Below are 71056 nucleotides of genomic sequence, written 5' to 3' on the forward strand. Positions count from 1 at the left end.
AAAGTGGTTTATCGTGTTTACATTTATGGCAGCAAAAAATAATCTGAGAAATAATTTCAAAGCGTGTTTGTAAATGTGGAGGGAAAACCCGGAGGACCCGGAGAAAATATCCACGCGAACAGGGGGAGGAAGATGACATCTCCTAGCCACCGTGGTGCCACTTAAATAAATAAAGTATATAAGTTCGAATTGCATAATCAATTCCCAAGTTTGGGAAAGGCAGTAAACCAACAGTAAAAACAGTCCCAGACCACACCAACACAACACAATCCCTCAATAAAATCGTACGTAAAAAGTGTAACTCTCGATACATTTAGCATCAAATTTACAATATGGCTGTATCTCCCATCACCACTATCCCATCACCACACTCACTCTCCCATCATCACATTCACTCCCCCATTACCCCACTCTCTCCCATCCACGCTTACTGCTCCATCACCACACACACTCCCCCATTACCCCACTCACTCCCCCATCACCCCAATCACTCCTTCCCGTCACCTCACTTACTCCCTCCCATCACCCTACTCCCAGCCATCACCCCACTCACTCCCTCCCATCACCCCACTAACTCTCACATCACTAAACTCACTCCCTCCCATCACCCCACTCACTCCCTCCCATCACCCCACTAACTCTCACATCACTCAACTCACTCCCTCCCATCACCCCACTCACTCCCATCACCCTACTCCTTTCCACTCACTCCCCGATTACCCCACTCACTCCCCCATCACCCCAATCACTCCTTCCCATCACCCCACTAACTCTCACATCACTAAACTCACTCCCTCCCATCACCCCACCCACTCCCTCCCATCACCACACTCCCTTCTCCCATCGCCCCACCCACTCCGTCCCATCACCACACTCACTCCCTCCCATCACCCAATCCACTCCCTCCCATCACCCCACTCACTCCCTCCCATCACCCAATCCACTCCCTCCCATCACCACACCCAATCCCTCCCATCACCCCATCCACTCCCTCCCATCACCACACCCACTCCCTCCCATCACCACACTCACTCCCTCCCATCACCACACTCCCTCCCTCCCATCACCCCACCCACTCCCTCCCATCACCCCATCCACTCCCTCCCATCACCCCACCCACTCCCTCCCATCACCACACTCACTCCCTCCCATCACCACACCCACTCCCTCCCATCACCACACTCACTCCCTCCCATCACCACACTCACTCCCTCCCATCACCACACTCACTCCCTCCCATCACCACACTCACTCCCTCCCATCACCACACTCACTCCCTCCCATCACCACACTCACTCCCTCCCATCACAACACTCACTCCCTCCCATCACCACACCCACTCCCTCCCATCACCACACTCACTCCCTCCCATCACCCCATCCACTCCCTCCCATCACCACACTCACTCCTCCCACCCATCACCCCACTCCCTCCCATCACCCCATCCACTCCCTCCCATCACCACACCCACTCCCTCCCATCACCCCACTCACTCCCTCCCTCCCATCGCCACACTCCCTTCCATCACCACACCCACTCCTTTTCATCACCACACTCACTCCCTCCCATCCCCACACTCACTCCCTCCCATCACCACACCCACTCCCTCCCATCGCCCCACCCACTCCCTCCCATCACCACACTCACTCCCTCCCATCACCACACTCACTCCCTCCCATCACCACACTCACTCCCTCCCATCACCCAATCCACTCCCTCCCATCACCACACTCACTCCCTCCCATCACCACACTCCCTCCCTCCCATCACCCCACCCACTCCCTCCCATCACCCCATCCACTCCGTCCCATCATCACACTCACTCCCTCCCACCCATCACCCCACTCCCTCCCATCACCGCATCCACTCCCTCCCATCACCACACCCACTCCCTCCCATCACCACACTCCCTCCCTCCCATCACCCACCCACTCCCTCCCATCACCACACTCACTCCCTCTCATCACCACACCCACTCCCTCCCATCACCACACTCACTCCCTCCCATCACCACACTCACTCCCTCCCATCACCACACTCACTCCCTCCCATCACCACACTCACTCCCTCCCATCACCCCACTCACTCCCTCCCATCACCACACTCACTCCCTCCCATCACCACACTCACTCCCTCCCATCACCACACTCACTCCCTCCCATCACCACACTCACTCCCTCCCATCACCACACTCACTCCCTCCCACCCATCACCCCACTCCCTCCCATCACCCCATCCATTCCCTCCCATCACCCACCCACTCCCTCCCATCACCCCACTCACTCCCTCCCTCCCATCGCCACACTCCCTTCCATCACCACACCCACTCCCTTTCATCACCACACTCACCCCCTCCCATCACCTCACTCACTCCCTCCCATCGCCCCACCCACTCCCTCCCATCGCCCCACCCACTCTCTCCCATCGCCCCACCCACTCCCTCCCATCGCCCCACCCACATCGCCGGCCCCCGCACACGCAGCCCGTCACCGCCCCTCACGCCACGTGCCCCTCCTCCTCCCCCTGCGCACGTCACTCACCACGTGGCGCGGGTCACTCGGGGCTCGCCTCTCGACCCGCTCCGTCTCCCACCGCTCGCCCTCGCCATGGCGCCGCTCGCCGCTCCCAGCTCCCTCCTCCTCCTCTTCGTAGCGACTCTGCTCGGGCTCGCGGGGTTCCTCGCCTGGATGAGGCCGCGGCTCCGGTAACGCGGGGCGACGGGCGACTCGCGTTGCCATGGGCACGTTACGTTGCCGTGGGTACCTGACTCTGCACGCGTTACCATGAGTGTTGCCACGCATACATTACCATGCACGCTTTACCATGCATACATTACCTTGCACGCGTTGCCATGTATACCCTCACTTGCACGCGTTACCATGGACACGTTCTCTTGCACGCGTTACCATGCATACATTACCTTGCACGCGTTACCATGCGTACCTTCACTTCCACGCGTTACCATGGATACGTTACATTGCACACGTTACCATGCGTACGTTACCTTCCACGCGTCACCATGCGTACGTGACCTTGCACGCGTTACCATGCATACCTTACTTTGCACGCGTTACCATGGATACGTTACCTCGGAGGCGTCACTATATATATACGTTACCTTGCACGGGTTAAATGAGCGTTGCCAGGGTAACGTGGTACCATAATGGTGACCCCAGTAACACGCCACACTGCGCCCGTTGCCTGGCTAATGGAGTTTGAATGGACAGGGCAGTGGAGCATAGACGCCGGAGAACAGTACAGTACAATGGCTTTTGCTGTACTGCCCTCTGCTGGCAGTATAGCCACGCGGCAGGGTGGACCCTGGATGTCTACCAGGGGGATCCAGAGCCCCCACCCCCAGGAGGTCACACGCCGTGGGGTCACGGAGACCGTGGGGTCACGGAGACCGTGGGGTCAAGGAGACCGTGGGGTCACGGAGACCGTGGGGTCACGGAGAGCGCGGCTCCGCGATGGAGGCGAGACGGCGTTCTTGTCATTTGGCAGCAGGTCAGCACGGACCCAGTCGTCCAAAATCGTCAAGCAGCCCAGCAAGCAAGCAGCTGTCCCCTCTGCACAGGGGGGGGGGGGGGGCACAGTGGCATGGCACAGGCGGTGCATCTGCCAGCCACGTCGTCGCTGTAAACGGCAGCGTCGTTCACGCGGCTGCAGCGCACGTACCGTGAGCCCTCCGCAACTCACAGAGTCGCGGAGGTGAAGATGTCTCCAGCCAATGAGCCAGTGTTTATTATGCACGCGGGAGGAAATGGGAGCACCCGGGGAAACCCTACGCATGAGAAGGGGCGACACTTGGTCGCGGACAGATAAGACAGATGATATTAGCCCTGGCTCCTCCCTAGATACCCACAGGAAGGAAGTTTCACAAAATCTGTGTGATGATCCACCAACCCCCGCCGCCTCCATAGCGCTGGATTACAGGCAGCCACGTGCACAGCCACAGCCGCCAGGAGATTGTGGGTTTGATCCCGTCGCTGACGCTTGTGTGTTTTGGGTTTGCGTGTTCTCACCGTGGTCCAGTGGAATTTTCTCCGGGTCCTCCGGTTATTTTGCCTGCTATACGTTTCTGCAAGATAAGCCACTTTGTTGGGCTACCATTTGTGGCCAGGTCGCTTCTGATAAAGAGCTACATGATTCAGTGGGCCTTACCTGGCAAATATATTTTTTTAAAGGTTGAGTTTAACCAAAAGCACCTGGGACTGTTCCGTAACCTTCTGCCGACAAGCCTTCAACACCGCACGTGATGGCCTCGAAGTGCACCTAGCTTGGCACAAGCCACTGTGGCTGTCCTTTCCCCGTGCGGCAGGCGGTACGTGGCGGGGAGGCGGTGCCCCTCGGCGGCGCGCGTGGACGGGAAGACGGTGGTGGTGACCGGGGCGAGCAGCGGCATCGGCAAGGAGACGGCGCTGGAGCTGGCGAGGAGAGGTGAGCGTGGGCTCCGCTGGACCCCGGTCCCTAATCACAAACAGACCGAGACCCCGAGGCACTAATCTCGGTGGCCCTGACCTCGAGCCCCCAACCGTATAGTGCTAGGTTCAACTATGGTGCCCAGTGGGGCTCATGACGAGTTGGCGTGGTGCCGACAGTACACGTGCAGTCACATGTCGTATGCACCGATGAGGTGGTGGGGCATCTGTACACGTCTCCAGAGGGCTCTCACCTATGTCGCTCGTTTATCTCACATTTGCTGTCATTAATCTGTTTCTCTCATCTCCGGAACCTCACCAAGCTGCATCTTCATCTCCCAGTGGTCTATTTCTCTCACGGGGCCACTCTACGAGCCTCGTAGTGGACCCCCCCCCCCCGCCCCCGGACTTCCTGTGACTGCCCTGCCGTGATGGCGCGATGTTCCCGGACCCGCAGGTGCACGAGTCATCATGGCGTGCCGGGACACGCGCAAGGCCGAGGCGGTGGCGAGCGAGTTGCGCGCGCAGTCGGGGAGCCAGGACGTGCACGTGCGGCACCTCGACCTCGCCAACTCGGCCTCCATCCGTGACTTCGCACAGAAACTCCTGCAGGGTGCGCACGGGGAAGGGGGGCTGGGGGGGGGGCGGCAGGGCAGCGGTGGAGAGAGCGGCACCCCCCTGTCACCAGCTGCACCTCCGCCACCATCACCAGCTGCATCTTTGCCACCGTCACCACGGCAGCAACGATCACTTCCTTTGAACTCCCCCGCCTCCTCTGCTGTCACCTCCACCACAACATCATCTACCACCACTACTACCACCTCCACAAAGATACAAAGATCCCCTGTGTAGCCTAAGCAGACTGTTTGGACAAGAGCTGTAAGTGAGCACTATGAAGACCGGCATAGCACAAGAGGGGGGGAGGGTGGGTGACCAGTACCGCGCCTGGCCGCCTTAGTCTCCGTAGTGGAGATGTTTACACACCGCATCAGGTACTCATTAGAGGCTGAGTCGACTTAGGGGAGGCCCAGGACCGGTTCAGATAATCCTCACTGGTGTTGTCCGTGAGCGGGAATTGAACTCAGGTCGCCGGGTTCGCATTGCAGTGCGCCAACCGCTACACTACCGCTCCGCAACCATCTCCACAGCCACCTCTGCCACTACACGGCAGAGTGGGAATATACCCGTGCTGCCTCTGCAGGATGGGCAGCAGGAGGCGGTGCCACACCATCATTGTTGTACAGTATTTATATGCTCCCACGTGTGGGAGGCACTCGCCCAGCAGCGGAGTGACGAGTGGCTGCCCGTGTGTGCGTGGAATCTTTGCAGAGGAGCCTCGGGTGGACGTGCTCGTCAACAACGCCGGCGTGATGATGTGCCCCTACCAGAAGACGGCCGACGGCTTTGAGATGCAGCTGGGAGTGAACTACCTGGGTGAGGAGCACAAGGCAGTGTCCGTCACACCAAAAACACAAAGATCGCCCCCGTGTAGCCCACACGGGCTGTTGGGGCAAGTGCTGTTAGCGAGCAGAACCTATGAAGGGCCATCACATCGCAAGAGTGGGTGCTGTGGTCTGCACCAAGCCCAGCCACCTTTGTCTCCCCAATGCTGAGTCGACCGACCTGAGGCCTAGGACTGCTTCAGATATTCGCCACCGGAGTTGGCCATGAGCAGGAATCAAACTCGGGTAAGCGCCACTGCTCCCCGCATGCAAAGACAAAGATCCCCCTTATAGCCTCAACAGACTGTAGGAGCAAGTGTTATTAGTGAGCACCTACGAAGGCCGACACGGCACACGAGGAAGTGGTAGCCAGTACCACGCCCAGCCGCCTTTGTTTCCCTTGTGACGATATTGACACACCGCACCAGGTACTCATTTGAGGCGAAGTCGAGCTAGGCGAGGCCCAGGACCAGTTCAGATAATCGTCACTGTTGTTGGCCATTAGCGGGGATCGATCCCGGGTCGCCGGGTTCGTAGTGCAGCACGCCAACCGCTACACTACAACTTCCCCCCATGCAACAACAACAACGCCATTCGCGACTAAGTGGCGGTGGCGTCACTACGACGCTTGTGCCATGCACACACGGAGACACAGACACACCATTCAATCGCCCACTCCCTCAGCGTGGCAGCAGGAACATTAAACAAATTAGCAGCGGCAGCTTTCAAGTAAAACTTGAGCCAAGTCTGTTTCTATTCAACTCTTTGTCAATCCACAGCTGGATAAAGGCCGCCCCGTGCTGTGTCAGCCTTTTGTGGAGTTGTTTTGAGCAGACAGTACTTTGTTTCGCTCGTCAGGGCAGATATGGCAAAGGGGGTGTGTGGGGCAGTGCCAGTTCAGATTTAACTGCTCGCCACCGATGGCAACCACGCCAATCGCCGCGCCTCTACTGACCTGCTGAAAATAAACGAAACTATTTAAAGAACTATTTTAATTTTTCCAGGTAAGGCCCACTGAGCTATATAGCTATTTTTAACAAGCGACCTGGCCATCACAAATGATAGCTCAACGAAGTGGCTTATCACGTGGAAATTTATAGCAGACAAATACCCCAAATGCACGTTGATTCTAAATGTGGTGGGAAAAACCGGAGGTCCCCGGAGAAAAATCCACACGAGCACTGGGAGAGAGACGTGCAAACTCCAAATATGCAGGCATCAGGGTCGCGATCGAACCCACGTGCCTCCTGCATACCAGGCGAGGGAGTTAACATCTCGCAACCGTTGCGCGCCCGTCGCGTCATCCCGCGACAGAGGAGAATCGAGCGGGGCGAGCGTTGCCTAACAGCCTCTCCCGCACGCTCCACCCTCGCCACACTCCTTTCCCCCCCCCCCAGGCCACTTCCTGCTCACCCACCTCCTGCTGGACGCGCTGCGGCGCAACGGCGGGCGCGTGGTGTGCGTGGCGTCGCTCGGGCACATCTTCGGCCGCATCTCCTTCTCGGACCTCATGTCGGCGCGCTGGTACTCGCCGGGGCTCGCCTACTGCCAGAGCAAGCTGGCCCTGGTGATGTTCGTGCGGAGCCTGGTGCGCAGGCTGCAAGGCACGTAACGGCGAGGCACCGCACGGCACGCGCCGCTCCCAACGGGGTGGTGGCTCAGTGGCGACACTCGTGCCTCAGAGCAACAAGGGCCTGGGTTTGATTCCTGATTCGGGCGTCTGCTGTGTGGAGTTTGCACGTTCCACCGCTCTTCCGCATTGGGTTTCCTCCCGCTTCTCTGGTTTCCACCCACAGATTTAAAAAAACCCCAACTCGCACATGCACAATGTAACTGATATTGGCCAAAACATCCCAATGCTGAAAAATTACCTGCAAATCACTCAGTCGGGTTTAAACACAGCAGCATCGCCCCCTACTAGCGTATGGCAAAGGATGTGCGTGTAATGCGTGCAGGTCTAAGCTTGTAGATGAGGCACGCGTAGAAGAGAGCGGTCGCAGCTCTGCGGCGATTGATGATGGGGCCACCGCAGTGGTTCTTGGCAGAACAGGGCCGTGCCTAGTTGTGTTGGGGTCCCCGCGGTGAGGCTTCGACGAGGAATCTCGGCGCAACGCCGCGGCGTTCACCAGCGGTCTTTAGGGCCCTCCTGAAAATAGTCACGCGGGAGGAGGCTCCGTCGCGACAATAACAACAGCGATAGTGCTTGGAAGTGCGTCAGTCGCTAACCCTCGCCCATCCCCAATGGTCTCCAGGGTGCATCTCGTACCTCACCCAGCAGTGCGATTGGGAGTCGGAATCTTTATCGTGAAGGAATCCGATGAGCTGTGAAGCTCTTTTCCCACAGATGTCCGGTATTGCAGGGTCAGCGAGTTCCATCAACAGAAATCAGAGCGATCGATCTCCCGCTGCTGCTGCTGCTGCTCACATCACCATCGAGGCATTGGTGCACATCTCTTCACAGCCCTGCAGAGCCAGTGGTGGAAATTCCACACTCCTGTAACGGGGGCCGGGTCTATCCGTACAACCACTGTTGACCTCCACGCAAAGTGGTGCTAAATTTTACCGACCCCTGGTAGGGAGGTAGGGATGATGGGCCGAGTTAACCTCCCCCGACCAGGATTCGAACGCGCATCTTGACGATTGCGAGCCACTGGCTCTCCCGCCGAGCCACGCGGCCGGTGGTTGGACGTAAGCGGCAGTGCGGCTGCTGCTGTGTGAAGCAGTGGTTCTCAACAGATAGAATGTATCGCCACAGTAGTGTATACATCACCCAGTTTAGTGGTTCTCAAACGGGGGTATGCGGACCCCTGGGGGTACGTGATGCGTGAAATTATATCATACATGAATCATTGGTGAATAGTCATGTAAGAATCTGCCAATATAAAATAACTACGATAAAATGGAAATCCATATCGCAACCTAGAACCGTATTAAGACTTTTCTAAACTCATTCATAGTAAACAATGTGGTTTCCAGCAGTCACCAGCGAGTGCGAACACATGACGTCATTCGTGCAGATCGTCCGTTTAATTGTTTTTATTCGCTTGCAGTTACGTGCTAGCTGAGATACTGTACCTCACAAAATGGACAATTAGTTAAAATATTGATGTTCATTATTCATCTACTATTTCTCAGAACCACGTTGGGTCTGGCAAGGAGAGTGCTCGGTTAAAACGAAGGCTGAGAACCATTGATTTAAACCACCGCACACACGCACAAAGGGGCCGTCCATAAATGACGTCACGCACCTAGAGGGGGGGGGGTCAGACATTTGTGACGATGTGTTACGAGGGGGGGGGGGTGGTTGAGAAATGTGACGTCACATCAAAATGCGCAACTTTAAATAAATATAGACAACACGTTCTACTTAATTAAATATACTTTTTAATAAATGTTTTCTATAACATCAGTGCAGCGCCACGTTAAATACGCACTACAATGACAATAGTTTAAAGCGATTTGAAGCATGTTTTATTCTCAAAATGGAAATATGGTTGGGGGGGGGCAGAGCTTTGTGACGTCACATTTGAGGGGGGGGGGTCTGACTTTGTGTGACGCCGTGTGACAAGGGGGGGGGTCAAACATCGTCCAAAATCGCGTGACGTCATTTATGGACGGCCCAAAAGCTGCTACGTAGTACACAGCGGCTACAATCGCCTTTGAATATTGGTGTGCGGTAAAAGTGGTGAGGGGGGGAGCGAGGTTGGGGGCTGGTAAGTGCAGTACCTGTAGAGGCGGATCCAGAAACCTCCCAAGTTGCGGGGGGTGATTGCCCCCCCATCCCCCCCCCATCCTACCACTGGGCATATGCGTCAGTCCTTAAGCAGCAAGCGTAAAGGTCGCGCTCATTGTACACGAAGTGTTTGTCACGAATGAACCACAATACCTTGCTGATCTCGTCAAGGAACATGAACCATCACGCGAACTGCGGTCATCCTCGCAGTGGATGTTCGGCCAACCATAGAGCACCGCGAGCTTTCAGATGCGCTTCTGCGGCCGTCTGGAACGCTCTTCCTTCCGATATTAGGAAGCCACTGGAGCCGTGCCCTTTAAAATCTCGATTGAAAACTCATTTCTTGAGAACTGCTCTTTTTGTGTTTAGTTTGTTGTCCTTCCCCCCCCCGCACCTCCGATTAGCGCTGCTGGCCACGTACGGTGCGAAAGAAGTTTAACACACGTACGTTTTTCCCTCGCGCGTAGGCACCGGCGTGTCGGCGTTCGCCGTGCACCCGGGCACGGTGCACTCGGAGCTTCCGCGTCACTCGAAGCTCATGACGCTGGCCTGGTGGCTCTTCTCCCCGTTCATCCGCACGGCCGAGCAGGGAGCGCAGACCTCGGTGTTCTGCGCCGTGGCCCCCGAGATATCGGCGCTGTCCGGGGGATACTTCAGGTGCGGGCGTCCGTCGGTCCGGAGCGGTGTGGGGGGGGGGGGGCTCGGGGGTTAGACCGCGGCGCTGGAGCCGGCTCAGAACCGTGCTGAACCTGAGCGTCAAGTCAGAATCGGTTCCACATTGAGACACTGGAGGTCGGCAGAGCTGCGTGTTCGACGGCCTGCCATGGTGGTGTTCACGTGGTCCGGGCCACACCACCCCCTCGTCTGTCATAGATGCTACTCGCTAACGGCACTTGCCCCAACAGTTTGTTGAGGCGACACAGTGGGGGGATGTGGTGCAGTACCCGTCCACGCATAACAGTGGTGACGAGTGATATGATATCTGAACCGGTCTAAAGCCTCCCAGAGATCAACTCGGCCTTAAACGAGTGGCTGTGTGGCGTGTCAACATCAGTACATCGGAGAAGAGGGCGGCCGGGCGAGGCGCCACCCATTTTCACCGTCTCGTGCGTCGCCGACGCCTCAGTCGGCGCTCGCGCAGCCTGCGGCGAATCCTGACTCTTGTTGCCAAACAGAGAGAGGCTCCTGCAGGGCAGGAGGGGGGAGGCCGATGCCGATGGAGGCGCTGCGGGACCTGACCGGGCCGGTCTCGTCTCGTTACAGTGACTGTGCCGAGGCGGCCGTGGCGTGGCAGGCTCGCCGCGACCCCACGGCGCGCAGACTCTGGGCCGAGAGCTGCCGGCTGCTGGGCGTTCGCTGGGAGTGAGCGGCGTCGCGCTCCTGGGGACTGGTCTCAAGGACCCTCCCGCCCAACAACTCGAGCACCAGCTGGGACTGCGTCGTGTGCCGCGTACACGCAGCCAGACGCACGCACGCACGCACGGGCAGACACGCACTGACACAGGCAGCTATTCATCGCAGAGGGTGGCTGCGAGCATAAATCAAACTCGGGTAGCCAGGTTCGTTACGCGGGGCGCTAAGCACTGCGCCACCACTCCACCCAAAGATCCCCTGCATAGCCTTACCAGACTATAGCACCACACCCGGCCGCCTGTCTCCCTTCGTGCCAATGCGTACACACTGCACCAGGTACTCGTTTGAGGCTTAGTCGACCTAGAATAAGCCCTGGACCGGTTCGTCACTGTTAATGGTCGCAAGCGGGAATCGAACTCCGGGCGCCGGGTTCGTAGCACGGCGCGCTAACCGTTACACTGCCGCTGCACACGCACACACCCAGACAGACGCACACGCACATTGTTTACATGGGTGGAGGCGGTGTCCGGCTAGGGCCTCGTGTCGGCTCCACGCAGCGCGTGCTCCTCCTTTCAGAGGGCCGAGTGCAGGCCGCGTGGCTCGTCGAGAAACGGTCGCGTGCCATTAAACGTCGCGTCAAGGACACGAAGCTCGCGAGCGTGATGATTACGGACAGAGGCGTGCACACCGGCCACCTCATCGCTCGCCTTCCCACGGGCCACCCCCGTCGCTCATGACGAAGCCCAGGGAGCATGGGGGCAAAATGTGGCAGTGGAGGGCACGGGATCCCTTGGCAACCCCACACAGACCGGCATGGCTAATTACAATGAGGGGGCAAGAGGCTCAACGGCCAGGGATCCCATCCCGGTCCCCCGCCCCCAGCTTGAGCGTCGGAAGGGGGGGTAGAGTAGAAAGATTAGCGGGGTCCCACACACACGAAGTCCTCGCCGAGTATCAGGACTCTTGGCAGGAGGGCGCTGCTGGATCGGGATGCTTGGTCATGACTTCTGCTAGAAGTGAGAGTTTGTCCTCAGATAGTTTCAATAATCCGTTGATGTGCTGCCATCTCCTGGCATACATTGCTGTGCGTACATCTGTCAGCAATGCTCTTCCCAAGTGTCTCTCCCATCCGAGCAGCAACCATGAACCAGAAGCCCGCGGAGCATTCGAGATCCGACGAGATCGCGTGCGTTCAGGGCGATTTGGTCGTAGAGTGAGAGAGAGCGGGGTGAACTATGAACTCGGCTATGTTTAACTTACCAGGTAAAGCCCACTGAGCTATATAGATATTTTTTCAGACGCGACCTGGCCACAAGTGATAGGTCAACGAAGTGGCTTATGTGGCAATGTTTAGCAGCCAAATACTCTAAATGTGGAGGGGTACATCGGAAAAGTCCAGGCGACCACGGGGAGAAACTCCAAATATACAGATATGGTTATGGTCGGAATCGAACCCACGATCTTCCGTATACCATGCGAGTTGGTTAACATCTCGCCACCGTGAGGGAGGAATGCGGAGAGTCGGGGAAGAGAGAGAGAGAGGGGTGAGCACCGGGGCTGGTACTCCGTTTTAATCTTCGCTCCGTCTCGCCGTGGGCAGGGGGAGACCTGGGCCCGTTCACTTCCTCACTGCAGATCTAGCTCAGAGTAACCCGGACCCAGGGCCGACCCAACCATTCCGGGCTGGGGCCGAGCTGAGCCCCCTCCGGGACCCCCTCCATATCGACATAAATCTGTTCCACTCAACGCTCCATTCTCCACTCGCATCACACCAAGCGGCGTGCAGTAGCTATCGAGTGTGCAGGCGGTGCAACTGCGATTTTTTTCTTCGAGTGCAAGGAGCAGGGGACTGCACGTGTCCTGTAAACTGCACGTACAAAGAACGCGGCCCCGAACCCGCCGTCCGAGAGCAGGCCGCGTGGGAAACCGCAACGCGGTGCGCTGTGGGGCTCGGGTGGCCGCAGTCCCTGCAATGTGTGGGGAGAGGTGGGGGGGGGGGGTTCATCTTTAATTTTCCACTGCACTTGTGCCCACGGGACGGAGGGAATAGAAGTGGGTAAGGGGGTGGTGGGGACGGGAAGACGTGGGCGGGTGGGCGGGCGGGCGGGTGGAGGGAGCGTGGTTGGGGATGAAGTTCATGCGCGACTTTTGGACGCCGACCGTGAATCGCGACCGGCCGCGCAGTTTCCACCCGCGCGAAATAAGGTCAAGAACGACGACTCCGATTCACGTACATTCTTGATCTCCACGATACATGCAGAGGCGGCGATGTCTGTCCATCCATATACGATGCACGAATTCATCCCACCCCGAGTGGGAGATGAAAAGAGAGAGAGACGGGGAAAGAATATACCGCGGGGAATGAGTGACGAGAGGCTGTCATGCCGCACCACGATTGTGTCCGTCTCCTTGAAAGTCACGAAGTTAGGGGTCAAGTTCAAGGTCAGGGGTAGTGTTTGGGATATGTCAAGGTCTGGGGTAGGGTTAGTGATTGTAATGTGACAGGGTCAGTGTCAGGGTTAGGGCTAGTGCTTGGGACGGGTCAGGGTGAAGGGATTAAAAGGGCTTCCCCTCCCCTGCTGTCCAATGCACGGAGTAGTTGCCCCGCCTGCGCACTCGACAGCCGCGCCCGCTGTGGTAGCCGCGACAACGCCAGGGTCAGGGCTCCGTGTCAGGCGGACGAGTCCGGGACACGCGGCTCTGGGGGAGATTCCGGCACCAGCCACATCCTCCACCTCGCCACGTACAGAGTTCGTCATAAACCGGTCCCCACAGGAGTATCTAGAGTAGACTCGCGTAGATCGTGGACATTCAAACAGTGAAGGTGGCCCTGTATACCACGGTGTGCCATACGTCAGCACCGGTATGTACAAGAGTCGAGTGCACACCAGGACTTGTACACATTTACATTTTGACACCTTGGATAGACATACCTTGTACTCTAGTGGTAGTGTGCCTTGTGCCAATATTCCCTATGCTAAGCCAGACTTGCAGCGTTGTGTAAAATACTGAGAAAGTGAGTGCTTCTTGTGGTACTGGCCAGGGCTGGGTTCACTGTGAGACACGCCGAGATCAACGCAGTGCGTGGACAAACGGAGACCCGGGGTCAGACCCCATGGGGTCAGACTTCATGGGGTCAGGGTCACCACCTGACCTGTCTGACATCGTGGTCCTCGCTGACCCTTCTGCATCATCGCGAGCAGCAGTGGTTGCACGATAAATGGTTAACACAATCGTTAGCAGTGGCAAAGAGTTAACATGAGGTTTAACAGTGTCAACACGTGAGCAGTGGTAACACGAGCGTGAGCAGTGTTAACATCAACGTGAGCAGTGCTAACATCAGCGTGAGCAGTGGTAACACGAGTGTGAGCAGTGCTAACATCAGCGTGAGCAGTGGTAACACGAGTGTGAGCAGTGGTAACTCGAGTGTGAGCAGTGGTAACTCGAGTGTGAGCAGTGTTAACATCAACGTGAGCAGTGCTAACTCCAATGTGAGCAGTGGTAACTCGAGTGTGAGCAGTGGTAACTCGAGTGTGAGAAGTGCTAACTCCAGTGTGAGCTGACCCCCCCCCCTCACCTCACCCCCCCCCCCCCGAAGTCCTTTAAGGACCCCTCCTCCTAGCCAACGAGCCGTTGTTGAGCGTGGCACCGAAGACCAAACCCGCGCACACCTCTCAAAGTTCAGCGTAACGCCGGTAACCAGATATCGCCGGTAACCAGATGTCGGCGGTACGCATCAACTCCTGGCACCCGGATGCGGTCCACCAACGCCCCAGGGTCGCCCCGGGCGGCGGTGGAACCCGGGTCACCCCGGCTAGCCCCGGGCGCTCAGTAGAGGCCCATGGTGTTGCGCTCACGGCCCGCCTCGGGCACGGCACTGGCTACGCGTTTGCGCTGCCTCTTGACCTTGAGGAGGTCCTTGTCGAAGACGTCGCCGGAGCGGAGCGCCGACACGAGTTCGTCGAACTCGCCCTGGTCCCCGTCGGGGCCCGCGGCCGCGCGGCGCGCGCTCCGCTCCCGCTCGCGTTGCTCCTTCATCTGCGGCGGCCGACAGGGGAGGCAGAATCGGAATCTTTATTTAGACTGGGGGGAAATCCGATGAGCTACGAAGCTTTTTTTGTTATCTCGCAGATGTCGCAGTTAGGGGGCACAGGGTCAGAAAGTTACAACAACAAACAGTACAAAAAACACGATCGGAGTGCAACGTATAGGAAAGGAGAGCAAATCACTAAAGATAAATACGTAAAAGAGATAGTATATAAGTTCAAATTGTATAAGTACACCAATTCCCAGGCTTGGGCAAGGCAGTAAAACAACAGCAAGAACCGTCCCAGACCAGTTATTGCATCTGTCAAATATAATGGAATGACAACCTACCCATCAACCAAAGCCTCGACAATGTACCACATTTTGATTTAAAGCTTTCGTGACTGCAGTAATTCATATTCTTAGTTTTTTCGGTAAAGTCACGTTGAAGAGATAAAAAATTTATTTTTGTTTCTCTTCAACGTGACTTTACCGAAAAAACTAAGAATATAATGTACCACATGTCACCGACTCAACTCCCGATCCTCCTTCTGGGATGGCACTGTCACCACCCGAGAATCTCGCCCCAGAGGCGCAGAGACTCGTCCACTCCCTCCGAGAACCAGGGGGTCCTCTGATGGTCTCCCCTCTATCTCTCTCCGAGAACCAGGATCTCCAGTCCTCGTTGTCGCCCTTTGCAGTGAAGCTGTCAGATTTTTTTGTACTTTTATTCTGGCCACATTGTGCCACGAGATGGAGGCGATTTCCATTGCCGTGCGGCTGCGGAGGAGAACGCCTGGCTGAGCCAGCGCTACTAAAATCCGGATTTCGCCGCCCGCGGTTAAACCGGGGTGCCCCCCCCCCCCCCCAGCGTGGCCAGTTTACGGCCTCGGCCTGTAAACATCACTCGCCACAGTGGCGAGATGTTATCTCTCTCGCCTGGTATGCAGGAGGTCGTTGGTTCTATCCTGACCCTGACGCCTGCTGTATATGTGGAGTTTGCATGTTCTTCCCGCAGTTGCGCGAGTTATTCTCCAGGTCCTCCAGTTTTCCCCTGCACATTTATAAACACGAGTTTAGATTATTTGGCTGCTATAAATTTGCATGTGATAAACCACTTCGTTGAGCTATAATTTGTGGCCAGGTTGCTTCTTAAAAATAGTTATATAACTCAGTGGGTTGTACCTCCAACACACCGGTGTGCTGTACTTGTGACGAATTGGCACATTCTGTTTACGTGACAACCCTTACTAGTTGGCTGTGTCGGTGGTGGTGGGTTTTAACGACACATTTAGATATTTATGCGATCTAACCCAAAAACCTCTATTATGGATAAAATAAAATAGTTAACACTCGCGTTTGATTCAGGTTTTTACTCAAACTGCCTCGATTCCACCTTTCAGTTCCTCAACGATCACAAACACTAAGCCATTTGTGGCCTCTCACTCTTGATCCGAGCCCTGAGTTGACCTCTGACCCGACCCCTCTACCCGTGTGCGACCCACCTGTGCGTCGAGGCGCGCCCTCTTCTCCTCCTCCTCCCTCTTCTTCCTCGAGTCCTCCAGCTCGTGTTGGGCCTCAGTGAAGGCCTGCAGGAACGTGTCCAGGATCCCGAAAAACTCCTCGGGCTGCGAGCGGCTCGCATCCTCCCCAAAGTGGCCCACGGCCCAGTTGAACTGAGCCCGTGGGGGTGGGGGGGGGGAGGTGGGGGGGGAGAGAGAGCGGGGGAGTAACGGAGGGATACAGAAAGCAGAGCAACAGGGGGAGAGAGAAGGGAGAGCGAGAGAGGCGGCAGGGGGGGGGGATATAGGGGACAAAAGATGGGGAGAGAGGGGAAAAGGAAGTGGGCAGGGGAAGGGAGCAGGGGGGGGGGGAAGTGATGGGGAATGGTGGGGGAGGGAGGTGGAAGTGCGAGGGGGAGAGGAAATGACAAACGGGAAGGGGGAGACAAAGGGGGATGAGAGAGGGGTGGCGGTTACTTGAGGAAAGACTGTACAGGTTCCTGTACACACCTGTTGCTGCGGTAGTTGTGTTACAGTTGAAGCTCTGATAGCTGCAGCAGTGCAGTTGTGATAGTGTTGCTTTGGTAGTGTAGCTTTGGTAGCCCTGCGGAAGTGTAGCTGTGGTAGCTGTAGCTGTGATAGCGATAGCTGTATTTGCGAAAGCTGTATCTGTGGTAGCTGCAGTAGCTGCGGCAGCTGTGGCAGCTGTCGCGCGGCACCTACCTTCTGCTTGGCGTCGCACAGCGCCTCCTCGAGCTCGGAGAAACGGTAGCTGCCCACGTTTATGAAGCTCGTCATCACGGGGACGAACCTATCCCCCTGGCCCGATGGGTTGGCGCGCTGGTACACCAGCTCCTGGGGGGCAAGGGGCACCGAGTCAGGATGGGGGGGCTCATCGCTGGGGGGCCCTCGCCACATCAATAAGGGCTGTTTCTGGTGGTGCGGGAGTGGAGTGGGGGGGGGGGCTCCCCCACGGTATGGGGTCAAGGGGTCTCAGGGGTCGTGCTGGACAGGACCAGTGCTCACGGCACCACCTGTGCTGGGTAGCTGTGAACTAGGTCGTGGGTGATATCCTGGGTGCTGTGCTGGGTGGCACCCAGGACGGCACCCAGGGTAGCACCCAGGGTGCCGTCCTGGGTGCTGTCCTGGGTGCCACCCTAGATGCCGTCCTGGGTGCCACCCTGGGTACTGTTGTAGCTGCTGTGCACTGGTGTCACCACTCACGTCCTCGACGCTTTTGAGCTCCTTCTTGATGTTGTTTATTTCCTTTTCCAGCTCCACAAAACTGTGGGGGGAGAGGGGGTGGTGAGGAGGGGGGGGGGGATTACGAATGAGATTGAAGATAATAGGCAAAGCAGATGTCCGTCTCTAGGAGTCTGCGTGTGTCCGACCACGTGTCCATCCACGTGACATCCATTTGGTTATCTGTGTGTCCGTCCGGGTGTCGGTCCGCTTGACCCTCCATGTGTCGGTCTCTGGTGTAGTGCGCAGGCCGTACTTGACCCTGGCGGCATCCGGTATGTGTTGGAGGTCAGAACGCAGGGCCAGCACTCCGCGGAAGTGTCGCTCCAGCACTGTGATGAGGTAGTGCAGCAGGGTGATGTTCCTGCACGAGACACGGTGAGGGGGGTGGGGGGGGGCACGGTGAGGGGGAGGGAGTGTCCACGTCCCCACCGACTGCGAGATCCGTGTAGATAGAGGCAACGCGGCACGCGGGGAGTAATGAGGATGGATGTTTATATTGCTGGCAGTGGTGGTGGTTACTGCTGCTTACTCAGAGGAGGAATTGGAGGCGCTGCTGCTGAACCTGGAGCATGCCACGAAGAGGTGGGGTCATCAGCCCCACCAAAGCTAAGCACCTGCCTGGGTATTTTGTGCCATCGGACATTCCACCCCCAAAACTCCCAATTGGTGATGGGGCAGTTGTGATGAGAGTGGAGAGTTTTCCATATTTGGGCAGTGTGCTCATGACCAGCTCCGATTTGACAGCAGAGGCATCACTACGAATCAGTCGAGTGGCATTATCTTTTTATCGGCTGCGTAACGCTGTATGAAAGCTACCTGGTCTCTCGCTCCACACAAAGCTTTAGGTTTTCTCGGCCACGGTCATCCCTTCCCTTCTCTACGCTTGCGAAGCGTGGCCCCCTCTAATGTAACATCTTCGCCGGTTAGAAACATTTCGGCTGGCCTGCCTACGATCCATCCTGGGCTTAACCAGGTTGGATTGTGTGAGAGCTCAGTAATCCTTGTAAGATCTGGGAAAAGTCCCATCGGCAGGCAAGGCTACGTTGGCTGGGTCATGTAGCCCGCATGCCCAGCCACCGTATGCCCAAACAGCTTTTGTTCGGCCGGATAGAGGGGGCTAAACAGGCGCGGCACGGGCTAGAGAAGAGATGGAGTGATGTGGTACAGGAGGACGTGGAGCTGAGTGGACTTGCCGATGACTGGTACCAGCGGTGTCAAGATCGTCCTCTGTGGAGGAGGCTGATGAAGGACGCTGTTGGGCAGTTGGAGGCAGTCGCCCTCCAACAACAACGGAGGGCGGAGGAGCGATGCTCACAACAATGAGCAGAGCGTCGGGTGGCTAAAACACAGCAAGTTGGCACAGTAGGGGGAACAGGTGGTGCATCGGCCAGTCGTCTCAGTCGACCCATGGCACCTGGGTCTGTCCCGTGACCTTCTGCCAGCGGGCGTTCAACACTTCATGTGGCCTTAACGTGCATATAGCCTGGCACAAGCGCCTTGGTGACGTCACCGCCACTTAGTGGCGAATGGCGGTTGTTGTTCTTGTTGGCGGTTGTGGTTACTTCAGTAGTGGCGGTGGTTACTGTGGTGGTTACTATAGTGGTGGTTACTGTAGCGGTGGTGGTTACTTTGGTTGTGGGGGTTGCTGTGGTGGTGGCGGCAGTTACTGTGGTGGTGGCGGTGGTTGCTGTGGTGGTGGTGGCGGCACCTGTCAGTGCTGGACTTGGTGTCGGCGATCTTGTTGAGGCTGCCGATGCGGAAGCCGAACGCGTTCCCTCGCTGGCCTTTGTTCATGAAGTTTCCGAACGCGAGGACGACCTCCAGGAGCTGTCGCAGACTTTCACAGCTCAGCGCCTCGCGCGACGCTTCCAGCACCGCTACCCAGACAACGACAAAGACCCCCCGCCACCCCGTGCAGCTTTTACACACTCCAGAGGCGAGCGCTGCTCTTAGCGCCGAGCGCCGTCGAAGTCCGGCACGCGAGGGGGTGAATTGCAGGCAGCTCACACCCTGCACAGCCAAGCACGCGCACTCACGTTTACTCACTCACTCGTTGGTTCACTTACTCACTTGTTCACTCACTCACCCACCCACTCAGATCTTCACTCACATCTTCACTCACTCACATCTTCACTCACTCACTCGTTCACTCACCCATCCACCCACCCACTCTCAAGTTCACTCACCCACTCACATCTTCGCTCACTCAGACTCACTCGTTCACTCACCCACCCACCCACTCACATCTTCACTCACATCTTCACTCACAGACTCACTCACTCGTTCACTCACCCACCCACCCACTCACATCTTCACTTACATCTTCGCTCACTCAGACTCACTCACTCGTTCACTCACCCATCCACCCACCCACTCTCAAGTTCACCCACCCACTCACATCTTTGCTCACTCAGACTCACTCACTCACTCGTTCACTCACCCACCCACCCACCCACTCAGATCTTCACTCACATCTTCACTCACAGTCTCACTCACTCGTTCACTCACCCATCCACCCACTCTCAAGTTCACCCACCCACTCACATCTTCACTCACTCACAGACTCACTCACTCGTTCACTCACCCACCCACTCGCTCGCACACCGACTTAGATAAAAAAAGAAACGCGCTCCCAGTGAGAAGGGTGAGGAGGGTGACGAGGGTCAGGAGAATTAGGAGGGTGAGCTGGGTGAGGAGAGCAAGGAGGTTGGGCAGAGTGAGGAGGGTGAGGAGAAGGGTGGGTGAGGAAGGTGAGAAGGGTGGGCGAGGAGGGTGAAGAGGGTGGGTGAGGGAGGTGGGTGAGTAAGATGAGGTGGGTGAGTAAGATGAGGAGGGTGGGTGAGGGAGGTGGGTGAGGAAGGTGAGGGAGGTGGGTGAGGAGGGTGAAGAGGGTGGTGAGGAGGGTGAAGAGGGTGGGTGAGGAAGGTGAGAAGGGTGGGTAAGGAGGGTGAAGAGGGTGGGTGAGGGAGGTGAGAAGGGTGGGTGAGGACGGTGAAGAGGGTGGTGAGGAGGGTGAAGAGGGTGGGTGAGGGAGGTGGCTGTGGAGGGTGAGGAGGGTGGTGAGGAAGGTTGGTGACTACCTTCCACCTTGGGTTTGCACTCCTCCACGCGCTCCGCAAACTTCTTCTTGAAGTAGAGCGCCTGAAGCCGCTGCTGGTAGTGGGGGATTCTGGGGGGTGGGGAGGTGTCAACTCTCACCATGCCAGTGGAGCGGTGCGATGTGCGTTGTATGGCATGGAGTGGTGCGAGTGGTGTGTGTGGTTTGCGTGGTGTGGTGCGCTGTAAGTGTGCATGGTGTGGTTTGCATGGTGTGGTGCGCTGTAAGTGGTGTGGTGTGCATGGTGTGGTTTGCGTGGTGTGGTGTGCTGTGAGTGGTGTGGTGTGCATGGTGTGGTTTGCGTGGTGTGGTGCGCTGTGAGTGGTGTGGTGTGCATGGTTTGCGCGTTGTGGTGTGCATGGGGTGCTTTGCGTGTTGTGTGTGGCGTGAGTGGTGCAGTGCGAGTGGTATGGTGTGCATGGTGTAGTTTACGTGGTGTGAGTGGTGCGAGTGGTGCGAGTGGGGTGTTGTGCATGGTGTGCATGGTGTGAGTGGCGTCAGTGGGGTGCGTGGTGTGGTTTCCGTGGTGTACTTGGTCTGCGTGCTGTGGTGGGACCCGCACCGGCTCATGTCGAAGAGGAAGCGGTCTGCCCGGGCCATGCGCTCCGTCTCATTCTTGTGCTCCTCCAGCAGGTCCACGTCACTCTTCTCCGGCACGAATTTCAGCAGCTGGGGGCAGATATGGGTGACTCGGTGACCCCGTGACCCCGCTACCCCAGTGAGTCAGACTTCCACACCTGACCACGAGGTAACGGGGCGCACGTGTGTGCGTGTGCGTGTTCGTTTTTACATCCATTTTGACCGTGTAGTTTGTGAAACCTTCGATGGCTGTACCAGAGGAATTTCCATCTGGTACAGATACAGTGGGTGGCTGATCGATGCCAGGGTGCGATCAAGGGATGGCTCCCTATTGGTCAACCATGTTACGTATGCTGATGATCTGTTGATTGCTGCTCACTCAGGGGAGGAATTGGAGACGCTGCTACTGAACCAGGAGCTTCCCACCAAGAGGTGGGGCCTTACCATCAGCCCACCAAAGCTAAGCACCTGCCTGGGTATTTTGTACCATTGGACACTCCACCCCCACAACTCACAATTGGTGATGGGACAATTGTGGAGAGAGTGGAGAGTTTTCCACACCTGGGCAGTGTGCTCATGACCGGCTCCGGTTTGACAGCAGAGGTCTCACTCCTAATCAGTCCAGCAGCATCTGTTCATCGGCTGTGTAATGCTGTGTGGCAGCTACCTGGTCTGCCCCTCCACATGATGCTTTGGGTCTTCTTGGCCACGGTCACCCCCTCCCTTTTCTATGCTAGCAAAACGTGGACTCCCTGAATGGAACATCGTCACCGGTTAGAAACATTTAGGCTGGCCTGCCTACGATCCATCCGGGGTTTAACCAGGCTGGATTGTGTGAGGAGCTCACAAATCCTTGAAAGTTCTGGACAAAGTCCCATCGGTAACTCCTCCGGCAGGCAAGGCTGCGTTGGCTGGGTCATGTAGCCCGCATGCCCAGCCACCGCATGCCTAAACAGCTTTTGTTTGGCCGGATCGAGGGAGCTAAAATGGTGAAGCACGGGCTAGAGAAGAGATGGAGTGATGTGGTACAGGAGGACGTGGAGCTGAGTGGACTTGCCAATGACTGGTACCAGCGGTGTCCGGGTAGCTAAAGTGTAGAAAGTTGGCACAGTAGGGTGTTACAGCTGGTGGTGCATCTACCGGTCATCTCAGTCAGCCAACCCATGGCACCTGCTGGGTCTGTGCCGAGACCTCCTGTCAGCGAGCCTTCGACACTTCACGTGGCTTCAAAGTGCACCTAGCCTGGCACAGGTGCTGTGGGGACGTCACCGTCACCTCGTGGCCAATGGCGGTTGTATTGGTATTGGTGTGAGAGTGAGAGAGTGAGTGGGAGTGAGTGAGTGAGAGCCCCACCTGCTCCAGCATGTCTTTGGGGAGGTCTTCGTGCTCGTCCATCTGCATGACCGCGCGCTTGATCTCCTCGTTGGTCAACTTCAACCTGAGGTGAACGTGGCATCAACAACATCAACGACATCAGCAACGTCAACAATATCACCACTACCGCCAACAATAACATCACCACCACCAACATCATCATCATTACCGTCACTAACATAAGTAACATAAACACCGTTATCAACACCACCACCAACAACATCATCACCACCACCAACTTCAACATCACTGCCAACAACAACAATATCTGTAACATTAACAACATCAGTAGCATAAATAATTATAACCACCACCGAAACCACCGGTTACATCAACACCACAGGTACCACCAACACCACCGTAACATCAACACCACCAATACCACCAATACCACCGGCAACATCAACAACACCAATATCACCGGTAACATCACGACCATCAACACCACCAACATCACCGGCAACATCAACACCGTCAACACCACCGTAACATCAACACCACCAACACCACCGAAACATCAACACCACCAACACCACCAACACCAGCAGTAACATCAACACCACCAACACCACCGGTAACATCAACACCACCAACACCACCGGTAACACCAACAACACCATCACCACCGACACCACTGGTTAACATCAACACCACCAACACCACCGGTAACACCAACAACACCATCAACACCACCGGTAACACCAACAACACCATCAACACCACCAACACCACCGGTAACATCACGACCATCAACACCATCAACACCACCGGTAACATCAAAACCACCAACACCACCGGTAACATCAACATCACCGACACCACCGGTAACATCAACACCACCAACACCACCGTAACATCAACACCACCAACACCACCGGTAACACCACTATCACCAACACCATCAACAACACCATCAACACCATCGGTAACATCAACACCACCAACACCACCAGTAACACCAACACCATCAACACCACCGGTAACATCAACACCACCGGTAACATCAACACCACCGGTAACATCACCTGTAACATCAACATCACCGGTAACATCAACACCACCGGTAACATCAACACCATCAACACCACCAACACCACCGTAACATCAACACCACCAACACCACCAACACCATCAACACCACCAACACCACCGTAACATCAACACCACCAACACTACCAACACCATCAACACCACCAACACCACCGTAACATCAACACCACCAACACCACCAACACCATCAACACCACCAACACCACCGTAACAACACCACCAACACCACCGGTAACATCAACACCACCATCGGTAACACCAACACCACCAACACCACCGGTAACATCAAGACCACCAACACCATCAGTAACATCAACACCATCAACACCATCAACACCATCACCGCCATCGGTAGCAAGGCCCCAGGCGACCCCCCCCCCCACGCACTTAGAAAGGAGGATGACGCAGTTCTGGGCCCTGCGCCCGTCAATGACGCTCAGCTCCTTGGCCTTCCGGCTCGCGTTCAAGATGTCCTCCGTCGAGCCCACGTGATCCCTCTGGTGGGGGGAGAGGGGGGGGGGCAACAGCTCAACCCCTGCGGTGACGGAGGAGATGGTGGTGATGATGACGTTGCTTGTGGTTCAGACGATAGTGGGGATGGTAATGTCGATGATGACGCTGATAATGACAGTGGCGTTCATGTTGACGGTTGCTGATGATGATACCGGTAGCTGATAGGATGGTCACGATGATGATGATGATGGTCCTGGTCGGTGACGAAGACAACGATGAAAACGATGATGATGGTGCCCGTGCTCGAGATGCCGATCGTGGTCAGCGGAGTAACACAGAACTCTGCGTTATCGAGCACAGTCGATCATCGATTATATTATCCGGGGGCTTCGGGGGGGAGGAGGGGGCGCTGGCTTTTCAAAAACGCCGGATAATCAATCATCTAGCTTATTTTTGCACATTGTCACGTGACATATTTTTCTAGTGTTTTAAATTAGTTGACACTGAAATTGGCATGAACATACAAACTGACAAAAGTCCTACTTTAAAATGTTACTTTATTTACTGTACCATACTTACCACTCCAATCTTGAAGGCTCTGCACGGGGCGATGTATATACGTCCAGTATTGTGATTGTTTAAGTTGAATGTAGTGTATAATGTACCATATGTAATATTTAACACTGTAATCAAGCATTGCTACTTTTTTTTACCACGCACACTGTGCCGATGGCCGGACTGATTATAGCCTTTGGAGCGGTTTTGCCGGCTTCGCCAAATCGGCCCGGGACCTCTGGATTTATTTTGGAAGCCGGATAATCGATGATCAAGTGTACTATATATAGGTTTTTAACCTTTTATCTGGCACCAAAACCGACACCTTTATACAAGGGATCATGTTTGCAATAACCACAACACAAGCAGTCAAAATACAAACAAAAAGAGACAACTCTGATGATATGCACTGTCCTTGAAATTGATTGGTCCACACCCGAGATGGCTATTCTTAGGGCCTAGTCTCCATTGGTGTTGGACCAGATGATGCCAAAAGGCGTCATATTGATAATATTGATAAAAACGGCGGTGATGGTGGTGAAATGATGGTGATGATGATGATTGTGACGACATTGGCGAGTGTGCACCTGAGGCTTCTGGTAGGCCGAGAAGGTCTTCTCCAGGTCCTCCAGATCCAGGACCTTGAAGACTTTGAGGTCATCGATCTCGTTCCACACCGTGTCGCCGAGCTTGTTCTGCGGTCCGGAGGGATTCACGACTCGGGAGGCGTTCATTCACGAACTCGTCACCAATCAACCAATCACGAATCGACATATCACCACGCCATCGTTTCCCTGCACCTGCAGCTGTCCTCTGATGACCCCTGCCAACCCCCCACCCCTCCACCCCTCTCCACCCCCTCACCTCGGGCAGCTTGGTCCAGTTGAAGGACTTGAGGGGCTGCGACGGCTGTGGGAGGTTCTTCCTCTTGGCGGTGCCCTGGCCGCTCATCCCCGGCAGGGGAGGAGCCCCGGGTGGGCCCCCCGGGGGAGGGGGAGGCGGGGGGGGAGGGGGTGGCCCCCCGCCGGGGGGCGGTGGTGGCCCCGCGGGGCCCCCCAGGGTGGAAGAGGCGAGGGAGCCGTCCTGCCCGGGGCTGCCGGGGGCCAGGCCACCGGGCACCGCTCCCTGCGGGCACACGGGCCGCACGCACACGGGTTTATCATCACCGCCTCCACGGGGTGGGGGGGGGTCACAATACCTTCAATCGCCCCACCCACCCGCCCACCCCACGCCTCCACCCCCGCCCCCCCTCCCCTCCCACACCCATGCATCCCTAAAGGTTAACGAGGTCAGGGTCCCAGGGATCAGATCGGGGTCCCTGCACCCGGCCATGTTACGGTCCTTGAGGTCATTGCAGCATTTCTGAGACTCGGGTCCGAGTCAGGATTGCTTATGGTCAAGGATAGTGTTACTCAAGGTTAGGGTTATTAGGGATCAGGGCTGTTAAGGGTCAAGGTTAGGGTTTCTCAGGGTCAGGGTTGCTCAGGGTCAGCCTTACTCGGGGTCAAGGTCATGATTGTTAGGGGTCAGGGTTCAGGGTTGCCGGGGGTTCAGGAGGTCACCGTGCGGGCCAGCTGTGCGGCGAGCGCGGCGGCCTGCTCTCGGGCGCGGCCCAGCTCCAGGCTCTCGCGCTCGAGGCGCTCCTTCATGCGGCCCAGCAGTCCCTCCAGCTCCTCCTTCTCCTGCGTCTTGGCATCGCACTCGCGCTCCTTGCGCTCCAGGCGGCCCTGCACCTCCCCGTGCTCTACCCGCGGTGGGGTCGCGGGGTCACGTCGATCACAGGGGTCACAAGACGGCGTCACGATGCATGGGGTCACGTGGGGGTTATTACGTGTGGGGGGGGGGTTAGGGGGGATCAAACGGGCCTTAGTAAATACGGGGTCACGTGGGGTCAAATACGGGGTCAGAACTCACAGGGGTTGGATAGGGTCACAACACTTGGAGGTCACGGTCCCCTCACTCCGCTACCCACGTCCCACCTCCTCACCTTTCCTCATCTTCTCCGCTTGCTCTTTCCACTGCTTCACTTCGCCTTCATTCACCAACCTGGGAGAACAGCGGACGTGCGGCGAGGACGTGCGGTGAGGAGATCGGTGAGGAGAGCGGAGGCGTGGTTTGCATGTCATGTGTGATGCTGTTCTCTGGGTGTGGTGTGCGTGGCGCAGTTTGCTCTGCATTGTGTTGTCTGAGAAGAGGTTTTCCCCTTTTTTTCTGGCCACAAAACAGGCGTTGAGGTGTTAAAATACCAAACTGAAAACTTTTGCAAGGAATCGTGTCCGCATTAACCACAATACTTGTGGTCAGAATGCAAATAAAAAAAACACTGATAATATATTGGCATTGTCTTTGAAACTGATTGGTCCACACCAGAGACAGCTTTCTTTTGAGCCTCGTCTCAATCCATATATTTTCAGAGTTTTTTATTTGCATTCTGACCACAAGTATTGTGGTTAATGCAGACATGATTCCTTGTAAAAGGTTTCAGTTTGGTGTTTTAACAACTTAACACAACCGTTTTTGTTGCCAGAAAAAGGGGGAAAACCTATTCTCATATTTTGGTACTGGCAAAGGAGGTCCCATGATGTAGTTGTGTTGCCTGTTGTGTTGTATGCTGCTCAGCGTGCTGTGTGCTGATCTTATCTTAAAATAATTTATATAATGCCTTATCCTGGGCATATTACACAGAATTAATAATAGTACATATTAATGTAATGGTGGAGATGAGGTTAATTAAGTAGATGAGAGGAAGCAATGGGAACATCTGTGATGCGTGAAATCAGGGAAAGTGTGCTGTGCTGCGCAATGTGCTGTGTGGTGTGCTGTGGAGTGTGCTGTGTGGTATGCTGTAGTGTATGCCGCACCACGTGGTGTGCTGCGCCATGTGCTGTGTGGTGTGCTGTGGAGTGTGCTGTGTGATATGCTGTAGTGTATGCCGCACTGCGTGGTGTGCTGTGCCATGTGCTGTGGAGTGTGCTGTGTGGTATGCTGTAGTGTATGCCGCACTGCGTGGTGTGCTGTGCCATGTGCTGTGTAGTGCTGTATTCTGCGTTGCGTGGTGTACTGCGTGGTGTGCTGTGCAGTGCTGTGCTGTGCACCGCGTGGTGTGCTGTGCACCGCGTGGTGTGCTGTGCACCGCGTGGTGTGCTGTGCTGTGCACCGCGTGGTGTGCTGTGCACCACGTGGTGTGCTGTGCAGTGCACCACGTGGTGTGCTGTGCAGTGCTGTGCACCGCGTGGTGTGCTGTGCACCGCGTGGTGTGCTGTGCACCGCGTGGTGTGCTGTGCTGTGCACCGCGTGGTGTGCTGTGCACCGCGTGGTGTGCTGTGCTGTGCACCGCGTGGTGTGCTGTGCACCACGTGGTGTGCTGTGCAGTGCACCACGTGGTGTGCTGTGCAGTGCTGTGCACCACGTGGTGTGCTGTGCACCGCGTGGTGTGCTGTGCACCGCGTGGTGTGCTGTGTGATGTGCTGCGAGGCAGTCCCCACATGCGCACGATGTTCTTGACGTTGAAGTTGTCTAGGGGTGCGATGTCTGGGTCCTCCCCACGTGGGCCCTGCAGCACCATCTGCTGCACCAAGCGATCGAGCAGCTGCCAGTGCTGCACCGTAGTGCCCACCTTCTTGTCTGCACCACCACCACCACCAACATCACCATCATCAACATCACCGGTACCATCATCACCACCACCACCGTCATCATCATCATCAATAACACCACCACCACCACCAACATCACCATCATCAACATCACCGGTACCATCATCATCACCACCGTCGTCGTCATCATCATCAATAACACCACCACCACTATCATCAACATCACCATCACCGGCAACATCATCAAAATCACCATCACTATCCCCGGCACCACCACCACCACCGCCACATTCATCATCAACATCACCTCCACCACCATCAACATCACCGGCACCATCATTGTCACCATCACCATCGTCGTCATCACGAGCCATCGTTCGTCAGCCTCGTGCGACGCCTGCCCCACTCACAGGGCATCTGCAGGCAGTGGAAGAGGATGGACATGAGGTGGGGGTACGCGTCCGTGAAGCTCAGCTTCTTCCGGATTGCCTCGAACATCTGCCCCGCGCTCCGCGTGTCGATGTGCGTCTGAGACATGGGGGGCGGGGGGCAGTGGGGGGGGGGGGGGCGTGTTAGATTGAAACCCGGGCTCCACGCTGGGGCACGCTGCTCGAGGCCGGTAGGGGGAGGGGGCAGTGAGCGTCGGTCCTCACCGTCTCAAACCTTCGCGCGATCTCCGCCTCGTCCTCGTTCCGCGACATCTCGAAGAAGTCCAAGTGCCTGCGTGGGCGCATGCAGACGCACAGACACACACAACGCTTACAAAGATCCCCCGTAGAGCCTTAACAGACTGTTGGGGCAAGTGCTGTTCGCGAGCACCCTATGAAGGTCGGCACGGCACGTGACGGGGTGGGTGGCTGGCACCACGCCCGACCGCCTTTGTCTCCATAGGGGGCGATGTTGACACGCCGGACCAGGTACTCATTTGAGGCTGAGTCGACCTAGGGGAGGCCCGTGACCGATTCAGATAATTGTCACTGGTGTTGGCCGTGAGCGGGAGTCGAACTCGGGTAGCCGGGTTCATAGCTCAGTGCGTTAACCACTGACTATCGCTCCCCAAGTCAAAGACAAAGATCCCCCGTATAGCCTCTTGAATACACTTAGGGCAAGTGCTGTTCGGGAGCACCTATGAAGGCCGGCACGACACGCGAGGGGGTGGATGGCCAGCACCACGCCCGGCCACATTTCTCTCCCTAAGTGGCGATGTTTACACACTGCACCAGGTACTCATTTAAGGTTGAGTCGACCTAGGAGAGGACCATGACCAATTCAGATAATCGTCACTGGTGTTGGCCGTGAACGGTTGTTGAACTCGCGTCGCCGGGTTCGTAGCGCAGCGCGCTAACCACTACCGCTCCCCATACACACACATGGACACACAGACACAGACACGCAAAGGGGGCTGAACGTCTACGTGCACACATCGCTCACCCGGCCAGAGACACCCAGCACCCGGGCGTCATTTCTCTCTGGGATTCCGGTTGGAACTGGAGAGAGCCGGGAGGCGGCAGGCGACTAGCAGTCACGGCGAGAAGCATACTGGATGCGGTGTGCCGTGTGTACGGTGGGCCTGGGGGTGAAGGTGGAGGCGGGTGGGGGAGGGGGGGGGGCGCACCTGTCGAGAGTGGCGTTCTCGTGCACGCGCAGCGCGTCGATGAGCGGCTGCAGGCCCAGCATGAGGAGCTCATAGCGCAGGTGCAGCCGGAACTCCAACTTCTCCTGGCTCGCACAGCGAGGGTCACGCTTGGGTCACGGTCGGGTCACGGAGTTATGGGGTCAAGTTCACGTGTCGCAGGGTCAGGGTAGTGGGTTTAGAGTTGACGTTCTGGTTGGTGCGAGGGTTGGAGTGAGGGAGGGGATGGGGAGGGATTAGGGAGGGATGGGGGTGGGGGGCCCTACCTTCCCGGGCCCCGCGTTGAGCACGGCGTTGAAGAACGACATGATGGCCGTCTTGAGGCCGAGTTCCTGGCGGTAACGTCCCGTGTTGCGCGCGAGGTCACTCATTAGAGTCTGCGGGAGAATCAGGAGAGTCGTGCACCACGAGAGCCTCGCTGATTTTGCGAAGCCTTTGGTCATCGAGTTGCAGCAGACATTAACGAAACACAAAACGTAAACAATGCGACGATGATAATGATGACAATGACGGTGACAATGACGGTGACAATGACGGTGACAATGACGGTGAGTGGTGCCCAGAGGAGCCCCGAGTCGACTCAAGAGAGCCGGGACGCGTCGCGAGACGGGAGGAGAGGCACGCGGGACGAAGAATGGTGACGAAGGTGGAAGCACCGAGAGAGTGCCGATGACGGCGACGGTAGCGACGACGGTGACGGTAGTGACGACGGCGACGATGCCGGCGAGGACTGTGACGGTGGCGGCGACGCGTAGCGCAGCGTCGAGCGTGGCGTCACCTGGAATCGCGTGCGTTCGCTGGCGAACTCCTGGAAGTTGACCATGGCCTGCAGCACCTTGCGGTGGCCTCCCGGCACGAGGCAGAGCGCGCCCAGGATCTCGAGCGCGGCCACCTTGGTGCGCGGCGCGTCCACGGCGAGGCTGCGCGCGATGGCGTCCACGGCGGTGGGGTGGGCCAGGACGTGAGCGCGGCCCTGCGCGTTGTTCATCAGCGCCTTGACGCAGCCGATGGCGGCGGCGTGCGCGGGCCCCGACGCCGTGTCCTCGTCCATGCGCTCCAGGAAGTGCAGCAGCGCCGAGAGGCCGTCCAGCTCCATGAAGCGTGTCACGAAGCTGCGTGTGCGCGCGTGCGTGCGCGTGCGTGTGTGCCCATGCGTGTGTGTGTACGTGTGTGTGCGCGCGTGCGTGCGCGCGTACGTGCGTGTGTGCCCATGCGTGTGTGTGTACGTGTGTGTGTGTGTGTGCGTACACGTGTGTGCGTGTACGTGCGTGTGTGCCCATGCGTGTGTGTGTACGTGTGTGTGCGCGTACACGTGTGCGCGTGTATGTGCGTGTGTGCGTGTGAGCCCATGCATGTGTACGTGTGTGTGTGTGTGTGTGCGTACACGTGTGCGCGTGTGTATGTGTGTGTACGGAGCAGTGCGGGGGTGCAGAAGCACAGCGGTTAGCCCCCTGATGACGCAAGTTCGACCGATAACGGTGGCGAATATATTTGAACTGGTCTTGAGCCTCCCCTAGGTCGACTGAGCATTAAATTAGCACCTGGCGGGGTGTAAGGTGCGATGTGTAAGCAAAGGTGGCAGGGTGTGGTGCTGGCGACCCACCCCGTCGTGCTAACTTACGGCACTCGTCCCACCCAACAGCCTGTGTAGGCTGCACGGGGGATCTTGTGTGTGTGCGAGACCCAAGCAGGAGATGTGAGGATGAGGTGAGGATGAGGTGAGGATGAGGGTTCAGAGAGAGAAATTAAGAGAAGGTGTGAAGAGTGAGAGAGTCGGAGAGATGAGGTGAGAAGAGACACGGTGAGGACCATTGAGGACATGGGTGCAGGGTGTCATTGTGCAGGGTGTCATTGTGCAGGGTGTCATTGTGCAGGGTGTCATTGTGCAGGGTGCAGAGTGTCATTGTGTAGGCTGTCGAAGGTGCAGGGTGTCGCGGGGTGCAGGGTGTCGGGGTGCAGGGTGCCGGGGTGCAGGGTGTCGGGGTGCAGGGTGTAGGGTGCAGGGTGTAGGGTGCAGGGGTGCAGGGTGTCGGGGTGTAGGGTGCAGGGGTGCAGGGTGTCGGGGTGCCGGGGTGCAGGGTGTCGGGGTGCAGGGTGTCGGGGTGCCGGAGTGCAGGGTGTCGGGGTGCAGGGTGTCGGGGTGCCGGGGTGCAGGGTGTCGGGGTGCAGGGTGCAGGGTGCCGGGGTGCAGGGTGTCGGGGTGCAGGGTGCAGGGTGTCGGGGTGCAGGGGTGCACCGGATGGGCTGGGTACGCAGCGCCGTCTTGAGTCCCTCCACCACCTGTGCGCGCTCCGCCTGCTCCTCGGGGCTGTAGCCACTCACCGAGGTCATCTGCAGCACCGGGCCAGACACTCACTCACCCATTCACCCACCCACTCACCAATTCACCCGCTCATCCACTTACTCACTGACCCACTGACCCACCCATTCACTCACCCACTGAGCCACCCACCCACCCACCCGCTCGCTCGCTCACCCATTCACTCACCCACCCCCCCACCCATTCACTCACCCACTGACCCACCCATTCACTCACCCACTGAGCCACCCACCCACCCACCCGCTCGCTCGCTCACCCATTCACTCACCAACCCCCCCCACCGAAACACACGTCACAGGTCACTGCGTCACCTCGCCGCCACTCACCGAAGACATCTGGTTGATGCTATCGATGTAGTAGTCTGGCCAACTCGTGGCCGAGCGGTTCGGATCCTCCTCCTGAAGCAACAGCACCACCAGCATCATCATCAGCAACATCGTCAGCATCACCGTCAGCATCGGAAGCACCGTCATTAGCGTCATATCAGCAACATCATCATGATCAGCAACAGCATCAACATTTGTATCTGTGTGCATGTGTGGGGAGCAGCAGCGGAATGGTTATCGCTCTGCGCTACGAACCCAGCGACCAGAGTTCGATTCCCGCTTACGGATGACACCGGTGACGAAAATCCGAGCCGTTTGTGCGCGTCTCCCCTCGGATGCTGACTACGTACTGCACCAGGTACACACCGCACAAGGTACTCAAATGGTTACCTGGTGCGGTGTGTCATAAACATCATCACTGGGGAGACAAAGGCGACTGTGCATGCGTGGTGCTGGCCACGCACCCCCTCGTGTGCCGCGCCGGCCTTCAAAGGATGCTTTTTAACACGTTGGCTTTCGCGACCAATGTTACCCATCAGCGTGTGTTCTTTGGTTAGATCGCGGAAATACAAACGTGCTCTTACACCCACCACCCGGCATAGCCAATTAGCCAGTTTTCTCACAGTAAACACAAACATGCCAATTAGTCACTAGTTCAGTACACTAGTATGTTGTAGAGTAAACCCACGACATTTACAATTCGAGGACGATGTTTCGCCGGTAATTACAAGCAGCCTCATCATAGGCGCTACTCGCTAACGGCCACTTGCCTCTGCTGTCTGTTAATTCTACACGGGGGATCTTTGCGTATGTGTGTGTGTTTGTGCGTGCGTGTGTGTCTGTGTGTGTGTCTGTGTGTGGGGAGCGGTAGTGTAGCGGTTAGCGCGCTGCGCTATGAATCTGGCGACCCGGGTTCGATTCCCGCTCACGGCCAACACCAGTGACGATTATCTGAACCGGTCCCGGGCATCCCCTAGGTCGACTCAGCCTCAAATGAGTACCTGGTGCGGTGTGTAAACATTGCCACTAGGGAGACAAAGGCGAACGGGCGTGGTGCTGGCCACCCACCCCCTTGTGTACCGTTCCGGCCTTCATAGGTGCTCGCTAACAGCACTTGCCCCTACAGTCTGTTAAGGCTATATGGGGGATCTTTGTGTCTGTGCGTGTCTGTGTGTTTATGTTTTTGTGTGTGCGTGTCTGTGTGTTTATGTGTTTGTCTGTGTGCCTGTGTGTATGTGTTTATGTGTGCGTGTCTATGTGTGCCTGTGTGTGCCTGTGTGCCTGTCTGTGTGTGTGTGTGTCTGTGTGTCTGTGTGTTTATGTGTGCGTGTTTATGTGTGCGTGTCTATGTGTTTGTGTGTGCCTGTGTGCGTGTCTGTGTGTCTGTGTGTGTGTCTGTGTGTGTCTGTGTGTTTATGTGTGCGTGCAGCTGTCAGCTGGCGTGGCTCCACGCATGACAATGTGGATTGACTGGATACTAAAACTCGTTGTTATTCTTCTGTGATTTACCTTTTAACTCGCAGGGTAGCGTCCGACAACAATGCGCTCATCCTCAAAACAACTTCCCACACACACCTACCACCACATATCTACACCGCGTCACGCGTCCCAGACACCAAAGCACACACACACGTCACCGTCCTACACCTACCACACCCAACCTGCGTCGGGTGTGGTAGGTGTAACTGCGATTAGCACGGTCGGCAACGTACGGTGCAAAAGAAGTTCACCGTACATACGTACGTCTCACCCATGCTGGGTTCAACAACCACACTGCAGGTCACAACAACAACACATATAAAGACAAAGACGCCCCCGTGTAGCCTTCACAGACTTTTGGGGCAAGTGCTGTTGGCGAGCACCGATGAAGGCCGGCACGGCACATGCAGGGCTGAGTGGCCAACACCACGCCCGGCGGCCTTTGTCTCCCCAGTGGCGATGCTTATACACCGCACCAGGTACTCATTTGAGGCGACCTCGGGTTCGCCAGGTTCGTAGCGCAAACCAATACACTACCCACAAAACAACAACACTCACACACCCCCACTCAGTCACCTACACCCTCACTCACTACACTGCAGGTCACCCCACTTCTCTCTCCACTTCCTCCACTGCTCCACTCTGGACTCCCCTCTCCCATCATCATCGTCATCGTCGTCATCTCTTCTTCCCAAGCTCTCACAACAACAGTTGACCTCACTCAATTCAAGAAACACGGCACACTCTCCTTATCTATTCCAACGTTGATAACAGTGCTGATCGTTGCTGGCCGCTTTGATGCGCCGGGGCCACGATTTAAACAAATATGTAATTTGCTAACACGTCGCATGTCAGGACCTACCACATACCAGGTCACTGCCCCCCACCCCCCACCCGCATGCCACGTTACGCACCAATTCCAGGCAGGAACCCCACGTCCACCTGTGGGCACGCGCCCCCAGCCAGTCAATAACTAAATAGCCCCCAGCCAGTCAATAACTAAATATCCCCCAGCCAGTCAATAACTAAATAGCCCCCAGCCAGTCAATAACTAAATAGCCCCCAGCCAGTCAATAACTAAATAGCCCCCAGCCAGTCAATAACTAAATAGCCCACAGCCAGTCAATAACTAAATAGCCCCCAGCCAGTCAATAACTAAATAGCCCCCAGCCAGTCAATAACTAAATAGCCCCCAGCCAGTCAATAACTAAATAGCCCCCAGCCAGTCAATAACTAAATAGCCCCCAGCCAGTCAATAACTAAATAGCCCCCAGCCAGTCAATAACTAAATATCCCCCAGCCAGTCAATAACTAAATATCCCCCAGCCAGTCAATAACTAAATAGCCCCCAGCCAGTCAATAACGAAATAGCCCCCAGCCAGTCAATAACTAAATAGCCCCTAGCCAGTCAATAACTAAATAGCCCCTAGCCAGTCAATAACTAAATAGCCCCTAGCCAGTCAATAACTAAATAGCCCCTAGCCAGTCAATAACTAAATAGCCCCTAGCCAGTCAATAACTAAATAGCCCCCAGCCAGTCAATAACGAAATAGCCCCCAGCCAGTCAATAACTAAATAGCCCCCAGCCAGTCAATAACTAAATAGCCCCCAGCCAGTCAATAACTAAATAGCCCCCCGCCAGTTAATCACTAAATAGCCCCCAGCCAGTCAATAACTAAATAGCCCCTAGCCAGTCAATAACTAAATAGCCCCCAGCCAGTCAATAACTAAATAGCCCACAGCCAGTCAATAACTAAATAGGCCCCAGCCAGTCAATAACTAAATAGCCCCCAGCCAGTCAATAACTAAATAGGCCCCAGCCAGTCAATAACTAAATAGCCCCCAGCCAGTCAATAACTAAATAGCCCCCAGCCAGTCAATAACTAAATAGCCCCCAGCCAGTCAATAACTAAATAGCCCCCAGCCAGTCAATAACTAAATAGCCCCCAGCCAGTCAATAACTAAATAGCCCACAGCCAGTCAATAACTAAATAGCCCCCAGCCAGTCAATAACTAAATAGCCCCCAGCCAGTCAATAACTAAATAGCCCCCAGCCAGTCAATAACTAAATAGCCCCCAGCCAGTCAATAACTAAATAGCCCCCAGCCAGTCAATAACTAAATAGCCCCCCGCCAGTCAATAACTAAATAGCCCCCAGCCAGTCAATAACTAAATAGCCCCCAGCCAGTCAATAACTAAATAGGCCCTAGCCAGTCAATAACTAAATATCCCCCAGCCAGTCAATAACTAAATATCCCCCAGCCAGTCAATAACTAAATAGCCCCCAGCCAGTCAATAACTAAATAGCCCCCAGCCAGTCAATAACTAAATAGCCCCCAGCCAGTCAATAACTAAATAGCCCCCAGCCAGTCAATAACTAAATAGCCCCCAGCCAGTCAATAACTAAATAGGCCCTGGCCAGTCAATAACTAAATATCCCCTAGCCAGTCAATAACTAAATAGCCCCCAGCCAGTCAATAACTAAATAGCCCCCAGCCAGTCAATAACTAAATAGCCCCCAGCCAGTCATTAACTAAATAGCCCCCAGCCAGTCAATAACTAAATAACCCCCAGCCAGTCAATAACTAAATAGCCCCCAGCCAGTCAATAACTAAATAGCCCCCAGCCAGTCAATAACTAAATAGCCCCCAGCCAGTCAATAACTAAATAACCCCCAGCCAGTCAATAACTAAATAGCCCCCAGCCAGTCAATAACTAAATAGCCCACAGCCAGTCAATAACTAAATAGCCCCCAGCCAGTCAATAACTAAATAGCCCACAGCCAGTCAATAACTAAATAGCCCCCAGCCAGTCAATAACTAAATAGCCCCCAGCCAGTCAATAACTAAATAGCCCCCAGCCAGTCAATAACTAAATAGCCCACAGCCAGTCAATAAATAAATAGCCCGCAGCCAGTCAATAACTAAATAGGCCCCAGCCAGTCAATAACTAAATAGGCCCCAGCCAGTCAATAACTAAATAGCCCCCAGCCAGTCAATAACTAAATAGCCCCCAGCCAGTCAATAACTAAATAGCCCACAGCCAGTCAATAAATAAATAGCCCCCAGCCAGTCAATAACTAAATAGGCCCCAGCCAGTCAATAACTAAATAGGCCCCAGCCAGTCAATAACTAAATAGCCCCCAGCCAGTCAATAACTAAATAGGCCACACCCCCTACCCGCCAGGTGCTGCCGCACGCAGGCCACAATTGCACCGCGTGGGCCACGGGGAAGCTCGTTTGACCATACTTCACCATTCCGGTCGGCGCAGGTTTCGTGAAGTGGGTGGGGCCACTCGCCGACATTAGCCGTGGCAGGGAATGGAATTTTAGAAAACCGGGTTCACGGAGCAACGCGCTAACCACTGCACCGCATTCCTGGGTTTAATCCCAGATTAATCCCAATGGATCCTCGACCACACCCGTATATTCCCCCTCTGCCCCCCACCGCACCCCCACCCCTCCTCCCCCAGCGGACACCAACTCAAAACAATTATGAAGTTTGGCCGGACATCGCTAATCACCCTAATAGCCCTTATTAACAACTGGTTAGCTTCGCAGCGTCCCGGAAAGGCCACGGCGAGCCTCAAGGCTCCTCGCAGGAGGGTTCTCCACCGTGACGTTGGGCACGAGCTCTCTCCGAGCGCTCTACTCCAGGACGGAACCCCGTGGAGTGCCCGGAGAGAACCGACACTCGCGAGGAGATAGCGCCTCCGGAGAGTCGCAGACTCCTGGCTGCACGCCGCTCCAGTCACCACAACGCACCTGCAAGGGAGACCCTTACAACTGCGACTGCCCCGTGGCTGCCCCCTATGTGTGTGTCTACTCCTGCGTGTGGCTGCCCCCTGTGTGTGTCTACTCCTGCGTGTGGCTGCCCCCTGTGTGTGTCTACTCCTCGGTGTGGCTGCCCCCTGTGTGTCTACTCCTCGGTGTGGCTGCCCCCTGTGTGTGTCTACTCCTCGGTGTGGATGCCCCCTACGTGTGTCTACTCCTGCGTGTGGCTGCCCCCTGTGTGTGTCTACTCCTCGGTGTGGCTGCCCCCTGTGTGTGTCTACTCCTCGGTGTGGCTGCCCCCTGTGTGTCTACTCCTCGGTGTGGCTGCCCCCTGTGTGCGTCTACTCCTCGGTGTGGCTGCCCCCTGTGTGTCTACTCCTCGGTGTGGCTGCCCCCTGTGTGTGTCTACTCCTCGGTGTGGCTGCCCCCTGTGTGCGTCTACTCCTCGGTGTGGCTGCCCCCTGTGTGCGTCTACTCCTCGGTGTGGCTGCCCCCTGTGTGTGTCTACTCCTCGGTGTGGCTGCCCCCTGTGTGTGTCTACTCCTTGGTGTGGCTGCCCCCTGTGTGTGTCTACTCCTGCGTGTGGCTGCCCCCTACGTGTGTGTCTACTCCTCGGTGTGGCTGCCCCCTGTGTGTGTCTACTCCTCGGTGTGGCTGCCCCCTGTGTGTCTACTCCTCGGTGTGGCTGCCCCCTGTGTGTCTACTCCTCGGTGTGGCTGCCCCCTGTGTGCGTCTACTCGGTGTGGCTGCCCCCTACGTGTGTCTACTCCTCGGTGTGGCTGCCCCCTGTGTGTGTCTACTCCTCGGTGTGGCTGCCCCCTGTGTGTCTACTCCTGCGTGTGGCTGCCCCCTACGTGTGTGTCTACTCCTCGGTGTGGCTGCCCCCTGTGTGTGTCTACTCCTCGGTGTGGCTGCCCCCTGTGTGTGTCTACTCCTCGGTGTGGCTGCCCCCTGTGTGTGTCTACTCCTGCGTGTGGCTGCCCCCTGTGTGTGTCTACTCCTCGGTGTGGCTGCCCCCTGTGTGTGTCTACTCCTCGGTGTGGCTGCCCCCTGTGTGTGTCTACTCCTGCGTGTGGCTGCCCCCTGTGTGTGTCTACTCCTGCGTGTGGCTGCCCCCTACGTGTGTGTGTCTACTCCTGCGTGTGGCTGCGCCCTACGGGGCTGCCATCCTCACGTGGGGCTGCCACCATCCCCAGTGTGGCTGTCCCCCGCTTCCTCCCCCCCCCCCGTATGACTGCCCCCCCCCCCCCCCACAATGTGGCTGCCCTCCACCTCTCTACGTGTGACTGCCATCCCAGTGAGGCTGCCCACTATGTGGATGTCCCCCCCCCACCACCCACCTTCTTGCTGCAGTAGAGTTGCCACTTCTTCTCGTCGGGCAGAGCGAACATGTCCGCGCGGTTCTTCTCGGGGAGATCCAACTCGTCCTGCAGAGGTGGGGCAGAGCTCGCGTGAGACTCAAGCAGAGACGCGCATCAGACACGCATGTATGCATAGGCACACGCTCACACAAACACGCACAGAGACACACGCACGCAGATAGACACGCACGTACATAGGCACAAGCCCACACAAACACGCACAGAGACACACGCACACAGATGACACGCACGTACATAGACACACGCATGCACAGACACACGTATATAGACAAAACAAGCAAAGACAAAGATCCCCCATATAGCCTTATCCGATTTTTGGGGCAAGTACTATTAGCGAACACTTATGAAGGCCGGAACGGCACACGAGGTGGCGGGTGGGCAACACCACGCCTGGCTGCCTTTGTATTCCTCGTGGCGATGTTTAGACGATGCACCGGGTACTCATTTGAGGCTGAATCAACCTAGAGGAGTCTGAGGACCGGTTCTGATAATCGTCACTGGTGTTGGCCATGAGCGGGAATCGAACTCGGGTCACCGGGTTCATAGCGCAGCGTAGCGCTAACCGCTACGCTCCCGCTCCACACCTGCACGGGAACACACGGCGAGACACACAAAGGTGCACGAACAGAGACACGCACCTACACGTAGACACACAGGCACGCACACTCTTGAGTCAAGCGTCGCTAGCGCGCACCTATCAAGGACTACACACGCACGCACACCGAATTGGGGGGGGCGGGGGTGGGGGGCACGCACCACCAGCTCCGCGAAGAGCGCCTGCAGCTCCTCGTGGGGGGGCATGGGTGCCTGGGGCCACTGCGGAGGGGTGGCGGCCCCCCCCGGGCTCTGCACAGCGTGTGTGATCTGCTGCGAGCCGTGGTGGCCCAGACCCAGCGTGCGCAGCAGCCGGCTCTGCCTCTTCTTCTTGCCCGCCATCCTCCTCCTCCTCGTCACTCTCCTCCTCCTCCTCCTCGCTCTGCCGCCGCCGCCGCCGCCGCCGCCGCTCTCTCCTCCTCACGAGCCGCGCCCGCTGCTCATGGCCCCCCTGGCGGAGTGGAGAAACGGAGAGGAAGGGGAGGGGGGAGCTCAGGGGGCAGTGGAGGGGGAGGGAGCGAGGACCCTGGAGGGGTTCGTGACGGGAAACGCGAACCCCGCTCTCTGTCTTCTCTGCACGGGGACTCGGGGACGTGGGGGGCGGGGGCAGAGAGGGGGGGGCCCCCTCCCTCCCCCCGCAATTTCCGCAGGGGATGGAGGCGACGGGAAATGGCTTCGGCTCTTCCTGCTCACTGTGTCACTACTCACTGTGTCACTACTCACTGTGTCACTACTCACTGTGTCACTACTCACTGTGTCACTACTCACTGTGTCAACCACCGTGTCATTACTCACTTTGTGAATCCCTGTGGTGTCACTCCTCACCGCGCACTGTGTTACCGCCTTGCTCCATTGCCACTCGCTGTGTCACTCGCCGCGCCACTCGCCGCGCCACTCGCCTCTTCGTACAGGCGACTCAACATTTGTGCCAAATGTCAACCCTCTGGCGCTTGTAGCAGCAGAGCCATTGCAGTTTGCAGCGGCTCCACTTCCCGCCGTGCGATGCCTCCAACACAACCCCCCCCCCCCCCCTCGTGTCCCGCGGCCGCAGCTCCCGCATCGACAACGTCCTCCCACCTTCCGTTAGCGTCAGGAGACGGACGGGACGGCCTACGCCAGTGGTTCTCAACCGGGGGTACGCGGACCCATGGGGGGCGGGCGGGGGGGGGGGGTGTAACGTGGCAATGTCCCCCAGGGGGCAACGCGAGGTGCTTTATCAATGTGTGAAATGTTATCGTACGTGAATAATCACGTATGAAACTGCCAGCATAAAATAACTACGATAACATTTAAATCCATATGGTAACCTAGAACCGCAACAAGTAATTGGTTTAACTCACTGATGGTAAGCAACGCGGTTTACAAGAGTAGCCGTTCGAGTGCGCACAAATGGCGTCACGCACGCAGAACGTCCCGTTGAGTTGTTACTAGCTAGTTGGGATACCTCAAAAAATGGACAATTGGTTCAAACATCGATTTAACACGTTCATTATTAATGCTTTTATTTATCAGAAGCAAGCCGGGGGGTGGGGGGGGGGGTTACTCGGTTGAAACAAAATATAAGAAAGAGAGGTACAGTAGCAGCCAAACAAGTTTGAGAACCACTGGCCTACACAATGACCTGGTAAACATGCCAACCTGGGCCCAACTGCATGCCCACGTTGCACGTGACTGGTGCCTCGATGTAGATTGATGGCGGGTGGGGGAGACGGGGGAGAAAACTAGAATTAGAATGTCGTCTATCGCGATCGTGTCCCACTACTCCGCCCAGCTGTGTTTGTGGGGGGCATCTCCATCCCTCTACGCGCATCATCACCATCATCACCACCATCGCCGCCACCACCATCATCATCATCATCAACCCCACCACCGCCATCATCACCACCATCACCACCATCATTATCAACCCCACCACCGCCATCATCAACACCATCATCATCATCAACAACAACCACCACTCGTCACCACGGTGCTTGTGCCAGGCTATGTGCACGTTAAGGCCACGTAAAGCGTCGAACACCCGCTGGTAAGTCACGGGTCAGAACCAGTCATCAGCAAGTCCACTAACCAGTCATCAGCAAGTCCACTAAGCTCCACGTCCTCCTGTACCACATCACTCCATCTCTTCTCTAGCCCGTGGCCACACCTGTTTAGTCCCCTTTATCTGGCCGAACAAAAGCTGTTTAGGCAAGCGGTGGCTGAGCATGCGGGCTACATGACCCAGCCATCGCAGCCCTGCCTGCCGGAGGAGTTCACCGATGGGACCGTCTCCAGATCTTTCAAGGATTTGTGAGTTCCTCACACAATCCAGCCTGGTTAAACCCAGGATGGATCGTAGGCAGGCCAGCTTAAATGTTTCTCACAGGCAAAGATGTTCCATTCAGGGGGTCCACGTTTTGCAAGCATAGAAAAGGGAGGGGATGACCGTGGCCGAGAAGACCCGAAGCTTCATGTGGAGGGGCAGACCAGGTAGCTGCCACAAGCGTTACACAGCCGATGTGTAGTGGAGTAGAAGATACACAGGGGTAAATTGGCCATATACAGTACATACAAAGAGTGTGGGTCATGTAAGGTCGGGCAGGTGGTGAACTCACGGGTGGCGTAAGCAAGCCAAAGTAATTAAGGGAGTCAAGGCACGAGGGCTGTGATTGGTCGAGAGGCTGTTAGCGTTAAGTGGCGGCGTCACGAAGTCTGGGCCGTTGGACAGGTGCGGAGCTGGCGGGAAAATGCCAGCGAGGCACGTGGCAATTAATTAAGGCTGATTGGAAAGGGGATAAAACGCTAGGTGATTTGGACGGCGAGGGGAGTTGTTGGCGAGAAGTGGAGACAGCAGCGGGTAGAGAGAGATGTGAAGAGGGGAGCCGGCAAGTGTTAGTGAGAAATAGATTGAGAGCCTAACCCAGAGGACAATAAATAGCGATAGCGAGAGTTAGCGTTAGCAGAGTGGAGATTACGGTATAGGTAGGTACAGGGAGAGTTAGCGATAGACAAGTCACTGTGTGTGAAGAGATAGACGAGTCACTGTGTGTGAGGAGATAGACGAGTCACTGTGTGTGAGGAGATAGACAAGTCACTGTGTGTGAAGAGATAGACAAGTCACTGCGTGTGAAGTTATAGACAGTCACTGTGTGTGAAGAGATAGACGAGTCACTGCGTGTGAAGAGATAGACGAGTCACTGTGTGTGAGGAGATAGACAGAGTCACTGCGTGTGAAGAGATAGACGGGTCACTGTGTGTGAAGAGATAGCCGGGTCACTGTGTGTGAAGAGATAGACGAGTCACTGTGTGTGAGGAGATAGACAGAGTCACTGCGTGTGAAGAGATAGACGAGTCACTGTGTGTGAGGAGATAGAGATAGAACCACTGTGTGTGCGGGCAGTGAAGAAGAGACTGTGTGGGGAGACAAGGAGTATGAGCGGACGGTGCTGAGGGGAATTCGAGTGTTCGAGTTGGCGGAGCGCGGAGAGGAGAAATTATAGTGTGTGTGTGTGAAATTATAGTGTGTGTGTGTGAAATTATAGTGTGTGTGTGTGTGAAATTATAGTGTGTGTGTGTGAAATTATATAGTGTGTGTGTGTGAAATTATATAGTGTGTGTGTGTGAAATTATATAGTGTGTGTGTGTGTGAAATTATATAGTGTGTGTGTGTGAAATTATATAGTGTGTGTGTGTGAAATTATATAGTGTGTGTGTGTGAAATTATATAGTGTGTGTGTGTGAAATTATATAGTGTGTGTGTGAAATTATATAGTGTGTGTGTGTGAAATTATATAGTGTGTGTGTGTGTGAAATTATATAGTGTGTGTGTGTGAAATTATATAGTGTGTGTGTGTGAAACTATATAGTGTGTGTGTGTGAAACTATATAGTGTGTGTGTGCGGAACGATGGAAATAACAGTGACGGAGGAAGAAAGGAGATTGTCGTCCGAGTGAATCCAAGGCACTACAGATGTCAAGAGAATGCCACTCGACTGAGACCTCTGCTGTCAAACCGGGAGTGAATCCAAGGCACTACAGATGTCAAGAGAATGCCACTCGACTGAGACCTCTGCTGTCAAACCGGGAGTGAATCCAAGGCACTACAGATGTCAAGAGAATGCCACTCGACTGAGACCTCTGCTGTCAAACCGGAGCCAGTCATGAGCACACTGTCCAGGCATGGAAAATTCTCCAAACCATTATCACCACCACAAAGCAACATCAACACCACCATCACCACCACCACCCTCATCATCACCACCCTGAGCGTCCCGTCTCTAGGCGGCACGCCCTTGCAGAGAATCCACACCGACACCGCACGTCCCCAGACATAAATACCATACACTCATACCTGATGTGATCTATATATAGACAGAGGTGCCCCCGTGTAGCCTTTAACACGCTGCTGGGCCAAGTGCTGTTACCGGGTACCTGTGAAGGTCAGAATGGCGCACAAGGGGGGGACGTTGTGGCAAGGACCACTCCCGGCTCTCTTTATCTCCCCAGTGCTGATGTTGATTTTTTTTACACATCCCACCCGGATATTCATTCAAGGCTGAGTGTACGTAGAAGAGGTCCAGCACCGATTCTGATATCTCTCACCATGACCGGGACTCGAACCCAGGTTGCCGGGGTTCATAACGCTGTGCTCTAAAAGGCCCCTTCCACTCATGGCCACTGCTGTGCGTGTTAATCCTAATTGAGCCATTCGCGGTGTCATTCTGAAATGTTGGGACCCTGACGCCGACACGACGGCCTCCTCCTGCGAATGACGTCACGGGATCTCCTAACCTCGACCGCGAGTGGAAGCAGACGGCACGGAGTATTCCCTCTTTTGGTTCTTCCCCACCGCAAGCAACACCCGCGGCGACCGTTGGATTCCAGCCGCGAACCTCTGCAACAAGAAGTGGCCAACGGCTCTTCCGCTCGGCCGCGCCGCTGGGGACACAAAAGTGGCCGGGCGTGATCCTGGTCACAACCACCCTTGATAGGTGCTCGCTAACAACACTCGTCCCCCGCCACTCTGCGCGTGTGTGTGTGCGACAGAGAGAGGGCCGTGCGCTGGCGTGAGTCGAATCGCAAGCCACTGCCAAGCAGAAGATGACGGCGGCCGGCTTGGGGAGGGCCTTCATCCAGCAGTGGATAGACCACGTGCGATGATGATTCTCGGGCGGACGTGATGCTCTCTCCCGAGTGGGTGTGTGTTCTTCCCCGCGGCCTTGCGGACCCCCCCCCCCCCGCCTGCCGTCATTCGCAACGGCCCCGTTTTTGAACGTCAGACATTGCCTGCGGTTGGGCGAGTCGGGCCCAGGTCCCCCCTCACATCCCGGCAGCCAAGTGGTGTCGCGCCTGCACAGTGCCCTGGCTTGTGGCCATGCGACCCAAACCGCGGAGCATGGATTCAAGAGCGAACCGCTGTTGAATCCTCGCGCTCCTTCAACGGACGAGGAACAGCAACAAAAAACCACACGGACCCTGTGTCCTCGATCTGCGCTGGAGCCCACTCGTCGTGGCCAGCAAGAATAATGCCTGGACAGGCAACCACCATGAACACAGCGGTCGCCATGGTGCTGCGAGACTGCATTGCTCGCGGGATGAGTGCAGGAACATCCATGCTTGCAACATTGCACTTTTACCCCAACGTCGATGCAACCCCCCCACCCCGCGCCTTCACCAACTAGCATTGACCAGCGTGGTGAAGTATGACCCACCACCCGCAAGGCGTGGGGAGGCCCTCATCCAGCAGTGGATTGAGTGAAGAGGGGTTTTCATGGCCAACACCAGTCACGATTATCTGAAGCGGTCATGGGCCTCCCCTAGGTCGACTCAGCCTCAAATGAGTACCTGGTGCGGTGTATAGACATCGCCACTGAGGAGACAAAGGCGGCCAGGCGTGGTGCTGGCCACCCACCCCCCTCGTGTGCCATTCCGGCCTTCATAGGTGCTCGCTAACAGCACTTGCCCCTACAGTCTGTTAAGGCTACACGGGGGATCTTTGTCTTTGCTTTGTGTGTGCTTTGGGTACGCGGTCCAGACCTCCCCAGAGATCCTGGCTGACAGAGGAGGTGTTCAGGATGGTTGAGAAAAAGCGACAGGCCCACTGTCATCGGCTACAAAATCCCACCTCAGAGAATGAGGAGGCTTACCGCAGCCTTCGCTCGGAGGTTCGGAGAGCCGTGAGGCGCTGCAAGGATGGGTGGTGGTCGCGGGTTGCTGAGGAGATGGAGTCTGCCTCAGTGGCCCGCGATCACAAATCTCTATTTAACTCTATCAAAAAGTAACCTGCAGCGCCATACCTATTACCATCATTAGGGGAAAAAACGGTGATCCAATCTCCGACCCCCAGGAACAGGTTTGCAGATTTGCTGAGCATTTCTGTGAGGTCCTGGGGGAGGGGAAATCCCTCAGCCAGGAAAACATCGTGGCACAAAGTGGGGATGACCCTGCTGAGGCTGCGGTGCCTCAAATATTGGAAGAAGTCACCCCCTGTGAGTGGCTGACTGAGGTGCCATCCGTTGAGGAAGTACTGAAGGCGATCCGGAGTCTGAGACCAGGAGAGGCACCGGGTAGAGATGATCTCCCAAGCGAAATGCTGAGGGAGGGTGGCGTTTGTGCACAGACTGCCCTATATGACATCATAACAACAATTTGGACCGCTGGACGGGTTCCGCAGGATTGGAAGGATGCCCTGGTGGTCCCCCCCTCTATAAGAACGGGGACCGCACAGACTGTAACAACTACAGGGGCATCTCACTCCTCAGTGTGCCTTGAAAGGTGCTGGCAAGGATTATTCAACATCGCATTGCCAGGCACGCTGAGGAGACGCTTGCGGACCCCCAATACGGTTTCAGGAAAGGGCGGTCCTGCACAGATTCCATATTTTATGTCCGTCTGCTACAGCAGAGGTGTAGGTAATTCCAACAAGACCTACATCTCTGCTTTATTGACCTGGTCAAGGCCTATGATACCATCAGTAGGCCTGGGCTCTGGGATGTTCTTCGTGCTTTTGGAGTCCCTGACCCTCTGCTCACGATCATTAAGGACCTTCATGATGGTGAGCAGGCCGTGGGTAAAACTACGTGGCCGGGAGTCAGAGCCATTCCTTGTACACCTTGGGGTGCGACAGCGATGTCCTCTGGCTCCCATATTATTTAACATCTATTTTGACCACGTAGTTCATGAAGCCTTCAATAGCTGTACCGGGGGAATCTCCATATGGTACAGATATAATGGGAGGCTGATCGATGCCCGGGTGCGGTCAAGGGATGGCTCCCTATTGCTCAATCACGTTATGTATGCCGATGATTTAGTAATAGCTGCTCATTCAGAGGAGGAGTTGGAGACGCTGCTGTTGAGACTGGAGGGTGCTACTAAGAGATGGGGCCTTACCATCAGCCCCACCAAAACTAAGCACCTGCCTGGGTATTTTGTACCATCGGACACTCCACCCCCACAACTCCCAATCGGTGATGGGGCAGTTGTGGAGAAAGTGGAGAGTTTCCCATACTTGGGCAATGTGCTTATGACCGGCTCCAGTTTAACAGCAGAAGTCTCACTCCGAATCAGTCGAGCGGCAATATCTTTTCATCGGTTGCGTAACGCTGTGTGGAAACTACCTGGTCTGTCGCTCCGCACTAAGCTTCAGATCTTCTTGGCCACGGTCATTCCCTCCCTTCTCTACGCTTGCGAAACATGGACCCCCCTAATGGAACATCTTCGCTGGTTAGAAACATTTAGGCTAGCCTGCCTACGATACATCCAGGGTTTGACCAGGCGGGATTGTGTGAGGAGCTCACAAATTCTTGAAAGATCTGGGCAAGGTCCCATCGGTGAGCTCCTCCGGCAGGCAAGGCTGCGTTGGCTGGGTCATGTCGCCCACATGCCCAGCCACCGCATGCCGAAACAGCTTTTGTTCGGCCGGATCGAGGGGGCCAAACGGGCGCGGCACGGGCTAGAGAAGAGATGGAGTAATGTGGTACAGGAGGACGTGGAGCTGAGTGGACTTGCCGATGACTGGTACCAGCGGTGTCAAGATCGGCCTCTGTGGAGGAGGCTCGTGAATGACGCTATGGGCAGTTGGAGGCAGTCGCCCTCCAACAACGGAAGGCGGAGGAGCGACGCTCACAACAATGAGCGGAGCGCCGGGTGGCTAAAGCACAGCAGGTTGGCACAGTAGGGGGCACAGGTGGTGCACCAGCCAGTCATCTCAGTCAGTCGACCCGTGGCACCTGGGTCTGCCCCGTGACCTCATGCCCGCGGGCGTTCGACACTTCACGTGGCCTCAAGGTGCACATGGCCTGGCACAAGCGTCGTGGTGACGTCACCGCCACTTAGTGGCGAATGGCGGTTGTTGTTGTGTGTGTAGGTGAGTATGTGCGCTTTCCGTCGGGCCTCGGGGCATCTGGTCGTGTACAGTAGTAGCTGAGGAACGAGAAAATCCGGTCCCGTGTCTCCCCCGTGTCCCCCACACACACACAACACACGTGTCTCCCCGTGTCCCCCTCCACACACGTGTCTCCCCGTGTCCCCCTCCACACACGTGTCTCCCCGTGTCCCACACACACACAGTCACACACACAGTGTCCCACACACACACGTGTAAACTCGCGCACACTCAACTCGAGCCAACAGCGACCCGCGCAAACTTCGGCCAATACTCAGTGATTACTGTGTGTTGTGAAGGCCTTCCCTAGGTCGACTCGTCCTTAAAGGAGTACCTGGTGTGTAAACAAAGGTTCCGTGACGCCCTTAACAGGTTATCGCAAACAGACTTGCCCCAACAGCCTATGAAGGCCATACGGTGGATTTTAGTCCTCGTCTTTGAATGAATAAGGTACGGATTCCTGTGCAGTGTCGTAACGAGGTTTGGCAGCAGAGGTTTCACGTCGGTTTTAGTCGAGCGGCATTGTCATCAGCTGCGTAACGCTGTGTGGAAGCTACCTGGGTTCATCACTCCACACGAAGCTTCGGGTTTTCTCGGTCACCGCTAAGCCCTCCCCCTTCTGGATGCTTGCGAAACGTGGAATATCTGCGGCGGTTTAAACATCCAGACGGGCCCTGCCTACGATCCATCCTGTGTTTAACCAGACTGCTTGCGTGGGGAGCTAAAAAAAAATCCTTGAAAGATCTGGACAGTCACAGCGGTGAGCTCCTCCGGTAAGCGAGGCTGCGTTGGCTGGGTCATGGAGCCCGCATGCCCAGCCACCGCGTGCATGCCCAGCCACCGCGTGCATGCCCAGCCACCGCGTGCATGCCCAGCCACCGCGTGCATGCCCAGCCACCGCGTGCATGCCCAGCCACCGCGTGCATGCCCAGCCACCGCGTGCATGCCCAGCCACCGCGTGCATGCCCAGCCACCGCGTGCATGCCCAGCCACCGCGTGCATGCCCAGCCACCGCGTGCATGCCCAGCCACCGCGTGCATGCCCAGCCACCGCGTGCATGCCCAGCCACCGCGTGCATGCCCAGCCACCGCGTGCATGCCCAGCCACCGCGTGCATGCCCAGCCACCGCGTGCATGCCCAGCCACCGCGTGCATGCCCAGCCACCGCAGCTTCTGTTTGGCCGGATCGAGGGGGCTAAACCGGCGCGGCACCGGCTGGAGAAGAGATGGAGTAATGTGGTACGAGAGGACGTGGAACTGAGTGAACTTGCCGATGACTGGTACCAGCGGTGTTAAGATCGGCCTCTGTGGAAGAGGAGGTTCCTAAAGGACGCTGCTGGGGAGTTAGAGGCAGTCGCCCTCCAGCAACAACGAAGGGCGGAGGAGCAACGCTCACAACAAAGAGCGGAGCTCCGGGCGACTAAAACGCAACAAGGTGGCACGGTAGGGAGCGCAGTTGGTGCGTCTGCCCGTCATCTCAGTCAACCTGCACCACCTGCAACTGTCCCGTGACCTTTGAGCGAGCCTTCGACAGTTCACGTGGCCTCAAGGTGCACCTAGCCTGACACAAACGCTGTGGCGACGTCACTGCCACTTAGCGGCGAATGGCCGTTGTTGCGTGTGAGCGTGGTGCGAGTGGGGAGTCGGAAAAACCGTAGTGACAGTGATCACATCATTAACCACACCTATCACCACACCTGTGACCAACACATTTGACCATAGCAGTGACCACACCTATAATCCATCCCATGCGACGCACATACAGAGGCCGTTCAGGGGTTACGCACCAGCACGGGTTACGCACCAGCACGGGTTACGCACCAGCACGGGTTACGCACCAGCACGGGTTACGCACCAGCACGGGTTACGCACCAGCACGGGTTACGCACCAGCACGGGTTACGCACCAGCACGGGTTACGCACCAGCACGGGTGAGGGTGTAGAGGCCTCACCCGTATTGGTGAAAGATGGGACAGGTGAGCGAGGGGGACAGGTGAGATAGTTCTCGGCCTCACCTGTATTGGTGGGAGAGGAGGCAGGTGAGCGAGGGGGACAGGTGAGAGCGTTCTAGGCCTCACCTGTACTGGTGGGAGAGGAGGCAGGTGAACGAGGGGGACAGGTGAGAGAGTTCTAGGCCTCACCTGTATTGGAGGAAGAGGAGGCAGGTGAACGAGGGGGACAGGTGAGAGAGTTCTAGGCCTCACCTGTATTGGTGGGAGAGGAGGCAGGTGAGCGAGGGGGACAGGTGAGAGCGTTCTAGGCCTCACCTGTACTGGAGGGAGAGGGAGGGAGAGGAGGCAGGTGAGCGAGGGAGACAGGTGAGAGAGTTCTAGGCCTCACCTATATTGGTGGGAGAGGAGGCAGGTGAACAAGGGAGACAGGTGAGAGTTCTAGGCCTCACCTGTACTGGAGGGAGAGGGAGGAAGAGGAGGCAGGTGAGCGAGGAGGACAGGTGAGAGTTCTCGGCCTCACCTGTACTGGTGGGAGAGGAGGCAGGTGAACGAGGGGGACAGGTGAGAGAGTTCTAGGCCTCACCTGTACTGGAGGAAGAGGAGGCAGGTGAGCGAGGAGGACAGGTGAGAGCGTTCTAGGCCTCACCTGTAGAGAGAGGAGCGGAGGCTGCGTCGCCGCCTCGGAGCGAAGTGAAGTTGGCGACGCGCAGGAGGGAGGAGGGGGGTGGAGGGGTGGAGGGGGGTGGCTGTGAAAGTGGAACAGGAAGGCGGAACAGCATTCCGAGCTGCACGCCACAGCGGTCCTGAGACTAAAAGATACAAACACGCAAAGACAAAGATCCCCCGTATAGCCTTAACAGACTGTAGGGACAAGTGCTTTTAGCGAGCACCTATAAAGGCCGGCACGGCACACGAGGGGGGTGGGTGGCCAACACCACGCCCGGCCGCCTTTGTCTTCCTAGTGGCGATATTTACACATCGCACCAGGTACTCATTTGAGCCTGAGTCGACCTAGGGGAAGCCCAGGACCGGTGCAGATAATCGCCACTGATGTTGGCCGTGAGCGGGAATCGAACTCGGGTTGCCAGGTTTGTAGCGCAGCGCGCTAACCGCTACACTATCGCTACCCACACACACAACCACATACAAAGATCCCCCGCATAGCCTTAACAGACTGTAGGGGCAAGTGCTGTTAGCGAGCACCTATGAAGGCCGGAACGGTACACGAGGGGGTGGGTGGCCAGCACCACGCCCGACCGCCTTTGTCTCCCTAGTGGCAATGTTTTACACACCGCACCAGGTACTCATTTGAGGCTGAGTCGACCTAGGGGAGGCCCGGGACCGGTTCAGATAATCGTCACTGGTGTTGGCCGTGAGCGGGAATCGAACCCGAGTCGCCAGGTTCATAGCGCAGCGCGCTAACCGCTACACTACCGCTCCCCACAAACACACACAGCCACACACACACAGCCACATACGCACAGCCACACAGCCACACACACACACAGCCACGCGCACACACACAGCCACGCGCACACACACAGCCACACACACAGCTACACACACATAGCCACGCGCACACACACAGCCACACACACAGTCACACACAGACACACACAGTCACACAGCCACGCACACACACACACAGCCACATACGCACAGCCACACACACAGCCACGCGCACACACAGCCACACACACACACAGCCAGACCCCCAGGTGTTATGGGTTGACTGACGTGACTGAAGCACCTCAGTATGGCACTGTCCAGTAGCGCCTATCACAAGCCTCATATCCACATCCTTTAGCACCGCATCAGCCCATCTCTTCTGTAGCCCGTGCCGACTCGTTTAGCCCCATCTATTCGGCAAAACAGAAGCTACCTGGGCATGCGGTGGCTGGGCATGCGGGGCTACGTGACCCAGCCAACACAATATCGCCTGCCGGAGGAGCTTACTGATTGGACAGACAACGGGACACGGACACAAAGATAAACACACAGACATTCACAGATGCAGACACCACACAGACTCACACAAACACACGGATGCACAGATTCCCACAGACAGACCCCACACTAAACACACAGAGATAGTCATGCACCGACTCACAGAGGCGCATGAGCCTGACAGATAAGGACACCCAGAGATTGACGGATACAGACAGCCAGCCACACACAAACTGAGACAGGGGCTAACTTACAAAGACAAATATTCCCCATATAGGCGATAAAGACTGCTGTTAGCACATACCTATTAAGGCTGGAATGGCACACCAGGGGACAGTGTGGCCAGAACCACGCCCTGCCGCCTTTGTCTCCCCAGTGTTCATGTTTTCATACTGTTACAAGTGTTACTTTAAGGCTGAGTCGACCTAGGTGAGGTTCAGGACCGGTGCAAATATTCGTAATTGATTCGGGTTGCTACGTTCGTCACGTAGTGCGCTAACCACTGCACCACCGCTCCCCATGGACATAGTACATACACACGTGCTATAAGCGACTACCTGCACACGAAGGGGTGGATGGCCAACACCACGGGCAGCTGCCTTTGTTTCCCCAGTGGCGATGTTTACACACCGCACCAGGTACTAACTTGAGGCTGAGTCGACCATAGAAGAGACCAAGGACCGGTTCAAATAATCGTAGCGCAGTGCGCTAACCACTGCACCACCGCTCCCCACGTACATGGTACACACACGCACGCGCGCGTACACACACACGCACGCGCGCGTACACACACACGCACGCGCGCGTACACACACACGCACGCGCGCGTACACACACATACACGCGTGTACACACACACGCGCACGCGTGTACACACACACGTGTACACACACCCGCACGTGCGTGTACACACACGCACGCGCGTGTACACACACACACGCGTGTACACAGACTCGCAGACTGTCTCCCGCTCAAGTCGGGGTCCGCCTGCCTCATCGCCGCCGCGGCTCTGCCTCCCTCTGCTGTCCGCAGCTGAGCATCTCACGGCCACGCGCTCTTACGAACGCCGCGCTATGAACAGCCAATTAACGCCCGTGCCGTTACGCAACAGCTGCTGCCTGTAGGGGGGTGGAGTTGAGGGGACACCTGTCCTTTGGGGGGGGGGGCATCAGTTCCATAAGTGGGGGGCATTGCCGAGCAGGCACATATCGCCACGTCAGCAGTCTCTCGCTGTGTTGCCGGTTCGTAAGTCGAGTTTGGCTCTGGCTTCGAGCACCGGTCAAATCTTTTTTTACCGCGGGCGACCTCGCAAGCTAAGCAGTTTTTTCACCTCATTAGCACTTGGATGGGGCGCTGTCTGGGAATCCCATGTGGTGTGGGCCTGAGTGGAGAGGTGGCTGCCAGGATATGGCAGGAGAGCACTGAATTATTGAATCCACGCGTGCGGATCTTTGAGCGTCACCTCGTATGCCCGCAGCGCCGGGTTCTCTCCGGGCTCTCTCCGGAGTTCATGACTAACCAACCCAATGAAGCAGCACCCTCTTTAAAACGAGCCTTGAGACTCAATGCACCTTTAATGGGCAGATAAATGACAGCATCGCTGACGACGCGGCGCTTGCAGTTGAGGTTGCGGGGACGTGGCGATCATGGGATTTCACGGTGACGGGTCACAAAGGACCGGACCCCCCAGAGACCCGGGCCCCCCAGAGACCCGGGCCCCCCAGAGACCCGGGCCCCCCAGAGACCCGGGCCCCCCAGAGACCCGGGCTCCCCAGAGACCCGGGCCCCCCAGAGACCCGGACCCCCCAGAGACCCGGACCCCCCAGAGACCCGGGCCCCCCAGAGACCCGGACCCCCCAGAGACCCGGACCCCCCAGAGACCCGGGTCTCCCAGAGACCCGGACCCCCCAGAGACCCGGGCTCCCCAGAGACCCGGGCCCCCCAGAGACCCGGACCCCCCAGAGACCCGGGCCCCCCAGAGACCCGCGCCCCCCAGAGACCCGGGCTCCCCAGAGACCCGGGCCCCCCAGAGACCCGGACCCCCCAGAGACCCGGGCCTCCCAGAGACCCGGGCCCCCCAGAGACCCGGACCCCCCAGAGACCCGGGCCCCCCAGAGACCCGCGCCCCCCAGAGACCCGGGCTCCCCAGAGACCCGGGCCCCCCAGAGACCCGGGCCCCCCAGAGACCCGGACCCCCCAGAGACCCGGACCCCCCAGAGACCCGGGCCCCCCAGAGACCCGGGCCCCCCAGAGACCCGATCACCCAGGGTGGGTCCAGAGATGGGGTTGTTGTGGAGAGAAAGAGGGGACCTGGGAAAAGACCCTGGCAGACGGTGACGTAGGGAAGCCAAACGGAGAGACCTCCCAGAAATCATTGCCGGAGTCATGGCACGGATTAGGCACGACCTGGCATCTTTGGTCCCGTGATTGGGAGTCTCGTTCAGACCCCCGTGGTCTCCGGGGCTCGGGGCGGTCTCTTGTGGGGGGGGGGGGGGGGGCACCTCGCTTGTGTGACGCTCGCGTAGGGAGGGCTCACGGGATGGAGCCGCACCTTGCCGCATTAATTCTGGCCCAGGGTCGCGACGGAGCCGCACGGTGGGACACACACACAGACACACAGACACAGTGAGAACGAGAGAGAGATGACCTCTGAACGCACAAAGCAGCTGCGAGAAGGAGCCCGCCGGTTCGGGACCAGGGCCCGAGACGGTTTCAGCGCCAGAGTGGAGGCGGCGCTCCGTCGGCCCCGGGGCCTCCTGTGCATGGGGCTCCTCGTCGTGGGCTACGCGGGGTTCCTGGTCGTGGGGGTCGCGGTGTTCTCGGCCGTCGAGGCGCCCGAGGAGGTGCGGTCCCGGGACTTGGTGCAGGAGCATCTGGCCGTGTTTTTGCGCAACAACTCGTGCGTGAACATGGACGAGCTGCTGAACATCGCCGCGGTGAGAGAAGCCCCCCCCCCCCCCATCGAGTGGGGTTGGTTCCAGTGAGAGATGGAACCCTCGCGAGGGGTGGCGGTGGTCCCAGAGGTGATTTAAGACCTCCCCCGCGAAAGTGACCTCAGATCCTTCTGCGTGACCAGAGTCGTCAACTCCAGATGATGATGATAAGAGCGACGGTGAATCTCGGCAGTGGACACGGGGAGCCGGCGGGCGCGCGCGCTGCCCTCGCTCGTGCGTGTTTACGAGAGCGCTTGTCGAGGGCGAGATCGTCGCTCGCCGAGGAAGTGTAACAAACAATATCGGGGTTTGTTTCATAGTTGCTGAGCACACAGGCCCAAAGTCCGGCAACAAACAGCACTATCATCAACGTTGTTGTCCTCCGCACGGCACCTTCGAGATTTGCACGGTTGGCTACGTACAGTGCGAAATGAGTTCAACGTACACGCAAAGTTGTAACAGGTAAGGCGTGTAACGCGTTCCCTGTATTGAACGAGATGGTTGTTATTGATGCGATAGGCGATTGGGTTGGGTGAGTGAGAGCGGATGATGGAAGTTAATTATTCCAAAGTCGAGCGGTGTCCTGGGAAGAAACACACAGAGAGAGAGAGGGGGGGAGTTGACAGTGGGCACAGCGGACGCGGCTCGGAGTGAGTGCGCAGGGCTGGACCAGGTCAGCTCCGTGCCGTGGCGCGCGCCTCGCCGTCTTTATCTTTCTTTTGCATCTCGAATTGAGAGCGAGACCCACCCCCCTCCGCCCCGTGGGTCAAATGAGCATTGGAGGCATGGTGCCACGTCCCCTTTACAGGCCCGCTGAGACAAGTGGTGGGAATTTGACGTTCCTATGACGGGGCCGAGTATATCCACAGGACAACCACAAACGCGGCACTTATTTAATTGCCTCCGGGCGGGGAGAGGGGATGATGGGCTGAGTCAATCCCCTTCCCCACCGGCAAAGAGGAGCTGAACTCACACCCTTCCAATGGCCAGCCTCTCGCTCTGGTGCGGAGATACCGCGCCCGGGTGTGCGGTGTGTGTGGTGTGTGTACTGTGGTGTGTGTGGGGTGTGTGGTGTGTGTGGTGTGTGTACTGTGGTGTGTGTGGGGTGTGTGGTGTGTGTGGTGTGTGTACTGTGGTGTGTGGGGTGTGTACTGTGGTGTGTGTGGGGTGTGTACTGTGGTGTGTGTGGGGTGTGTGTGGTGTGTGTGGGGTGTGTGCTGTGGTGTGTGTGGGATGTGTGTGGTGTGTGTGGGGTGTGTACTGTGGTGTGTGTGGTGTGTGTACTGTGGTGTGTGTGGGGTGTGTGGGGTGTGTGTGGTGTGTGGAGTGTGTACTGTGTGTACTGTGGTGTGTGTAGGGTGTGTACTGTGGTGTGTACTGTGGTGTGTGTGTACTGTGGTGTGTGTGGGGTGTATGGGGTGTGTGGGGTGTGTACTGTGGTATGTGTACTGTGGTGTGTGTGGTGTGTATACTGTGGTGTGTGTGGTGGGTTTGGCGTGTGTGTGGTGTGTACTGTGGTGTGCGTGGCGTGTGTACTGTGGTGTGTGTGACGTGTGTGGGGTGTATGATGTGGTGTGTGTGGGGTGTGTGATGTGGTGTGTGTGGTGTGTTTGCTGTGGTGTGTGTGGCGTGTGTGGGGTGTGTGGGGTGTGTGGTGTGTGTGGTATGTGGTGTGTGTGGTGTGTGTACTGTGGTGTGTGTTGGTGTGTGGGGTGTGTGGTGTGTGTACTGTGGTGTGTGTGGGGTGTGTACTGTGGTGTGTGTACTGTGGTGTGTGTGGGGTGTGTACTGTGTGGTGTGTGTAATGTGGTGGTGTGTGGTATGTGTGGGGTGTGTACTGTGGGGTGTGTGGGGTGTGTGGGGTGTGGGGTGCGTACTGTGGTGTGTGTGGGGTGTGTACTGTGGTGTGCGTGGCGTGTGTGATGTGTGTACTGTGGTGTGTGTAGTGTGTGTGGGGTGTGTCCTGTGGTGTGTGTGATGTGTGTGCTGTGGTGTGTGAGGCGTGTGTGGGGTGTGTACTGTGGTGTGTGTGGTGTGTACTGTGGGGTGTGTGGGGTGTGTGTGGGGTGTGTGTGGGGTGTACTGTGGTGTGTGTGGTGTGTGTGGGGTGTGTGTGGGGTGTGTGTGGTGTGGTGTGCGCGGTGTGTGCGGTGTGTGTGGTGTGTGTGGGGTGTGTACTGTGGTGTGTGTGGCGTGTGTGGGGTGTGTACTGTAGTGTGTGTGGTGTGTGTGGGGTGTGTGTGGGGTGTGTACTGTGGTGTGTGTGGTGTGTGTGTGGTGTGTACTGTGGTGTGTGTGGTGTGCGTGGGGTGTGTACTGTGGTGTGTGTTGTGTGTGGTGTATGTGGGGTGTGTGTGGGGTGTGTGTGGTGTGTGTGGTGTGGTGTGCGCGGTGTGTGTGGTGTGTGTGGGGTGTGTACTGTGGTGTGTGTGGTGTGTGTGAGGTGTGTACTGTGGTGTGTGTGGCGTGTGTAGGGTATGTGCTGTGGTGTATGTGGTGTGTGCTGTGGTGTGTGTGGGGTGTGTACTGTGGTGTGTGTGGGGTGTGTACTGTGGTGTGTGTGACGTGCGTGGGGTGTGTGATGTGGTGTGTGTGGGGTGTGTGATGTGTGTGCTGTGGTGTGTGTGACGTGTGTGACGTGTGTGGGGTGTGTGATGTGGTGTGCTGTGGTGTGTGTGGGGTGTGTACTGTGGTGTGTGTGGGGTGTGCCCTGTGGTGTGTGTGATGTGTGTGATGTGGTGTGTGTGGGGTGTGTACTGTGGCGTGTGTGGGGTGTGTACTGTGGTGTGTGGGGTGTGTACTGTGGTGTGTACTGTGGTGTGTACTGTGGTGTGCGTGGCGTGTGTACTGTAGTGTATGTGGTGTGTGTGCGGTGTGTACTGTGGTGTGTGGCGTGTGTGGTGTGTGTACTGTGGTGTGTGTGGTGTGTCTGGGGTGTGTACTGTGGTGTGTGTGGTGTGTGTGGGGTCTGTACTGTGTTTCGTGCGTACTGTGGTGTGTGTGCTGTGGTGTGTGTACTGTGGTGTGTGTGTGGCGTGTGTGGGGTGTGTACTGTGGGATGTGTGGCGTGTGTACTGTGGTGTGTGTGGCGTGCGTGGTGTGTGTACTGTGGGATGTGTGTGGTGTGTGTACTGTGGTGTGTGTGGCGTGCGTGGTGTGTGTACTGTGGGATGTGTGTGGCGTGTGTGGGGTGTGTCCTGTGGGATGTGTGTGGCGTGTGTACTGTGGTGTTTGCGTGGCGCGTGTGCTGTGGTGTGTGCGTGGCGTGTGTGGTGTGTGTGTGTACTGTGGTGTTTGTGTGGCGTGTGTGGTGCGTTTACTGTGGTACAGAGTGCAGGTACGAGCAGTACAGGCAGTACACAGAGACATGCAGTACAGGCAGGTACACAGAGATACACGCAGTACAGGCAGGTACACAGAGACACACGCAGTACAGGCAGTACACAGAGACACACGCAGTACAGGCAGTACACAGAGATACGCAGTACAGGCAGTACACAGAGACACGCGCAGTACAGGCAGTACACAGAGACACACGCAGTACAGGCAGTACACAGAGATACACGCAGTACAGGCAGTACACAGAGACACACGCAGTACAGGCAGTTTACAGAGACACACGCAGTACAGGCAGGTACACAGAGACACACGCAGTACAGGCAGTACACAGAGACACACGCAGTACAGGCAGGTACACAGAGACACACGCAGTACAGGCAGTACACAGAGACACGCAGTACAGGCAGTACACAGAGGCACACGCAGTACAGGCAGTACACAGGGACACACGCAGCACGGGCAGGTACACAGAGACACACGCAGTACAGGCAGTACACAGAGACACACGCGGTACAGGCAGTACACAGAGACACACGCAGTACAGGCAGTACACAGAGACACACGCAGTACAGGCAGTACACAGAGACACACGCAGTACAGGCAGTGCACAGAGACACACGCAGTACAGGCAGTACACAGGGACACACGCAGTACAGGCAGGTACATATACGAGTACACGCGCGCGTTCATTGCGGCGGCCGCGGATCGCCGAGTCCTGACGGCTGCAGAGATCCCTCGCGCCACGGGAGCTCATTGTTCTCGCCACTACTGTGGCCTCATTGTTCTCACCACTACTGTGGCCTCATTGTTCTCACCACTACTGTGGCCTCATTGTTCTCACCACTACTGTGGCCTCATTGTTCTCACCACTACTGTGGCCTCATTTTTCTCACCAGTACTGTGGCCTCATTGTTCTCACCACTACTGTGGCCTCATTGTTCTCACCACTACTGTGGCCTCATTGTTCTCACCACTACTGTGGCCTCATTGTTCTCACCACTACTGTGGCCTCATTGTTCTCACCAGTACTGTGGCCTCATTGTTCTCACCACTACTGTGGCCTCATTGTTCTCACCACTACTGTGGATTAATTGTTCTCACCAGTACTGTGGATTCATTGTTCTCACCACTACTGTGGCCTCATTGTTCTCAGCACTACTGTGGATTCATTGTTCTCACCACTACTGTGGATTCATTGTTCTCACCACTACTGTGGCCTCATTGTTCTCACCACTACTGTGGATTAATTGTTCTCACCACTACTGTGGATTAATTGTTCTCACCACTACTGTGGCCTCATTGTTCTCACCACTACTGTGGATTCATTGTTCTCGCCACTACTGTGGCCTCATTGTTCTCACCACTACTGTGGCCTCATTGTTCTCGCCACTACTGTGGCCTCATTGTTCTCACCACTACTGTGGCCTCATTGTTCTCACCACTACTGTGGCCTCATTGTTCTCGCCACTACTGTGGATTAATTGTTATCACCACTACTGTGGCCTCATTGTTCTCGCCAGGACTGTGGCCTCATTGTTCTTGCCACGATGATGCCTTCATTGTTCTCGCCACTACTGTGGCCTCATTGTTCTCGCCTCGCCTGTGGCCTCATTGTTCTCGCCACGATGATGGCCTCATTGTTCTCGCCACGATGATGGCCTCATTGTTCTCGCCACTACTGTGGCCTCATTGTTCTCGCCACTACTGTGGCCTCATTGTTCTCACCACTACTGTGGCCTCATTGTTCTCGCCACTACTGTGGCCTCATTGTTCTCGCCACTACTGTGGATTCATTGTTCTCACCACTACTGTGGATTCATTGTTCTCACCACTACTGTGGCCTCATTGTTCTCACCACTACTGTGGATTCATTGTTCTCACCACTACTGTGGATTCATTGTTCTCACCACTACTGTGGCCTCATTGTTCTCACCACTACTGTGGATTAATTGTTCTCACCACTACTGTGGATTCATTGTTCTCACCACTACTGTGGCCTCATTGTTCTCACCACTACTGTGAATTCATTGTTCTCACCACTACTGTGGCCTCATTGTTCTCACCACTACTGTGGCCTCATTGTTCTCACCACTACTGTGGCCTCATTGTTCTCACCACTACTGTGGATTCATTGTTCTCACCACTACTGTGGCCTCATTGTTCTCACCACTACTGTGGCCTCATTGTTCTCGCCACTACTGTGGCCTCATTGTTCTCGCCACTACTGTGGCCTCATTGTTCTCGCCACTACTGTGGCCTCATTGTTCTCGCCACTACTGTGGCCTCATTGTTCTCACCACTACTGTGGCCTCACTGTTCTCACCACTACTGTGGCCTCATTGTTCTCACCCTTACTGTGGTCTCATTGTTCTCGCCACTACTGTGGCCTCATTGTTCTCGCCACTACTGTGGCCTCATTGTTCTCACCACTACTGTGGCCTCATTGTTCTCGCCACTACTGTGGCCTCATTGTTCTCACCACTACTGTGGCCTCATTGTTCTCACCCTTACTGTGGCCTCATTGTTCTCACCACGACTGTGGATTCATTGTTCTCACCACTACTGTGGATTAATTGTTCTCACCACTACTGTGGATTCATTGTTCTCACCACTACTGTGGCCTCATTGTTCTCACCACTACTGTGGCCTCATTGTTCTCACCACTACTGTGGCCTCATTGTTATCACCACTACTGTGGCCTCATTGTTCTCGCCAGGACTGTGGCCTCATTGTTCTTGCCACGATGATGCCTTCATTGTTCTCGCCACTACTGTGGCCTCATTGTTCTCGCCTCGCCTGTGGCCTCATTGTTCTCGCCACGATGATGGCCTCATTGTTCTCGCCACGATGATGGCCTCATTGTTCTCGCCAGGACTGTGGCCTCATTGTTCTAGCCACTACTGTGGCCTCATTGTTCTCGCCACTACTGTGGCTTCATTGTTCTCGCCAGGACTGTGGCTTCATTGTTCTCACCACTACTGTGGCCTCATTGTTCTCACCACGAGTGTGGCCTCATTGTTCTCGCCAAGACTGTGGCCTCATTGTTCTCTTCACGATGATGGCCTCATTGTTCTCACAACTACTGTGGCCTCATTGTTCTCACCACGACTGTGGATTCATTGTTCTCACCACTACTGTGGATTAATTGTTCTCACCACTACTGTGGATTCATTGTTCTCACCACTACTGTGGCCTCATTGTTCTCACCACTACTGTGGCCTCATTGTTCTCACCACTACTGTGGATTCATTGTTCTCGCCACTACTGTGGATTAATTGTTCTCACCACTACTGTGGCCTCATTGTTCTAGCCAGGACTGTGGCCTCATTGTTCTCGCCACTACTGTGGCTTCATTGTTCTCGCCAGGACTGTGGCCTCATTGTTCTCACCAGGACTGTGGCCTCATTGTTCTCGCCACGATGATGGCTTCATTGTTCTCGCCACGATGATGGCTTCATTGTTCTCGCCAGGACTGTGGCCTCATTGTTCTCGCCACTACTGTGGCCTCATTGTTCTCGCCACTACTGTGGCCTCATTGTTCTCACCACTACTGTGGCCTCATTGTTCTCGCCACTACTGTGGCCTCATTGTTCTCAGCACTACTGTGGATTCATTGTTCTCACCACTACTGTGGATTCATTGTTCTCACCACTACTGTGGCCTCATTGTTCTCACCACTACTGTGGCCTCATTGTTCTCACCACTACTGTGGATTAATTGTTCTCACCACTACTGTGGATTCATTGTTCTCACCACTACTGTGGCCTCATTGTTCTCACCACTACTGTGAATTCATTGTTCTCACCACTACTGTGGCCTCATTGTTCTCACCACTACTGTGGCCTCATTGTTCTCACCACTACTGTGGCCTCATTGTTCTCACCACTACTGTGGATTCATTGTTCTTACCACTACTGTGGCCTCATTGTTCTCACCACTACTGTGGCCTCATTGTTCTCGCCACTACTGTGGCCTCATTGTTCTCACCATTACTGTGGCCTCATTGTTCTCACCACGACTGTGGATTCATTGTTCTCACCACTACTGTGGATTAATTGTTCTCACCACTACTGTGGATTCATTGTTCTCACCACTACTGTGGCCTCATTGTTCTCACCACTACTGTGGCCTCATTGTTCTCACCACTACTGTGGCCTCATTGTTATCACCACTACTGTGGCCTCATTGTTCTCGCCAGGACTGTGGCCTCATTGTTCTTGCCACGATGATGCCTTCATTGTTCTCGCCACTACTGTGGCCTCATTGTTCTCGCCTCGCCTGTGGCCTCATTGTTCTCGCCACGATGATGGCCTCATTGTTCTCGCCACGATGATGGCCTCATTGTTCTCGCCAGGACTGTGGCCTCATTGTTCTAGCCACTACTGTGGCCTCATTGTTCTCGCCACTACTGTGGCTTCATTGTCCTCGCCAGGACTGTGGCTTCATTGTTCTCACCACTACTGTGGCCTCATTGTTCTCACCACGAGTGTGGCCTCATTGTTCTCGCCAAGACTGTGGCCTCATTGTTCTCTTCACGATGATGGCCTCATTGTTCTCACAACTACTGTGGCCTCATTGTTCTCACCACGACTGTGGATTCATTGTTCTCACCACTACTGTGGATTAATTGTTCTCACCACTACTGTGGATTCATTGTTCTCACCACTACTGTGGCCTCATTGTTCTCACCACTACTGTGGCCTCATTGTTCTCACCACTACTGTGGATTCATTGTTCTCGCCACTACTGTGGATTAATTGTTCTCACCACTACTGTGGCCTCATTGTTCTAGCCAGGACTGTGGCCTCATTGTTCTCGCCACTACTGTGGCTTCATTGTTCTCGCCAGGACTGTGGCCTCATTGTTCTCACCAGGACTGTGGCCTCATTGTTCTCGCCACGATGATGGCTTCATTGTTCTCGCCACGATGATGGCTTCATTGTTCTCGCCAGGACTGTGGCCTCATTGTTCTCGCCACTACTGTGGCCTCATTGTTCTCGCCACTACTGTGGCCTCATTGTTCTCACCACTACTGTGGCCTCATTGTTCTCGCCACTACTGTGGCCTCATTGTTCTCAGCACTACTGTGGATTCATTGTTCTCACCACTACTGTGGATTCATTGTTCTCACCACTACTGTGGATTCATTGTTCTCACCACTACTGTGGCCTCATTGTTCTCACCACTACTGTGGATTAATTGTTCTCACCACTACTGTGGATTCATTGTTCTCACCACTACTGTGGCCTCATTGTTCTCACCACTACTGTGAATTCATTGTTCTCACCACTACTGTGGCCTCATTGTTCTCACCACTACTGTGGCCTCATTGTTCTCACCACTACTGTGGCCTCATTGTTCTCACCACTACTGTGGATTCATTGTTCTCACCACTACTGTGGCCTCATTGTTCTCACCACTACTGTGGCCTCATTGTTCTCGCCACTACTGTGGCCTCATTGTTCTCGCCACTACTGTGGCCTCATTGTTCTCGCCACTACTGTGGCCTCATTGTTCTCGCCACTACTGTGGCCTCATTGTTCTCACCACTACTGTGGCCTCACTGTTCTCACCACTACTGTGGCCTCATTGTTCTCACCCTTACTGTGGCCTCATTGTTCTCGCCACTACTGTGGCCTCATTGTTCTCGCCACTACTGTGGCCTCATTGTTCTCACCACTACTGTGGCCTCATTGTTCTCGCCACTACTGTGGCCTCATTGTTCTCACCACTACTGTGGCCTCATTGTTCTCACCCTTACTGTGGCCTCATTGTTCTCACCATTACTGTGGCCTCATTGTTCTCACCACGACTGTGGATTCATTGTTCTCACCACTACTGTGGATTAATTGTTCTCACCACTACTGTGGATTCATTGTTCTCACCACTACTGTGGCCTCATTGTTCTCACCACTACTGTGGCCTCATTGTTCTCACCACTACTGTGGCCTCATTGTTATCACCACTACTGTGGCCTCATTGTTCTCGCCAGGACTGTGGCCTCATTGTTCTTGCCACGATGATGCCTTCATTGTTCTCGCCACTACTGTGGCCTCATTGTTCTCGCCTCGCCTGTGGCCTCATTGTTCTCGCCACGATGATGGCCTCATTGTTCTCGCCACGATGATGGCCTCATTGTTCTCGCCAGGACTGTGGCCTCATTGTTCTAGCCACTACTGTGGCCTCATTGTTCTCGCCACTACTGTGGCTTCATTGTTCTCGCCAGGACTGTGGCTTCATTGTTCTCACCACTACTGTGGCCTCATTGTTCTCACCACGAGTGTGGCCTCATTGTTCTCGCCAAGACTGTGGCCTCATTGTTCTCTTCACGATGATGGCCTCATTGTTCTCACAACTACTGTGGCCTCATTGTTCTCACCACGACTGTGGATTCATTGTTCTCACCACTACTGTGGATTAATTGTTCTCACCACTACTGTGGATTCATTGTTCTCACCACTACTGTGGCCTCATTGTTCTCACCACTACTGTGGCCTCATTGTTCTCACCACTACTGTGGATTCATTGTTCTCGCCACTACTGTGGATTAATTGTTCTCACCACTACTGTGGCCTCATTGTTCTAGCCAGGACTGTGGCCTCATTGTTCTCGCCACTACTGTGGCTTCATTGTTCTCGCCAGGACTGTGGCCTCATTGTTCTCACCAGGACTGTGGCCTCATTGTTCTCGCCACGATGATGGCTTCATTGTTCTCGCCACGATGATGGCTTCATTGTTCTCGCCAGGACTGTGGCCTCATTGTTCTCGCCACTACTGTGGCCTCATTGTTCTCGCCACTACTGTGGCCTCATTGTTCTCACCACTACTGTGGCCTCATTGTTCTCGCCACTACTGTGGCCTCATTGTTCTCAGCACTACTGTGGATTCATTGTTCTCACCACTACTGTGGATTCATTGTTCTCACCACTACTGTGGCCTCATTGTTCTCACCACTACTGTGGATTAATTGTTCTCACCACTACTGTGGATTCATTGTTCTCACCACTACTGTGGCCTCATTGTTCTCACCACTACTGTGGATTCATTGTTCTCGCCACTACTGTGGCCTCATTGTTCTCACCACTACTGTGGCCTCATTGTTCTCGCCTCGCCTGTGGCCTCATTGTTCTCGCCACGATGATGGCCTCATTGTTCTCGCCACGATGATGGCCTCATTGTTCTCGCCAGGACTGTGGCCTCATTGTTCTAGCCACTACTGTGGCCTCATTGTTCTCGCCACTACTGTGGCTTCATTGTTCTCGCCAGGACTGTGGCTTCATTGTTCTCACCACTACTGTGGCCTCATTGTTCTCACCACGAGTGTGGCCTCATTGTTCTCGCCAAGACTGTGGCCTCATTGTTCTCTTCACGATGATGGCCTCATTGTTCTCACAACTACTGTGGCCTCATTGTTCTCACCACGACTGTGGATTCATTGTTCTCACCACTACTGTGGATTAATTGTTCTCACCACTACTGTGGATTCATTGTTCTCACCACTACTGTGGCCTCATTGTTCTCACCACTACTGTGGCCTCATTGTTCTCACCACTACTGTGGATTCATTGTTCTCGCCACTACTGTGGATTAATTGTTCTCACCACTACTGTGGCCTCATTGTTCTAGCCAGGACTGTGGCCTCATTGTTCTCGCCACTACTGTGGCTTCATTGTTCTCGCCAGGACTGTGGCCTCATTGTTCTCACCAGGACTGTGGCCTCATTGTTCTCGCCACGATGATGGCTTCATTGTTCTCGCCACGATGATGGCTTCATTGTTCTCGCCAGGACTGTGGCCTCATTGTTCTCGCCACTACTGTGGCCTCATTGTTCTCGCCACTACTGTGGCCTCATTGTTCTCACCACTACTGTGGCCTCATTGTTCTCGCCACTACTGTGGCCTCATTGTTCTCAGCACTACTGTGGATTCATTGTTCTCACCACTACTGTGGATTCATTGTTCTCACCACTACTGTGGCCTCATTGTTCTCACCACTACTGTGGATTAATTGTTCTCACCACTACTGTGGATTCATTGTTCTCACCACTACTGTGGCCTCATTGTTCTCACCACTACTGTGGATTCATTGTTCTCGCCACTACTGTGGCCTCATTGTTCTCACCACTACTGTGGCCTCATTGTTCTCGCCACTACTGTGGCCTCATTGTTCTCACCACTACTGTGGCCTCATTGTTCTCACCACTACTGTGGCATCATTGTTCTCGCCACTACTGTGGATTAATTGTTATCACCACTACTGTGGCCTCATTGTTCTCGCCAGGACTGTGGCCTCATTGTTCTTGCCACGATGATGCCTTCATTGTTCTCGCCACTACTGTGGCCTCATTGTTCTCGCCTCGCCTGTGGCCTCATTGTTCTCGCCACGATGATGGCCTCATTGTTCTCGCCACGATGATGGCCTCATTGTTCTCGCCACTACTGTGGCCTCATTGTTCTCGCCACTACTGTGGCCTCATTGTTCTCACCACTACTGTGGCCTCATTGTTCTCGCCACTACTGTGGCCTCATTGTTCTCGCCACTACTGTGGATTCATTGTTCTCACCACTACTGTGGATTCATTGTTCTCACCACTACTGTGGCCTCATTGTTCTCACCACTACTGTGGATTCATTGTTCTCACCACTACTGTGGATTCATTGTTCTCACCACTACTGTGGCCTCATTGTTCTCACCACTACTGTGGATTAATTGTTCTCACCACTACTGTGGATTCATTGTTCTCACCACTACTGTGGCCTCATTGTTCTCACCACTACTGTGAATTCATTGTTCTCACCACTACTGTGGCCTCATTGTTCTCACCACTACTGTGGCCACATTGTTCTCACCACTACTGTGGCCTCATTGTTCTCACCACTACTGTGGAATCATTGTTCTCACCACTACTGTGGCCTCATTGTTCTCACCACTACTGTGGCCTCATTGTTCTCGCCACTACTGTGGCCTCATTGTTCTCGCCACTACTGTGGCCTCATTGTTCTCGCCACTACTGTGGCCTCATTGTTCTCGCCACTACTGTGGCCTCATTGTTCTTACCACTACTGTGGCCTCACTGTTCTCACCACTACTGTGGCCTCATTGTTCTCACCCTTACTGTGGCCTCATTGTTCTCGCCACTACTGTGGCCTCATTGTTCTCGCCACTACTGTGGCCTCATTGTTCTCACCACTACTGTGGCCTCATTGTTCTCGCCACTACTGTGGACTCATTGTTCTCACCACTACTGTGGCCTCATTGTTCTCACCCTTACTGTGGCCTCATTGTTCTCACCATTACTGTGGCCTCATTGTTCTCACCACGACTGTGGATTCATTGTTCTCACCACTACTGTGGATTAATTGTTCTCACCACTACTGTGGATTCATTGTTCTCACCACTACTGTGGCCTCATTGTTCTCACCACTACTGTGGCCTCATTGTTCTCACCACTACTGTGGCCTCATTGTTATCACCACTACTGTGGCCTCATTGTTCTCGCCAGGACTGTGGCCTCATTGTTCTTGCCACGATGATGCCTTCATTGTTCTCGCCACTACTGTGGCCTCTTGTTCTCGCCTCGCCTGTGGCCTCATTGTTCTCGCCACGATGATGGCCTCATTGTTCTCGCCACGATGATGGCCTCATTGTTCTCGCCAGGACTGTGGCCTCATTGTTCTAGCCACTACTGTGGCATCATTGTTCTCGCCACTACTGTGGCTTCATTGTTCTCGCCAGGACTGTGGCTTCATTGTTCTCACCACTACTGTGGCCTCATTGTTCTCACCACGAGTGTGGCCTCATTGTTCTCGCCAAGACTGCGGCCTCATTGTTCTCTTCACGATGATGGCCTCATTGTTCTCACAACTACTGTGGCCTCATTGTTCTCACCACGACTGTGGATTCATTGTTCTCACCACTACTGTGGATTAATTGTTCTCACCACTACTGTGGATTCATTGTTCTCACCACTACTGTGGCCTCATTGTTCTCACCACTACTGTGGCCTCATTGTTCTCACCACTACTGTGGATTCATTGTTCTCGCCACTACTGTGGATTAATTGTTCTCACCACTACTGTGGCCTCATTGTTCTAGCCAGGACTGTGGCCTCATTGTTCTCGCCACTACTGTGGCTTCATTGTTCTCGCCAGGACTGTGGCCTCATTGTTCTCACCAGGACTGTGGCCTCATTGTTCTCGCCACGATGATGGCTTCATTGTTCTCGCCACGATGATGGCTTCATTGTTCTCGCCAGGACTGTGGCCTCATTGTTCTCGCCACTACTGTGGCCTCATTGTTCTCGCCACTACTGTGGCCTCATTGTTCTCACCACTACTGTGGCCTCATTGTTCTCGCCACTACTGTGGCCTCATTGTTCTCAGCACTACTGTGGATTCATTGTTCTCACCACTACTGTGGCCTCATTGTTCTCACCACTACTGTGGATTAATTGTTCTCACCACTACTGTGGATTCATTGTTCTCACCACTACTGTGGCCTCATTGTTCTCACCACTACTGTGGATTCATTGTTCTCGCCACTACTGTGGCCTCATTGTTCTCACCACTACTGTGGCCTCATTGTTCTCGCCACTACTGTGGCCTCATTGTTCTCACCACTACTGTGGCCTCATTGTTCTCACCACTACCGTGGCCTCATTGTTCTCGCCACTACTGTGGATTAATTGTTATCACCAATACTGTGGCCTCATTGTTCTCGCCAGGACTGTGGCCTCATTGTTCTTTCCACGATGATGCCTTCATTGTTCTCGCCACTACTGTGGCCTCATTGTTCTCGCCTCGCCTGTGGCCTCATTGTTCTCGCCACGATGATGGCCTCATTGTTCTCGCCACGATGATGGCCTCATTGTTCTCGCCACTACTGTGGCCTCATTGTTCTCGTCACTACTGTGGCCTCATTGTTCTCACCACTACTGTGGCCTCATTGTTCTCGCCACTACTGTGGCCTCATTGTTCTCGCCACTACTGTGGATTCATTGTTCTCACCACTACTGTGGATTCATTGTTCTCGTCACTACTGTGGCCTCATTGTTCTCACCACTACTGTGGCCTCATTGTTCTCGTCACTACTGTGGCCTCATTGTTCTCACCACTACTGTGGCCTCATTGTTCTCGCCACTACTGTGGCCTCATTGTTCTCGCCACTACTGTGGCCTCATTGTTCTCACCACTACTGTGGATTCATTGTTCTCACCACTACTGTGGATTCATTGTTCTCACCACTACTGTGGCCTCATTGTTCTCACCACTACTGTGGATTAATTGTTCTCACCACTACTGTGGATTCATTGTTCTCACCACTACTGTGGCCTCATTGTTCTCACCACTACTGTGAATTCATTGTTCTCACCACTACTGTGGCCTCATTGTTCTCACCACTACTGTGGCCACATTGTTCTCACCACTACTGTGGCCTCATTGTTCTCACCACTACTGTGGATTCATTGTTCTCACCACTACTGTGGCCTCATTTTTCTCACCACTACTGTGGCCTCATTGTTCTCGCCACTACTGTGGCCTCATTGTTCTCGCCACTACTGTGGCCTCATTGTTCTCGCCACTACTGTGGCCTCATTGTTCTCGCCACTACTGTGGCCTCATTGTTCTCACCACTACTGTGGCCTCATTGTTCTCACCACTACTGTGGCCTCATTGTTCTCACCCTTACTGTGGCCTCATTGTTCTCGCCACTACTGTGGCCTCATTGTTCTTGCCACGACTGTGGATTCATTGTTCTCACCACTACTGTGGATTAATTGTTCTCACCACTACTGTGGATTCATTGTTCTCACCACTACTGTGGCCTCATTGTTCTCACCACTACTGTGGCCTCATTGTTCTCACCACTACTGTGGATTCATTGTTCTCGCCACTACTGTGGATTAATTGTTCTCACCACTACTGTGGCCTCATTGTTCTCACCACTACTGTGGATTCATTGTTCTCACCACTACTGTGGATTCATTGTTCTCACCACTACTGTGGCCTCATTGTTCTCACCACTACTGTGGATTAATTGTTCTCACCACTACTGTGGATTCATTGTTCTCACCACTACTGTGGCCTCATTGTTCTCACCACTACTGTGAATTCATTGTTCTCACCACTACTGTGGCCTCATTGTTCTCACCACTACTGTGGCCACATTGTTCTCACCACTACTGTGGCCTCATTGTTCTCACCACTACTGTGGATTCATTGTTCTCACCACTACTGTGGCCTCATTGTTCTCACCACTACTGTGGCCTCATTGTTCTCGCCACTACTGTGGCCTCATTGTGCTCGCCACTACTGTGGCCTCATTGTTCTCGCCACTACTGTGGCCTCATTGTTCTCGCCACTACTGTGGCCTCATTGTTCTCACCACTACTGTGGCCTCATTGTTCTCACCACTACTGTGGCCTCATTGTTCTCACCCTTACTGTGGCCTCATTGTTCTCGCCACTACTGTGGCCTCATTGTTCTCGCCACGACTGTGGATTCATTGTTCTCACCACTACTGTGGATTAATTGTTCTCACCACTACTGTGGATTCATTGTTCTCACCACTACTGTGGCCTCATTGTTCTCA

At 55.5% G+C, this 71056-nt stretch overlaps 2 protein-coding genes across 5 annotated transcripts; one reads left to right on the top strand and one right to left on the bottom strand.

Annotated features, from left to right (window-relative positions):
* The first annotated feature begins 2472 nt into the window (after positions 1–2472).
* On the top strand, positions 2473–11592 carry LOC116947670 (retinol dehydrogenase 12-like). Of its 3 annotated transcripts, none has more exons than XM_032963666.2 (7): positions 2473–2704; positions 4322–4440; positions 4879–5034; positions 5751–5855; positions 7261–7467; positions 10064–10253; positions 10860–11592. In XM_032963666.2, the coding sequence occupies exons 1-7, from the start codon at positions 2607–2609 to the stop codon at positions 10960–10962; spliced, it is 978 nt and encodes a 325-aa protein (XP_032819557.2). In that variant the 5' UTR covers positions 2473–2606; the 3' UTR covers positions 10963–11592. The 3 variants fall into 3 exon arrangements, with proteins under 3 accessions (XP_032819557.2, XP_075927122.1, XP_075927124.1); XM_076071007.1 differs by lacking the exon at positions 2473–2704 and adding an exon at positions 2722–2759; XM_076071009.1 differs by lacking the exon at positions 2473–2704 and adding an exon at positions 2736–2755.
* Positions 11593–13169: 1577 nt separating this feature from the next.
* Positions 13170–51018, bottom strand: LOC116947661 (disheveled-associated activator of morphogenesis 1-like). Of its 2 annotated transcripts, none has more exons than XM_032963642.2 (25): positions 50893–51018; positions 40096–40384; positions 39298–39384; positions 32706–32777; positions 32296–32390; positions 30838–31171; positions 30326–30436; positions 30042–30145; positions 29080–29146; positions 28837–28954; positions 28316–28454; positions 26818–26876; positions 26393–26574; positions 25695–25955; positions 25418–25525; positions 24210–24319; positions 22752–22836; positions 21382–21488; positions 20803–20891; positions 19431–19599; positions 17976–18083; positions 17702–17762; positions 17201–17332; positions 16481–16651; positions 13170–14987 (listed from the first exon to the last, which is right to left on the bottom strand). In XM_032963642.2, exons 2-25 carry the CDS (start codon positions 40273–40275, stop codon positions 14778–14780), a joined length of 3159 nt encoding a protein of 1052 aa, XP_032819533.2. In that variant the 5' UTR covers positions 40276–40384; positions 50893–51018; the 3' UTR covers positions 13170–14777. The 2 variants fall into 2 exon arrangements, with proteins under 2 accessions (XP_032819533.2, XP_075927121.1); XM_076071006.1 differs by lacking the exon at positions 50893–51018 and adding an exon at positions 40729–40882.
* Positions 51019–71056: the final 20038 nt, after the last annotated feature.

The sequence above is a fragment of the Petromyzon marinus genome, chromosome 31 (genome assembly GCF_048934315.1).
Source record: "Petromyzon marinus isolate PM22_M1 ecotype Great Lakes invasive population chromosome 31, UKy_Petmar_22M1.pri1.0, whole genome shotgun sequence".
Taxonomy (NCBI): Eukaryota; Metazoa; Chordata; class Hyperoartia; order Petromyzontiformes; family Petromyzontidae; genus Petromyzon; species Petromyzon marinus.

Coding starts and splice junctions, on each gene's coding strand:
- LOC116947670 (XM_032963666.2), top strand. CDS start 2,607: ATGGCGCCGCTCGCCGCTCCCAGCTCCCTCCTCCTCCTCTTCGTAGCG. Junction 5,035..5,750: donor CGCACAGAAACTCCTGCAGG/GTGCGCACGGGG, acceptor GAATCTTTGCAG/AGGAGCCTCGGGTGGACGTG. Junction 7,468..10,063: donor CCTGGTGCGCAGGCTGCAAG/GCACGTAACGGC, acceptor CCTCGCGCGTAG/GCACCGGCGTGTCGGCGTTC.
- LOC116947661 (XM_032963642.2), bottom strand. CDS start 40,275: ATGGCGGGCAAGAAGAAGAGGCAGAGCCGGCTGCTGCGCACGCTGGGT. Junction 32,778..39,297: donor AACTCTACTGCAGCAAGAAG/GTGGGTGGTGGG, acceptor CTGTTGCTTCAG/GAGGAGGATCCGAACCGCTC. Junction 20,892..21,381: donor TTCCTCTTCGACATGAGCCG/GTGCGGGTCCCA, acceptor CCCACCCCCCAG/AATCCCCCACTACCAGCAGC.